At 43.6% G+C, this 72,089-nt stretch overlaps 1 protein-coding gene across 1 annotated transcript; it reads right to left on the reverse strand.

Annotated features, from left to right (window-relative positions):
- Positions 1 to 5,957: 5,957 nt before the first annotated feature.
- LOC309550871 (leucine-rich repeat neuronal protein 4-like) lies at positions 5,958 to 49,959 on the reverse strand. Its single transcript, XM_082251238.1, has 5 exons — positions 49,901 to 49,959; positions 39,438 to 40,103; positions 28,375 to 28,579; positions 23,099 to 23,233; positions 5,958 to 7,242 (listed from the first exon to the last, which is right to left on the reverse strand). Exons 2-5 carry the CDS (start codon positions 40,069 to 40,071, stop codon positions 6,060 to 6,062), a joined length of 2,157 nt encoding a protein of 718 aa, XP_082107364.1. The 5' UTR covers positions 40,072 to 40,103; positions 49,901 to 49,959; the 3' UTR covers positions 5,958 to 6,059.
- Positions 49,960 to 72,089: the final 22,130 nt, after the last annotated feature.

Below are 72,089 nucleotides of genomic sequence, written 5' to 3' on the forward strand. Positions count from 1 at the left end.
ACCAGTACTTTTTTTAGGCATGTATTGGAAAGGCAGCCGGTACTTTTTTTCAGGTGTTTATTGGACTAGCTATTAGGGGAGTTTTAAAGCTGATACTTTTTTACTTTTTTTCAGGTGTGTGTTGGACCGGCTATGAGGGGGGGGGGGGGTTTGAGGCTTGTACTCATTTTCAGCCATGTGGTGGACTGGCTATGAGGGGAAGTTGTAGTCTGTTTTCAGGTGTGTTGAACCAGCTATGAGGGTAGGTTGGAGGCCTGTACTTTTTTTTAAGGATGTGTTGGACCAGCTGTGAGGAAGGGCTCAAGGCTGGTAGTGTTCTTTGCAGATGTGTGTTAAGGGGAAAGTTGGAGGCCAGTACTTTTTTCAGCTGTGTATTGGACCGGCTTTGAGGGGAGGTTTGAGGCCAGTAATTTATTTCAGGCATGTCTTGGAAGAGCTATATGGGGATGTTAGGGGCCGGTATTGATTTCCAGAAATGTGTTGAACTGACTATGAGGGGAGGTTAAATGCTGGTACTTCCCATCAGTCTTGTATTGGACTGGCTATGAAGGGAGGTTGGAGGCCGGTAGTCTTTATGCAGGTGTGCATTGGACCAGCTATGAGGGGAGGTTTGAAGCCAGTACTTTTTTCAGGCGTGTGTTGAACTGGCTATGAGGTGAAGTTGGAGGCTAACTCATTTTTCAGGTGTGTGTTGGACTGGCTATGAGGGGAGGTTGGAGGCTGCTAGTTTTTTCTGCAGGTGTGATTTGGACTTGCTTGAGGCCAATAGTCTTTCTTGCAGATGAGCTTTGAACTGGCTATGAGGTAAGGTTGGAGGCCAGTAGTCCTTTCTGCAGGCATGCGTTGGACTGGCTGTGAGGGGAGGTTGGAGGCTAACAATCCTTTCTGCAGGAGTGCATTGGACTGACTGTGAGGGGAGGTTGGAGGCTGGTAGTGCTTTCTGCAGGAGTGCGTTGCACCAGCTGTTAGGGGAGGTTGTAGGCAAGTAATCCTTCCTGCAAGACTGGCTGTGAGGAGAGGTTGGAGGCCCAAAGTTTTTTCTACAGGCATGCATTGCACTGACTGTGTGGGGAGGTTGGAAGCTGGTAGTCTTTTATGCAGGTATTCATTGGGCTGGCTGTAAGGAAATGTTGGAGGCCAGGAGCATTTTCTTCATGCGCGTTTTGGACTGGCTGTAAGGGTAGGTTGAAGGCCAGAAGTAATTTCTGCAGGCCTGTGTTGGACCATCTGTGAGGGGAGGTTGCAGGCTGGCAGTGTTTTCTGCTGGCATGCATTGGCTGGGATGTAAGTGGAGGTTGGTGGCCAGAAGTCTTTTCTGCAGGTGTACATTGGACTGGCTGTGAGGGGAGGTTGGAGGCTGGTAGCTTTTTCTGCTGGTGTGCATTGGTCGAGCTGTGAGGGGAAATTGGAGGCTATAAGTCTTTTCTGCAGGTAAGCATTAGACAGGCTGGGAGGGGAGGTTGGAGGCCAGAAGTCTTTTCTGCATGCGTGCATAAGACTGGCTGTGAGTGGTGTTTGGAGGCCGGTAGTCTTTTCTGCAGGCGTGCGTTGGACCAGCTGTGGGGGAAGATTGGAGGCCAGAAGTTTTTTCTGCAGGCATGCGTTGGACTGCCTGTGAGGTTAGGTTGGAGGCCAGAAATCTTTTCCGCAGGTGTGTGTAACACCAGCTGTGAGGGGAAGCTGGAGGTCGATCATTTTTTTTGTAGGCGTGCGTTTGATCATCTGTAACGGTAGGTGATTTTATATTTGATTGCAAATATATGCAACCAAAACTACTGTTTTTGAATGAGTTTTTTTAACTAGTTTAGAATCTGTATGTATTTCTTGCTTTGTTTGTCACACTTTGAAAAGAACGCTTGGGTAGAGTTAGGGACCGCACTTTGCAGAGGGGCCTTGACATGGCAGTGCAGCTTTGCATAAATTTGCAAATGTAAATGTTTTCTTATTTTGCTGACTGGCTGGTAAGTGTTCTGTAGGACTCTGAGTATTGGATTGTTCTGTGAACTGCCATGCTTACGCACCCAATCACATTTTTTGCATTATCACAATGTATGTTATCACATGTTACATGCATTAGTGTGCTGCAGTATCATTCATTGTCAGTAGTACCCCAGCACATTGACCCAACGCACTTCCAACGCACATGTTGCAGCACACCATAATGCACATCAAGACTTGTCCCCAAGTATAAAGGAGAATGGGCCTATCCCCAGGTATGAAGGAGGAATGACCTGTCCCCAGGTATGAAGAAGGAATGACCTGTCCCCAGGTATGAGAGAGGAGGGCCTGTCCCCAAGTATGAAGGAGGAGGGCCTGTCCCACAGGTATGAAGGTGGAGGACTTGTTCCCAGATATGGGGAGAAGGGCCTGTCCCCAGGTATAAGGTAGGAGGGTCTCTCCCCAGGTATGAAGGAGGAGGGCTTGTCCCCAGGTATGAAGGAGGAGGGTCTGTCCCCAAGTATGAAGGTGGAGGGCGTGAAGGAGGGGGGGCCTGTACCACAGGAAGGAAGGAGGAGGGCCTGTCCTACATGTATGAAGGAGGAAGACCGCTTCCACTCATGGATATCCTGCTAAACAGAGTGGGGAAGGCCCCCCCCCATGTGAAAGGACCCTTACTGCAAAGTGAGATACATATATAATTATATATAGTGTTTTGGTTCTGAGGTTTGAACATTTTACAATAGATGTTAATGGATCCTTGAGTCCCTGTTCACACATGTGTGATTTTATGTGTGTTGCGTAATGTGCGATAATGCACAACAAGTAGATTACCATTATTTTGGTGTAATGATTTTGGTATAGCCGCCAGCAGTGATCATTGTTCTGCCAGCAGGGAAGGCACACCCCCCCCCCCCGGGCAAAATACAATAGTGCTGCGGGAAGTATTCGGGAGGGATTCAGGAGGGATTCGGGAGGGATTCGGGAGGGATTCAGGAGGGATTCGGAAGGGATTCGGGAGGGATTCGGGAGGGATTCCCCACCCATGCTGGAAGGAAAGAAAATTGCATTATCTTTGGGCTGCTTAACTGATGGATGCATGCCTGAGATTCTTAGCACATTGACCAGAAGGACACTTGTCTGTATTTACTGCCGACACCTGTTGAGTATTGCAGCACATTAGCTGGGGCAGACATCATCAAGATCATACTTTAATCAGGTCCAGCTTTCTGCTCAAAATCCTATTTCATGCCTGGGCTGAAGGCCAATGATGAGATTTGCATGGAGAAACCCACCTGATATTAGTGTTACACAATTGAATGAAGGGTCTGTTGTGGCCCACAGGCAGAATACAATGATCACTGCCAGAGGCTATAGCCGTCAACAGTGAACGGGTGAAAACATCAGACAGTCTGGTTTTACTGAAGTTGATCAATTGATCAACTTCAGTACAACCAGCCTGCCCATAGATATATTAAAATTCAGCGGATAGCTGCTAAATCGGCCAAATTTCCATCCATCTATGTCCCATCTCTCTACCACCCCACCTTATCTTTTATTCATTGTTAGTAACTAGAATTTGTTGCGACCCAAAAGACCCATGAGTGAGCCGCTCAGGCTCTCAGATGGGGTGCGTGTCCCACTGCTATGAGTCCCAGTTTGGGAGGGAGCTTGTCCCGGCCCCTGTAATTACTAGGTATGAAAAAGATCTCCCTTAGCTGCACATCTAAATAATTCCTCTGATCAATGTGTTAGTGGCAACCTCAGCCTGGACTCCGACCTGGCCACACCTCCAATGCATTTCGCTCCAACCTGCAGGGCCTAATCATGGTAAATTTATGTCTGTCCCCTATTTGTAATCAGAATCTATGTGAACCAAATATGGAATTATGTGTGCCACTCAGGCTGTAAGGGGTTCTAGTCTTGTGCCCACCTCTGTGAGTGCCGTCCAGAGAAGGAGCTCATCCTGGCTCCAAATGTCAATGTAAAATAGAGGACGTATCCCATGAGCAGCACATTGAAGTCATTTTCCTGACAAAGGGGCCCTTCGTGACTCCAAAACATTGCCTTATGTTTACCATGTGACCACTAAATGTGGACCGTTTTTGAGGAATCCTTGGTGTGCTGATGACATTTCTTCATTTGCACAACAGAGTAAACTCGCTATAGTAAAGTATGTGGCAGTCTCAGCCCAGGCTTCTGCCAGGCCATGCCCCCGCCACATTTCGCTCTGCCCCTCGGAGCTTAATCATGGGGACATAGGGATGATGGGAGATCACAGGGATGATTAAGCTCCGAGAGGTGGAGCAAAATGCATTGGGGGGCATGGCCTGGCGGGAGCCCAGGCTGAGACCTCTCCATACTTTACTATAATGGGTTTGCTCTGATGTGCGGCTCATGGGATACATACTCTGTTTTACAGAATCTATGTACTGTATATCCATTTGTAAATGAACCAAACTCTTATTTTAATATGCAGCTGTCCTTCATTGGCATCAAGGAGCCCCAGGCTGAGCACATTCTTCAATAGGGAATATTTTCATCAAAATAAAATCTAGTGTGCCATTGTGCCTAGTGGTATTACCATCGTATATACATAATCTACAAGCCATACACAGAAACAAGGTTTATAAAACATTCACTCACATTAATTCAATTATTTACATTAAGTTGATGTATAAAACAAACTGTAAAAAAACAATAATTTCCCTGTAAGTCCCAGTCCAGCTCTGATTGGCCCAATATTTCATGCCGGTCTGTGGTTCACCGGCAGGTCAGTGAGGTCCGTATTTTCCATGCATAATCCTTTGTCTTATGATGAGTCTTTGTTGGCATTGTATCACTCTGAAAGTCTGCACTGGTCATTAAGGGACCTTTATAAGTATTTAACTTGTGAAAGTTCATCATTGCTACATGCTGCAAAGAGTCTCATTTTTGTGTGTTGCATCCACCAGCTGTACGTACTGAAGATCCATTGTATCTTCGTTTTACTTCAAACCTTTTTTGTCATTTATTTTAGGACTACTAAACTTAAAGTGTTTTGTTGAAATTCAGATATCTACCTTTTGTTATTCTGAATCTGAAAGAATAGCTGTTTGTTTGTCTGAGTCCATGTTCAGAGTTAGTCTGTATTGGGAGTGGTTTTATAATTATCATAGCATGAGGAAAGCTATACAGCCGAAATACATTAGCATTGATCCACATGTGGCCCGCGGGGCACTCTGATGTGGCGCGCAACTTTCTGCTCCGGGATGTCCGGTTTGCAAGCCCAGGTCGCAAGTTACCACCCGCCATCCTAGAGCATCAGGGTTGAGAATGGAGCTGGTGAAAGAGGAAGCATGTGGCTGCAGAGCCAATGTTTGCAGTATGGATTACCTGCACGAGCCATAGACTTCTGTTATTACCTGAATGCAGGAGTTTTGGTGCAATTCCAGAAAGTGCATCACACCTGCAGGATATAATAGAATTCTATGGTAAAGTGCAGCTAGTCTGCAGGAAAGCCACAGGTGCACTTCACTTCACCCACAGTGTGGGTAAACCGCAGCACATTAGAGTCAAAACAGCCTTAGGTGCCTTTCACATGGTCGGTCCGGTTTTCAGGCAGACCCAATCAAACCCGACGTGGCTATTGTAACCGGACTTGTGTCCATTTACACCCAGCTACCTCCAATTCAATCCACTAAAATAACCAGAAGGGGATCTGTCCCCTCCAGTCTGGGTGGATTGAAGGGCCCCTAGAGTAGAGTGGGCTGTGTCCAAGTCCACTCTGCATATGCAGAGTTGACACAGACCTGTCATCTGCCTGCTGCACTCACTGTGGCCCGCGACCAGTTACCAAGTTGCTTAAGTGGCCCTCAAAGGGTTGGGCATCCCTGCTTTAAACTAATCTTTTCTTCCCCTACCCTAAACCAAGATGGTTTTCATTTTGCCATGCAGATCCTAGTTGATAATTTGGGACCTCTATTGTAGTCCCAGCTGGGGCACAGAAGGTTTGCTGGGCACAAAACTTAGTAGGCACCTTGTGATCCAAACTTTTAAAAAGCACTTTTAATTACTTATAAATTATTAAAAATAAGTTTATAGATGAAGCAGATCCTGAAAAGAGACATAAACCCTCTTTTTTAATGATATGATGGAATGGTCAAATGATACTCAAATGCTGGGTTCTTGTAGGACACCAGATGGGTGTCGTATTGATTTACCATGTTATTTCTACATGTCTTATACAAGCAGGCAGCTAGCACAGTAATAATTATTAGAAAGAGCCCCCCTAATCCACCTAATATAGCAAGCATCATAATATAACTTGGCTTGGTTTTAAATTCTGCGCAGGGAGTCCTAGACGCCATGTTCTCTGCCATGCTTTGCCCTTTTTTATTAAAGGCCACAACGCATACTTTATAGGTAGTGTATGGTGATAAGTTATACAAAGAGTATTGTCTCATAGCGACATAAATGTTATCAACAGTCTTGTTCTGGTCATCAGACTCATATACAAGCTGGTATCTTTCCACTATGGAATTTGGTGAACACCAGTGGATCAGTGCTGATGTGTCTGTTATCTCAGATACATTATTCAAATATGGTGGATCTGGAATTATATTCTCTCCTGAAAGGCCAGGGCACAAGCATTGGGTCACTGCCTGCAGTTCGGTGCAGGGTGTTTGAAGGTGTCTACAGCCATCATAGTCACAGATGGATATTGTGTTCTGGATCGTTGATCTCTCTGGTGGACTCTCCTCATCATCATAATCTTGTGTGTAATCCCGGGGACTGCCAGCTTGTTCCTCGTTAGAACTGTCTTCTAAAATGGGTTGACCAGAACCGGCTTTTGTGCTGCCTGTTGGACTGGAGAACTCTTTAGTGGTCAATGTTGAAGCTGTTGTGTACTTACTGTCTGTTGAAGATCCACCAAGAGCATTCATGGACATTATACTGCCCTTAGTGTAGCCACTTCCAGCATCAAGAGTGATGGTTCCCTGAATATCTGCATTTGTTTGTGCTTTAGGGGATAAAATATTTGAATTGGCTGCTGTTGTTTTATAAACGGTAATGCTTTCTGGAAGGACAGGAAGGTGGGGTTTTTGTCCCATCTCCTCGGGTCTTGGTGTGGCTGTCACAGAATCTTTTTGTGTTCTTGTTTCAAAGTCGGTGACGTTGTTGGTTGGTGTTGACATTTTGAAATCTTCCATCTTATTTTGTGAAGAATTCTTCTGGTTTGATTGGCAGAAATTAAGATACTCCACTAAGGAAATATATGGTGTATCGCCTCCTTTAATAGAGTGGCAGTGGGTTTCACTTTTCCTAGAATAAACCAGTAGACAATTACATTGGACTGATTTCAACAGCAAAACCATAGGCGTGCACAGCCTATTGCATTAGGGTGTACATGCCAAAGCTCAAACACACGTGTGTGTCTGTGTGTATGTATGTATGTATGTATGTATATATATATATATATATATATATATACACATGTAATATCCAATGGCTGCCACCACACACAAATCAGGGATAAAAATGGGCCTGGGTGCACAGCAGAGACTGCAGCTCATATAAACCAAAAAAGAGAGCGGCACCCACGGGTCTTGAAAGGTGGACACACAATGACGGTTTTAATCAATCGACGTTTCGACGAGACACATCCTGAGGAAGACGAGCTTGTGCCTCATCGATTAAAACCGTCATTGTGTATTCGCCTTTCAAGGCCCATGAGTGCCGCTCTCTTTTCTTTGTATATATATAATATATATATATATATTTATACACACACACACTCTTATAAATAAAATACCAAGAGAAAAACCATACAACTATGGACTGGTACTAGAGAGGAACGGCCAGACATTTTTATAAAAAAAATATACATTTTTATTACAAACTATTATTAAAAGACAGTCAAAAAAACCATGAAAGAATACTCTAATTGGACGATATAGGCCATATAGTAGGACTACAGAAATAAATCTTAGATATATGTTCCAAGAGGTTGACACGTTTCACATCTAACTGTTTCCTCAGGACCTCATTGTCTTGGCAGCGAAGAACATTGGCATATCGCCCTATGAGTATGACATGAAGATGGTGGTATAGTATGCGGTGCAAAGCGGATGCCTGGAAAAGCATGGCAAAATTAATGCATACCATATAGTATAGCCTTAATTAAGAGCCACTTAAAAAAATCACAATATCTGGTGTAAAAGGATATTAGGTCATATTTCAATATCCTATCCTCCAATAGGACCAAACAACCTGCATATATACATGTGTCACGATCCGGGGTCAGGCTCGAAGACCAGTAGCTATAGCAGTCGCAGGTCACACAGGAACCAGCAGGATAGGAACACTGGCAGGTCACCCAGGCAGATGACGCAGGCTCACCTGTGGTGCGGAGTCTAAGTACTAACCGGTTAGCACCAGGTCGCGGTCCTCAAGATCGCCCCAACAGGAGGTGAGCAAGTCAGAGTCCAGTAGCATATAGGGATTAAGCTGAAGCGTAGTCAAGGAGTAGCCAAAGGTCGGTAACCAGTAGTTGCAGGTTGGGATCAAGCAGAAGAGTAGTCGAGGAACAAGCCAAGTGTCGATAACGGATGGTAGCAAACAGTGGCGTAGCGTGGGGGGTGCAGGGGGGGCCGGCCGCACCGGGCACAACATTTGGGGGGGCGCATCCCACGCCATTGTCACTCTAGCAAACTTTAAAAATTCTTCCTAGCGTGTCACTTCAGCCGCCGCCATCTTCAGGCTAAACGATGGCCGGTCGGCGCCCTGTGATTGGGCCAACATTGTCATGTGCGGCAGCGGGGCTGGCCAGTGGCAGAGCCCCGCCTCGCTTCTGGAGCCTGCCTCGCCGTCTTCTAAGTCAGCCCTGCATATGCCTCTGTCCCGCCTCCTCTAAGCTCTCACAATCCTCCCCGACCCGCCCCCTGTAAGGGCTCGATGACGCGGTGGTGTCCTCTGTGTAGTGGGCAGTGTAGTGGGCAGTGCAGTGTAGTGTAGTGTAGTGGGCAGTGTAGTGGTCAGGTAGGAATCAGGTAGGTCATTGTAAGGGTCAGTGTCGTTGACAGGTAGGTCAGTGTAGTGGCCAGTACAAGAATCAGGTATGTTAGCATAGTGGACTGGTAGGTCAGTATAGGAATCAGGCTGGTCAGTACTATTGTAGGAAGGGACTCGGGGAGTACTAAAAGTCCGCAGGTTAGGGGGCGCAAATTACATGCCTTGCCCTGGGCACTGACAACCCACGCTACGCCACTGGTAGCAAAGATACGGACGGCAGCAGGAGAGACAAGCAAGATATCGGCTGTTGAAGGTACAATATTCTGGCAACCAGGAAGTGCAAAGACATGGCTTATAACAGGAAGTTCATGGGAGGAGCAAAGGGTTCAAGGTTCAAGGCAATAAAGATTCATAGCAGGATCATTCAAGGATTTGTCCAGGGATCTGTCCAGGGATCTGTCCAGCATTCCAGGTAGCTCAGCAAGTAGAGTCATTGCCAGACACCATGGAAGTCCCAGGTTTAAGTCCGGGTCCTGACAACATGGCTGGATGGTGGCATGCAAGTGCTGGATATTGTCTGGTGAACTGTCATATTGGTGTCAGTATATATTGAGGAGGTACACTAACAAATGAACATATGTTGGGAGAAATGGATGTGTTCCATTTGGGAACTTTTTGTAACAACTTATAAATGCAGGTTGTTTGGTTCCCTTGGAGGATAGGATATTGAAATATGACCTAATATCCTTTTACACAAAATATTGTGATTTTTTAAGTGGCTCTTAATTAAGGCTATACCGTATGGTATGCATTCATTTTGCCATGCTGTCCCAGGCATCCGCTTTGCACCGCATACTATACCACCATCTTCATGTCATTCTCATAGGGCGATATGCCAATGTTCTTTGCTGCCAAGACAATGAGGTCCTGAGGAAGCAGTTAGATGTGAAACACGTCGACCTCATGGAACATATAGCAAAGATTTATTCCTGTAGTCCTACTATGTTGCCTATATCATCCAATTAGAGTATTTCTTCATGGTTTCATGACAGTCTTTTAATAATATTTTGTAATAAACATTTAAAAAAAAAAATGTCTGGCCGTTCCTCTCTGGTACCAGTAAAGTCCAATAGTATTTGGTTTTTCTCTTGGTAATGTGTATTCATGGAAGAGGTACACTCTAAATATCCCAATTCTCTTTCATTACGACTTATAAATAAATGTAAACAAACATTTTAAAATATATTAAAACATGGACAGTGTCAGTAGAGCAGTGGGCGTGTCAGTAGGACAGAGGTTGGTGTCAGTAGGGCAGTGAATTTTTTATTTAAAAAACTTTTTTTTTATTATTATTTTTAACATTTTTTTAAAATTATTTTTTACAATATTATTTTTTACTATTTTTTTTTACAACTTTTTTAGGAGCCCCATTGAGTGGCTTTGGTGAAATACCAGGGGTCTAAACAGAGACAGACTTTAAAGACAGAGAACGGGACTAAGGACAGAGATTCCCAACTCTCTTTCTCTGCAGCCTCAGCTGCACTGGACAGTGAATGAATGGGAAGTGCTCTGTCCTGAGCGGCTTCCTGTTCATTCACAAACTAAAGCACATAGCTCTAGGGTTGCCACCTCATCACTTTAAACAAGGAAACATATTAATTACACAGGTTCTGTGGCTAATATAATTCAGATAAGGCACTAAGTGAGTTTAATTACCAGTTTAATCAGCCACAGAATCTGTGTAATGAATGTGTGTCCTGGTTTAAAGGGATGAGGTGGCAATTCAAGCCTAGTAAACACAGGTTACTATGCTTCAGTTTTGAATGAACGCAGTGATTTATCCTTAGCGATCGGAAGGGTCTGTATCCTTCATTTTCTACTTTTTCTGTTTCCATCCTGAAACATCCCCTGTGTACCTGCAGCAGCTGCTGGCGGGAAAGGAGAGGAGTGAAGCCAGAAGCACTATGGAGGAGGGGGGCCTGGGCAGCAGGGGAAATCTGCGCCGCACAGGGTGATTAGGCTGTGCCCAGGCTTGCCTGGCACACCCCATGCACATGTCTATGAGCACAATGTACAAAATGTAAGCTTAATGGCTGCATGCAGGTGACACATAATTTTTTTCTTTTTTATATTAGTCAAGAGATGTTTTTACTTATGGACCTTGCTTTGTACTCTGTTCCAAATCATTTGGTAGAGGGGGGATTATAGCAGTGGTGGCCCATTCATTAGGGGCCCCCCTATCCATGCGTCCGGCCCCCTAATCTACATGCAGGGCACCGGATGCATAGATTCCAATAGGGGATTTTTTTTTTAAGCACATGATTAGAGCCAGAGGCTCTAATAGGCTTCAAAAAAAGGGTGGGCTTGGGGCGTAGAGCACTGCGCCCTGAGCCCACCCAGTTGTGTGAATGAACATTTGCTATTGCCACACTGATTCTCCCCCCAGCCAATCAGGAAGCGGGTCCTGAGACCTGTTTTCCGATTGGCCAAAAGGAGGGAGGAGACGGCCACCAAGAGGGAACATGAAGACTGAGGGGGACGTCGCTGCTGCCTGTCAGTCCCGCAGAGCAAGGTAAGTAAACTGGCATGGGGGGGCGGGGGATATGGTGGTGCGGGCTGAAGTGATTGGGGGGGGGGTTCCATCTGACACCCGCCCCCCCGACTGATGGAGCACCAGGCGCCACTGCATTATAGTGTGGGGTTGTTTTTCAGGGGTTGGGCTTGGCCCCTTAGTTCCATTGAAGGGAACTCTTAAGGCGTCAGCATACCAAGACATTTTGGACAATTTCATGCTCCCAACTTTGTGGGAAGAGTTTGGGGATGGCCCCTTCCTGTTCCAACATGACTGCGCACCAGTGCACAAAGCAAGGTCCATAAAGACATGGATGAGCACGTTTGGGGTGGAGGAACTTGACTGGCCTGCAAAGAGTCCTGACCTCAACCCGATAAAACACCTTTGAGATGAATTAGAGCACAGACTGTGAGCCAGGCCTTCTCATCCAACATCAGTGCCTGACCTCACAAATGCGCTTCTGGAAGAACGGTCAAACATTCCCATAGACACACTCCTAAACCTTGTGGACAGTCTTCCCAGAAGAGTTGAAGCTGTTATAGCTGCAAAGGGTGGGCCAACTCAATATTGAACCCTACGGACTAAAGCCCCGTACACACGTACCGATGGTCGGCTTACAAATGTTCCTCTTTTCTCCCCGGGATGTCGGTGTCTGCTGAAAAGTGCAAAGACAGCACAAGGACAGCACAAGAATTTTGTCCGCCGACTGCAGAAGTGATGTCATGTAATGGTTAACTTTCCCTGTGTTTTCTATTTTCTGAGCATGCCCAGTCTTGCAAATCTGCGGTCTGTCGGCCGAATTGTGTACTGACAGGCGAACAATCGTCCGTTCTGGTGTCGGCATACAAATATTTTCATGTTTGCAAGAAAGACTTTTGTCCGCGGATTGTGCGCAGACATCTGTCGGAGGCACCATACTAACACGCGTACAATCGGCAGATCCTTCGTCCACCGACGTTTGTATGCCGACGATCGGTACGTGTGTACGGGCCTTAAGACTGGGATGCCATTAAAGTTCATGTGTGTAGAAAGGCGTCCCAATACTATTGGCAATATAGTGTATATGCATCCATATTGCAAAAAGAAAAAATGTGTGTTTTTTTTTAGTTTTTGCATTGCACCCTGCAAAGTATTGCAACCACGATCAGCAGAATGAGGGTGCAATGCACAGGCTCCCACAGACTATTCCTCAAGCCCCAGATCTGTACAAAGGCATGTGCCTGCAGTTTGAGAAAGCAATGGACTAGGAATTGTAGTGACTTCACTGTACTTAGGCACCGTTGAGAACTATGAGCCCCTCTGCCATGGTGGCAGATAGGACTTGTATAGTGAAAAATGCCAGCAACTCGGTATACTCCTCTATTAGAACTTTATTTGCTACATGTAAATAGACACTGTGTACAAAACAAACGTGGTTCAGTAAATGCTGTATTCGCCAAATAGGTTCGATTTTGTACAATGTGTCTATTTACACATTGCTAAATGTAGCAAATAAAGTTCTAATAGAGGAGTATACTGAGTTGCTGGCATTTTTCACTATGGACTGACAGCATTGGGGGTACAAAATCCCAGCCTGTGCACAGTTTTCCAGCGCAGAACCTTGGATTGAGCAGTTAAGCTGGGGTACGGTCCATGTTCTCATTAGATAGGACTCGTAGTCTTCCCTTCCCAGTTCCATGTTAATGGTTGTGTGAATGGATGGTGCATCTGTGCATGCGGAGCCAAGAAGACACTAGAAGAAAACACAAGCGCCGACTAAGTGTAGCTTTAGCAACTTTCTGGACCGGAAGGTTTTACCCCCTTAATGACCAGGCCGTTTTTTGCGATTCGGCACTGCGTTACTTTAACGGACAATTGTGCAGTCGTGCAACGCTGTACCTAAATCTTTTTCCCCCCCACAAATGGAGCTTTCCTTTGGTGGTATTTGATCACCTGTGCGATTTTTATTTTTTATGCTATGATTAGTGCTGTGATAAACAAAAAAAGAGCGACAACTCTGAAAAAAAACAAAACAATATTTTTCACTTTCTGCTATAAAACATTCCCAATAAAAAAAAAAAAAAAATGTAAAGATCTAATTTTGTCATCATTTTAGGCCAATTTGTATTCTGCTACATATTTTTGGTAAAAATAATCCAAATAAGCGTATTTTGATTGGTTTGCACAAAAGTTACCATGTCTACAAACTAGGGGAAAGATTTATGATATTTTAATTTATTTAATTACTAGTAATGGCGGCGATCTGCGATTTTTAGCAGGACTGTGACATTGCAACGGACAGATAGGACCCCTAACGGACATTTTTGGGTGGACCAGTGATATTACTACAGTAATCAGTGCTAAAAATATGTACTGTTACTGTACGAATGACACTGGCAGGGAAGGGGTTAACACCATGGGGCGATCAAAGGGTTAAGTGTATGCCTAGGGGAGTGTTTTCTAACTGTGAGGAGGATGGGCTTGTAAAATCTATACAGAGACCTGTGATCCTAAATAGGAGGAACACAGGAGCTCTGTACTGATTCCTAAGAGAACAGCGGTGTGCTGTGTTTACAACAGCAGACCGCTGTTCTCTCTTCATGGGGAGTGATCACAGGTGCCGGCCCCGTGAATCAGCTTCCCCGCTGGATAATGGGGGCGCGCATTCGCCCCTAGGATCGCTCCCGAGTCCCGCGGATTGCCGTACAGGTACGGCGATTCGCGCAGCTGAGTCAGCCTGCCGCAGTATATATGCCGCAGTATATGCAGTTAATGAGATAAAACAAGGGGAATGGCACTCACAAAGGGGGTGTAAAAACAGGCACATCAATAGTGCCGCAACACCGGGATCCTCTGCGTTATCTGGGGCTGCGGACTATTGATGTGCCTAGTTTTACACCCCCTTTGTGAGTGGCATTCCCCTTGTTTTATCTCATTAACCACTTAAGCCCCGGAAGATTTTACCCCCTTCCTGACCAGGGGGTATTTTGCGATTCGGCACTGAGTGACTTTAACGGACAATTGCGCGGTCGTGCGACGCCGTACCTAAACGAATTTGACGTCCTTTTTTTCCCACAAACAGAGCTTTCTTTTGGTGGTATTTGATCACCTGTGCGATTTTTTGATCATGCGCTATAAACAAAAAAAAGCGTCAATTTTGCAAAAATAACAATATTTTTCACATTTTTTTATAATCAAAATTTTTTTACATTTTCGGCCAATTTGTTTTATGCTACATATGTTTGGTAAAAAAAAATCGCAAAAAGCGTATTTTGATTGGTTTGCGCAAAAGTTATCGCGTTTACTAACAAAGGGAAAGATTTTTGTCATTTTTGTTGTTTTTTTTAAACGCGTAATGGCGGCGATCTGCGATTTTTTTGCGGTACTGCGACATTGCGGCGGACAGATCGGACCCTTGACTGACATTTTTGACACTTTTGGGGTTACCAGTGACATTACTGCAGTAATCAGTGGTATACATATGCACTGTTACTGTAAAAATACACTGGTAGTGAAGGGGTTAACTTTATTTGAGAGGGAGGGGCTGTGTGTGTCCCTAGGGGCGTGATTCTAACTGTGATTGGCTGTGGCTTGAGCTGTAGGAACACTGATCACATAGTAGATCCGTATGATCAGTGTTTCTACAAAGGGGAGAATGACAGGCGGCTTGTTTACACTAGCCGCCTGACTTTCTCCCTCTCCCCCGACGATCGCCGGTCACACGCGCGGGGGGGGTCCGTGACCACGCGGGAGCGGGAGCGCGCCTCCGGCGGCGCGCGCTCGCTCCCCAGAGCCTCACAGGCTAGTGACGTTTATATACGTCACTTTGCCTGTGAGGGGCTGACCGCCGCAGTATATCTACTTGCGGCGGTCGGCAAGTGGTTAAAGTTCCTAAATGCTACACTTAGTAGGCGCTTGTGTTTTCTTCTATTGTTCATTCCAAGTGCCTACTAAGTGTAGCTTTTAGGAACTTTAATGAGATAAAACAAAGGGAATGCTACTCACAAAGGGGGTGTTAAAAAAGGTACATCAATAGTGCCGCAGCCCCAGATGATGCAGAGGATCCCAGTGCTGCAGCACTATTGATGTGCCTGTTTTTACACCCCCTTTGTGAGTAGCATTCCCCTTGCTTTATCTCATTAAAGTTCCTAAAAGCTACACTTAGTAGGCGCCTGTGTTTTCTTCTATTGTTTTCTCCAGAGTTGTCTTCTTGCTCCCACACATAGCTGCCAGCTTGATCTACTCCAAATGGAACTTTATGGACTTCCTATAGACTTTTGGCGCTTTTCCACTGCATGGAACCGAACGGTTCGGCTCGCTTTTGTGCTTTTCCACTGCTGGTACCGCATGGTATAGTGTAGGAACGGTTCGGTGCGGTACGGTACGGCGGCGCTTTTCCACTGCATGGAACCGAACGGTACGGTACGGTACGGCTCTGAAAAAACAGTACCTACTCGATTGTGGTTCCAACAGGTACCAAACTGGTACCATATCCCACAATCCTTTGCATGCAGTCACTACTAGCCACTGATTGGTCAGAGAATCCCACCCACCCCATTGTTATCCCACCCACTTAACTTTAGTACTACTTTAGTGGAAAAGCAAACCATACCGTACCGTACCGAACCGTTCCAACCCTATACCATGCGGTACCAGCAGTGGAAAAGCAAACTGGGCCAAGCAGGGCCGAGTAGAGCTGAGCCGGTACTTGCAGTGGAAAAGTGCCATTTTTTCCCCAATATAGACTAATTGTATTATCCTTTGCCCTGTTCCATTTTAGCTCAGGACTCATTGCCTGTATATGCTCCAGTTCCTTTTCCTTTTTTGCCAAGAAGATCCATTCCAAATAAAACAAAATCAACAGAAGCCTGTGGGGAAAAGAATCTCATGATTTAGGTGTTTGAGGGTGTGGGGTGCAGAATGGCACTAAGTTTCACGTCTCACCCTAAATATGGGTGTAACATGAAACAATATCAGAAAGGTGGAATCTGCCTTTAAAGCGGAGTTCCGGCCACAAAATCGACATAATCGTTTTTGGGCCATCCGCTTGCTCTGTGTCACCTGAAAAAGAAATGGATAGTTAAGATTTTTTTTTCTCTACTTACCTTGTTACTGAAGAAAAATATACTCACCTTTCTTCCACTTCCTCCCTCTGCGGCCCGTCACTGCCTCTTTGCATTGATTCCTGGGAGCTGAAAGTCATCGCTCGAAGGAATCAATGCGCCTGCACCGGCCCCGCTCGTCACTTCCGGTGCGGCGCCTCATTCCCTGCTAAACAGCTTCTGGGCATGCCCAGAAGCTGTGGAGGGATGACGCGCCCGCACCGGAAGTGACGAGTGGGGCCAGTGCAGGCGCATTCTGGGAGAAGAGGACACGGAAGAGGACGCAGAAGAGGGACGCGCTGGCTTCAGCTGCCCACATCCGAGATGGCAGCGCTGGAGAAAAATTTTTCAAGGTAAGTATTTCTTCTAAAAGGTAAGTGCGACACGGGACAGATCAGAGGCTAGCCATTGTGGAATGTACTAGCCCTGACTGTCCCGGGGGTATTTTTATTGAAAAAAAAATTTAGTGGCCGGAACTCCGCTTTAAGGAGCATTGGCTGTGACACCACCAGGGGGCAGTAACAAGACCAGTCAGGGCACCAGCAGGAAGCAGCACAAACTACCTCCTAGCCCCCCCCCCGCCCTTCTGGAACAGGTGCCACAGAGGGTCATGTGACAAAGGATTTAAGAAAATAGTTTTAGAGTTTAGAGGCATTTATTTCTTTACAGTATTTTTTCATTTTAGAGCATGTTTGCTGGGTCTGGGGAGCAAATAAGTTTGCTTTTTCCCGGAGGTGAGTTTCAAAGTACAGTAAAATCTGGTTTGAGATTAAGTTGGTTTGAGAGCGCTTTGCAAGACAAGCAAGTTTTTAAAATAAATTTTGACTTGATATACAAGCGATGTCTTGAATTGATATAAAAGTAGCGTCACGTCACAACAGAGTATAAAAGAGAAGAGAGGCGCCTCTAAGTGTAGCAATATGGTTACATTTAATGAAGGTTCAACATTTAGCAACTCACATGGTTGATGAATAAAAGAGGCACGTCTAAGTATGCAGGCATCCGGGGTAAAGCTGTTCACATAGACCGTCCTCCGCACCGCCATCTACATTATTATTGTTATTATTATACAGGATTTATATAGCGCCAACAGTTTGCGCAGCGCTTTACAATGTGAGGGAAGACAAGACAGTTACCATACAGTTCAAAACAGGAGGAACTAGAGGACCCTGCTCGTTAGAGCTTAAAATCTAGAAGTCATCCCTTCCACACTGCGCTCCACGAACGCTTCAAGCCTCACTTTCAGATCGCTCTACTGCAGGGTAGTCTTCCCGGTCACAGTTACAGACTGACAGCAGTGAGAGTCAGCGGTGAGGAGGACGGTCTATGTGGACAGCTTTACCCCCGGATGCCTGCATACTTAGATGTGCCTGTTTTAATCATCAACCATGTGAGTTGCTAAATGTTGAACCTTCATTAACCACTTGAGCCCTGCCCGCCACAGTTTTACTGCGGCAGGTAGCCGCTCCTGGGGAAAGCTATGTTATTACAGGAGACTCTAGGGGGCACACTCCCGACCCCGCTTGTCAGCCAGGGAGCCAGCGCGTGTGACCGGCAGCTCCAATGGCCGCCGGCCACTCGCGATCTCCCGCAGCAGAGAGAGATAATGGACGGCTGATGTAAACACAGCCGTCTGTCATTCTCCCTGAAGTAATCACAGAGGCTATGTGATCCTGCTATATAGGATTGCATGTCTCTGTGATTACTTCACAAGCCACGCCCCCTGACAGTTAGAATCACGCCCTTAGGGACACAGTTAACCCCTTCCCTGCCAGTGTCATTTTTACAGTAACAGTGCATATTTTTAGCACTGATTACTGTAATAATGTCACTGGTCCCCCCAAAAGTGTCAAAAATGTCAGTTAGGGGTCCGATCTGTCCTCCGCAATGTCGCAGTCCCGCAAAAAAAATCGCAGATTGCCGCCATAACTAGTAAAAAAACCAAACAATAAAAATTACGCAAATCTTTCCCGTAGTTAGTAAACGCAATAACTTTTGCGCAAACCAATCAAAATACGCTTATTGCGATTTTTTTTACCAAAAATATGAAGCAGAAAATAAATTAACCTAAAATTTTTAAAAAAAATTTGATTTTTTACATTTTTTTTTTTTTCATACAAATTCAATTTCATACAAAAAAATGTGAAAAATATATATATTTTTTTTTAATTGTCGCTCTTTTTTTGTTTATAATGCAAAAAAAAAATCGCACAAATGATCAAATACCACCAAAGAAAGCTCTGTTTGTGGGGAAAAAAAGGACGTCAATTTTGTTTGGGTACAGCATCGCAATTGTCCGTTAAAGTCACGCAGCACCGTATCGCAAAATAGGGCCTGGTCATTGAGCAGCCAAATCCTCCGGTCTGAAAGTGGTTAAATGTAACCATATTGCTACACTTAGAGGCGCCTCTCTTCTCTTTTATACTCTGTAGCTCCTGCTGCATTTTGCTTCTAATCCCCTTGTGGAGGCGCCATTTGTGGATGGACATCACATTGCTATAATCTTTTTATATGGACCATAAACTGAAGGATTTATGAATAAATGGTTGTGGAATGAATCATCTGAGTTTCCATTATTTCTTATGGGGAAATTCGCTTTGATATACGAGTGCTTTGGATTACAAGCATGTTTCCGGAATGAATTATGCTCGCAATCCAAAGTTCTACTGTACACGTTTATAAAATAATGTTTTATATTATTACTATTTTTTTTAAATATATATATATATATATATATAATATATATAAAAAAAAATATATATATAAATATATATATATATATATATATATATATATATATATATATAATATAAAATCTTTAATAAATGAATATTTATTACATGCTGTGTACTGTATGTGGGTCTGTACTTGCAAAGCTTGATTTCCTGAAAAGAAAGCCCAGCATTGCCTCTGTGCTTTATGACAGATGGTGTTCACCTGCTAGCTCAGATTCTTGCAAGCAAAGTATCCCTCCTCTACCTCATTCAGGTCTATATTCTGCACCTCTCTGGGACTGTAGCTAGCTTAACACTGCCGCCATAAGAACACATTCTATTTTTGTAAATGAATACAGGGTGCTCTTGGATAGGATGAGCTGAAGATTGTGACATCACCACCCCCTCCTCTCCACCTTGTCCAATCAGGAAACATCTTGAAAATATAAACATAGCGTTCTGTAAATGGCAGCAGTGCCAAGCGAGTTCCCCTCCCCCGCTCGCACAGAGCCTGAACAGGGCTCAGAATTTCACAGCTATCACTGTAGTAGAGCCGACTACTCCAGTGATTTCCAGCTTCAATGGTGGCCCCAAGGGTACGAGTAATGTGTATTTACATTGCACCAAGTTGGACAAATGTATTCAATATTCAATACAAATAATTTCTGATTTTTAGCTTTAAAAATTCTATTAGCCATTTTTTAATAAAAATTTAAAACGTTCTAATAATAACTATTTGAAAAATAGAAATGATCAGCAGGAATAAAAAAATGATTAAGAGGAATGGAGGAAAATGAACTATTTAGGGTCAATCAAGAGTTAAAATGGGGTGAATTTTTTTTTTTTTTACTTGTCAGGTTTCTTTAACTGACATAATGTACAGATGGAAGTGTATCCTGATGTTACATTGTATTTCTCTATTTCCCATCTGAACAATGTTTATAAACATGCAAATGCCCACTTGGGCAAGGGGGAGGGGAGCTCTTGTTGGGGCTTTTAAGGTGCTTATATTTACCTAAGACTCCTAGAAATAAAATATTACAATATTTATATAAGCGGTGTATATGCTTAAGGGCTCTTTCACGCGGCCGCTCCGCTATTCTTATCCGCTGCGGGACAGGGGCGTAACTACAGGGGTTGCAGGGGTTGCAATCGCTACCGGGCCCCATGCTCCAGGGGGCCCGGTAGCAAACCAGTGGGTGAACTTCCAGGATCGCAAAGGTCACACTTGCGACCGGACCCTGGCATTGCACCACTGTGGGGAGGCCCCAAGATTGCAGGAAGGGGGCCCACTGCAGAACTTGTGAAAGAATCCTGCTGCGGGACCGTAATAAAAGGCCATGCAACAAGTGTAAAGAGCCCCAGGATTAGTGGGAAGAGCCCTGTGCTTGAAGGTAAGGGCCCTGGCCAGGGGTCTGGGGGGCCCTTCATGGTTTCTTGCATCAGGGCCCTGAAGGTTCTAGTTACGCCTCTGCTGCGGGACTTTTTTTTTTTTTTTTTTCACGGAGCGGATGACACTTGTGTCATCCGCTCCGTGTGTCCGCATATCATCCCATCCGTTTGCGGATGATATGCGGACATAATGTAAGTCTATGGGCATTGCGGATGTCAGCGGATGACACCGCTGACATCCGATTTTCCTTCCTTTCCGTTTTTTACACGGAGGAAAAATAGGGTTCTGTTCCGTTCCAAAAAACGGAACAGAACTGAAAGGAAGAAAATCGGATGTCAGCGGATGGTATTCCACTGACATCCGCAATGCCATTCACTTACATTATGTCCGCAAATCATCCGCAAAAAAATAGGATGATTTGCGGACAAGCGGAGCGCCCGTGTGAAAGAGCCCTAAATGTTATTTTGCATTTCTCTATTTAACATATGAACAATGTTTATAAACAATGTTACTTTGTATTTCTCTATCTCCCATCTGAACAACGTGTATAAACAATGTCATTTAGTATCTCTTTTTCTCCCATATGAACAATGTTTATAAACAATGTAACTTTGTATTTCTCTATCTCCCATCTGAACAACGTGTATAAACAATGTAACTTTGTATCTCTCTTTCTCCCATCTGAACAACGTGTATAAACAATATAACTTTGTATCTCGCTATCTCCCATCTGAACAATGTTTATAAACAATGTAACTTTATAACTCTCTATCTCCCATCTGATCAATGTCCTTTAAACAATGTTACTTTCTATCAATTTGTCTCCTGTCTGAACAATATTTATAAACTAAGTTACTTTGTATCTCTTTATCTTACATCTAATCAATGTTTATAAACAATGTTATTTTGTATCTCTCTATCTCCCATCTGATCAATGGGTATAAATAATGTTACATTGTATCTCTATATTTCCCATCTGAACAATGTTTATAAACAATGTTCTTTTGTATCCCAATGCAAATGCCCAATTGGGCAAGGGGAAGAGGAGCTCTCGTTGGGGCTTTTAAGGTGCTTATATTTACCTAAGACTCCTAGAAATAAAATATTACAATATTTATAAAAGCATTGTAATGCTCTTTAATATCTTTGGAATTGTTTAAAACTGGTATATGCTGAAATGTTACTTTGCATTTCTCATTTTCACATATAAACAATGTTTATAAACAATGTAACTTTGTATCTCTCTTTCTCCCATCTGAACAATGTTTATAAACAGTGTTACTTTGTATCTCTCTATCTCCTGTCTGAAGCAGAATTTCCATTAGGTTCTTAGTGCTGGCTCGCACAGAGTCGCATCTCATAGGGAAATTACATTATATTCAATGGCATCCATTTTCATCAATGCGACTCAGAGCAATGTCCAATGATCAATGTCCTTTAAACAATGTTACTTTCTATTAATTTGTCTCCTGTCTGAACAATAATTATAAACTAAGTTACTTTGTATCTCTTTATCTCACATCTAATCAATGGTTATAAACAGTGTTACTTTGTATCTCTCTATCTCCCATCTGATCAATGTGTATAAATAATGTTACTTTGTATCTCTCTATCTCCCATCTGATCAATGTGTATAAATAATGTTACTTTGTATCTCTCTATCTCCCATCTGATCAATGTGTATAAATAATGTTACTTTGTATCTCTCTATCTCCCATCTGATCAATGTGTATAAATAATGTTACTTTGTATCTCTCTATCTCCCATCTGATCAATGTGTATAAATAATGTTACTTTGTATCTCTCTATCTCCTGTCTGAAGCAGAATTTCCATTAGTTTCTTAGTGCTGGCTCGCATCTCGTAGGGAAATTACGTTATATTCAATGGCGCCCATCGTCATCAAGGCGACTCAGAGCAGTGCGATGTTCGAAAAGGTTCCTGTGCAACTTTGGTGCAATTTACAGTGCGACTTGGCACCATAGAATGTGCAAAATCACGGTCAAGTCACATTAAAGTTGCACTAAATAATAGCACTGAAAATTGTGGCAAAATCACATCGCAGCAGTGTGAACTGAGCATTAGTTTACATCTAGCAGCTGCACAATGCGTAATATAAAATAAATACAATATTTCATACAGTATTGACCTGAATAAAATGAAAAAATTATCATTTTAAAATATTTATTTTTCAGTACTGATAATACTAATTAAGGAAATATTTCCCTTTAGATAACTATATTGGCAAATCAGTGATCTCGTTGACTTCCTTTATTCTATCGCTTCTCCAAATTGGAGAACCAAAAGAGAGCCATCTAAAAAACCTATCTGGTAACTTCTTACTTATCTTGCTAAGATGTGATAACAATGTATGAAATGATGTCATAAATATCTTCCCCCGTTTGTTACCTGAGCAGCGTTATGCGGTCAGGGTCTGATTGCAGCCAGTTCAGCTCACAGTTGCACTCTAATGGATTTTCACTGAGGTCAATAGCTACGGCAGACGTCATCATGTTCCAAGGAGGGAAGGAAGCCAGGTTACATCTGCACGATGACAAAATAAACAGAATTGTATCAAAAGGCCAGTCCACCCAAAAATTACATTTTAGTTATGAGTAGAGAACCTGGTGGGCTGAGCCATCTTCCATCTCTAGGAAACCCCTTTGTGAGATCTCCCTCCTGCAATGGCAGATTCAGGTGTTCCTGCCTGCTTTGGGGTGTTCCTACTTCTCCTGTTGCATTCACATAAATAAATGAATAATCCAACAGGAAGAATGAGACTCCTCATAATGACTGCAGCAGGTATGCAGACCCAGGAACCCAACATTGAGATCTCACCAATGAAGTCCTTGAAAGACTCTCCACCATCCACCAAAAACTAGACCTATATTATTGAATGGCGTTATCACTAAAATGTACTTTTCAGATTAGAGGAAGTTCAGGTTGCTTGAACAAACTATGCCACAAAATAGTAACCCAGATTTTCTTTTATTTGCATGTGTTTTTTTTTTTTTTTCTATTGGTTTTTCTATTGGTTGGACTTGTGTCTTTTGTCAACCTATGTAAGATGGCACACCAGCACCTCTCTCGGGGCCTGGGGGGCTGCCCTAAAGTGTGAACATAACCCAATACAATATCAAGACCATATCACAAGTAGTCACCAAGCAATCACTGATCCCCCTACCTTTACTCTACTCTACCTATATTATCCCAGTGTCCTATCAATTTCATTATCTCCAACTCTCCCATGCATTCTGCAGTCAGTTTCCACAGTCTGCCCCACAGGTTACAATCTGTTTTTGAGGATGTTTTAAGGTTGAAATGCGCCGAGAAACCCACTTCCCGTCGATATTCCCTTCTCACTACTATATCCTCGCCTGCTGTGGAGGGCCTTAGGGCTAGATGGTTACAAGATATACCAGAGCTTGACTGATGATTGGGAGAATGTATGGGACTTCCCTTTTTGATCCCTAGTTTTTTAAGGGACCGTTTAATCCTACTCAACATAATTCATTGTGCCTTTTTCACTCCTTATAGATTACAAAAAATAACTTCTACTTGCTCATGTGAGTGCTGGAGGTGTCCCTAGGGATTTTGCACATTTTTTTTGGACCTGTCCAATAATCAACAAATTCTGGGAAGAAGTGTTGTCTATATAAATATGTGTAGCACCCTCCTAGGTAGGTGCTAGGAAAACGCCAGAGGCGTAACTAGAACCTTCAGGGCCCTGATGCAAAAAACCATGAAGGGCCCCCCAGACCCCTGGCCGGGGCCCTTACCTTCAAGCCCAGGGCTCTTCCCACTAATCCTGGGGCTCTTTACACTCGTTGCATGGCCTTTTATTACGGTCCCACAGCAGGATTCTTTCACAAGTTCTGCAGTGGGCCCCCTTCCTGCAATCTTGGGGCCTCCCAACAGTGGTGCAATGCCAGGGCCCGGTCGCAAGTGTGACCTTTGCGATCCTGGAAGTTCACCCACTGGTTTGCTACCGGGCCTCCTGGAGCATGGGGCCCGGTAGCGATTGCAACCCCTGTAGTTACGCCCCTGGAAAACACATCTATTTGCTCCTTCTGCTTCTCAGGGGAGCCTGATCTGTTAGGTTGCCTGTTGCATGTTTTCAAATGTGATTCACTGGGTCTGAGGGAGTGTCCCCACTGCATCCAATGAGGGAGCTTGTTGGACAGTGGAGGAAACCCAGCCAGTGACACATCAGGTTTTATGGCAGTCCCAGTGGGAGGGCATTCCTCTGACATGTGACAGGGCATCTTTGGCGGGAATCAGAGTCCCAGGAGGAGGTGGACGGCTGTCTCTCCTCCTGCAGTGTGTGAGGAAGGTGGTCTTAGGCGGTCGGCCTAGTGAACCAGGTGTGGAACTGAGCTGCAGAAGATCCAGTGGAGCTGACAGTGGAGCTGCTGCCAGAGTCTCTTGGGGAAAACCAAGAGATTTGCCTATGGGTCTGCCAAGGAAGGGGGACCACTCCAGTGAAGTCAGGGGATCAAGGAGCTAGCTCACACAGAGAGTGTTACAGTAAAGGGGGTGCCATGTAGAAAGCCCTGAAGAATAGGAACAAAGGGCATGCCAGGAAGGTCCCTGAAGGCTCTTCTGCAGTACAGTACAGCTTATCTAAAGCGGTTCATTAATTTCTTCGTCATCGCTAGTGACAAGGTGAAGCAGCGGCCTTGCCGCAATCAGCAATATCTGATTATTATGATGATATTGCATAGTTTATACAAGTTGGAGTATCCCACTTATCCCCTTCTCCTATCCAAGTTCCCAATAAAACTACAAAAACCAAAACTCCTAGACTGTTTCCTGACTGAGCCAAAGCACTTTAAAAATGCTGAACTGTCATGTCATTGCTAGGGGTAACTCAGGGGAACCTGTAACCAGCAGCTCCCAAGGGAGTAGTGCTACATATGGTTATTTCTATTTCTTTTGCAACCTACAATGTCCATTTGTATACTGGGTCTGGTTAGCTTGCTCCTATTCTATGCACAAAAAGCTATTGCTCTTCACTGGAAGAAACCAACCCCCCCTGTTTACTGCTCTACAAGGAAACTTATGCCAATAGAGGTTGCCCCAAAAAGTATGATAGGGTCCAGTCAAAATGGTTAGCAGAGCCCTCCACAGCTTCTAAAACTGTGTCTGCAGCATGATGTGTTGCACTTTAAGATTTTACCATTGGGGCACTCCCCTTCCCATCTTGGTGTCATCTCAGGTCTACTGCCTGTCATGCTTACCTGTTATCATACTGCCATTGCACTCAGAGGAGCCATGACTTATACACAGCAGATATAACATTCTTTTTTGGATGTCTTTAGTGCTTATAATTTTTCTCTGTTTTATTACCCCTGAGAGGGTTCCATCACTGTGAGCAATGTGTTTTTATGTTTTATGTCTGTTTGTGAAGTTAAACCTTAAAAAAGTGAATAAAAAAAAAAAAAAAGAAGATGGCACCCCAGGGTGCTGTGGCAGCCCAGTTGAGAAATCCTGCTCTAGTGCAGGAGTCATAAAACTTTCTGAACAAAGAGCCAGTTTACTGTCCTTCAGACTTTAAGGGGGCCGGACTGTGGCCAGTGGGAGTAGAAAATGCCCCAACATCATTAAAAGAGTGGACGATGGCTTGGTGGCCAGTGGAAGTAAAAAAAAAAAATGACATAGCACCTGCGGTCAGTGGACGGAGGAATAGTGACCCCACCATTGGTATTATTGGGAGGAATAGTTCCCCATCATGGATATTATTGGGAGGAATCGTGCCCCATCATTGGTATTAATGGGAGGAATAGTTACCCATCATTGATATTATTGGGAGGAATCGTGCCCCATCATTGGTATTAATGGGAGGAATAGTTACCCATCATTGATATTATTGGGAGGAATAGTGCCCCATCATTGGTACTATTGGGAGGAATAGTGCTCCATCATTGGTACTATTGGGAGGAATAGTGCCCCATCATTGGTACTATTGGGAGGAATAGTGCCCCATCATTGGTACTATTGTGAGGAATAGTACCCCATCATTGGTACTATTGGGAGGAATAGTGCCCCATCATTGGTACTATTGTGAGGAATAGTGCCCCATCATTGGTACTATTGTGAGGAATAGTACCCCATCATTGATATTATTTGGAGGAATAGTTCCCCATCATTGATATTATTACGGAGGAATAGTACCCCATTATTGGTATTTTTTTTGAGGAATAGTTCCCCATCATCGATATTATTGGGAGGAATAGTTCCCCATCATTGGTATTATTGGTAGGAATACCTCCCCATCACTGGTGTCAGTGGGAGGAATAGTTTTTCCCATCATTGGTATTGTTGGGAGGAATTGTTCCCCACCATTGATATTATTGGGAGAAATAGAGCCCCGTCATTAGTATTAATAGAAGGAATAGTGCCCCATCATTTGTATTAGTGGGGGAATTAGTGCCCCATTGTTGATATCAGTGGGTGGAACAGTGGCCCATTGTTGGTATTAGTGGGAGGAATAGTGCCCCATCATTGGTATTATTAGGAGGAATAGAGCCCCATCATTGGTATTATTAGGAGGAATAGTGCCCCACTATTTGTGACAGTGGAAGGAATAGTGCCCCATTATTGGTGACAATGGAAAGAATAGTGCCCCGTCATTGGTGACAGTGGAAAGAATAGTGCCCCATCATTGGTGACAGTTGAAGGAATAGTGCCCCATCATTGGTGTCAGTGGAAGAAATAGTGCCCCATCATTGTATTATTAGGAGGAATAGAGCCACATCATTGGTATTATTGGGAGGAACAGTGCCCCACTATTTGTGAAAGTGGAGGGAATAGTGCCCCATTATTGGTGTCGGTGGAAGGAATTGGGCCCCATCATTGGTGTCAGTGGAAGTAATAGTGTCCGATCGTTGGTATTAGTTAAAGGAACAGTGCCCCCTTGTTGTTGTCAGTGGGGGGGGGGGAGGGTGTGACAGTACTCACCTTCACTGGGAGTGAAAGACAGATACCTAATGGTTTGGATTGCTTCAAATGGGGTCTGTGTTTACACTTATGCTAATGTGTATTGTACTTTATTGTCAGAGACAGGCTCTCCCTATTGTGTGTGTATTGAGGTGTGATGTGGATTCTGTTAAGCCTGTCTGTCCCATTGTTAATCGTTAATGAACTCACATATTGTGTCTGTCCAGATGGCTAGATAATTTAGTTCAGGTTAATTCTATTTCTGTATACAATTTCCTCTGCATATGATAATGTAATCAGGCAAACCCCTGACCCAATGGTGTAATTTGATCAGGAGGGGGATGTGCTCATGTGTGTATAAATTGAGTGTGAAACTGTTAAATAAAGGAGAAGGTTTCAGAACAAGCTAAGTTGTTGGCTAGCTTTGTATGGGGGCTGCTGGAAAATCTGATATCTATGTTCAAGACTGAAGGAAGCCGTATACTGCCTGAAGCCCACAAACACAGTGTGGGTCAAGGTTCCGTTACAAGGGGAAAGTTACCCCATTTCAGAGGGAGGAAAATTGCCCCAAGGGCTAGATAAAGGCAAACAAAGAGCTGCATTCTGGCCCCGTGGCACATTTTGGAGACCACTGCTCTAAACGAATACGTCAACCTTAAAATTGTACCTGTACATACCTAGAGCAGTGCACTATGATGTCTACATATGTACAATACAAATGACTATTGTTCTATATAAACTCTTACTTCTGAAACGAGAGATACTTTAATTTTGAAGCATTTTCAAATATTTCGGTCCTGACGTAAGAAAGTCCCTCGGACTCTGAACAGTTCAGAACTTCTAATCGGGGAAACCATTTCAGCAACTCGTCTTCCAGTCTTTTCATATTGGCCATCTTCTGGAGGTGAAGCTCCTTCAGATTTGGTAAGTCTTTAGCCCACGCTTCATCAACTGAAATACAGAAAATCAGATGTTTCATTGCTTGTTATTACTTTACCATCATATCGCTGACGTCATCACGCTGTCTACTCTCCGATATCCATTTCCACTTATCCTTTTTTTTTTGTCATTTATTTTGATGTACTGAAAGCCGTACTAAACTCTAAAACAAAAATAATTATTTTATTGAAGCTTATAAGTTCTTACATGTGATGATTGCATTCATTTTCTTATTTAGGATTTGTTTCATTTATCTTCACCTGGTGATCCTGCCAGTAAGTTTTTTTCCAACTTCCTTTAACCTCTTAAAGACCGCCCGCCGAGGTTTTACTGCGGCAGGTCGGCTCTGTCCCGCGAAACGACCTACCTGTACATCACTTCACTGGACCACTAGCGGGGGGCACGCAGGCTCCCATTCGCCACAGGGGAAGCCGATCGGTGGGTCCAGCGGCCACGATTGCCGCTGGGCACCCGCGATCCTTCCCCATAGAGACAGAATGGTGGTCTGCAATTGTAAACACGGCAGACCGTTGTTCTGTCAGTTATGAACACAGGGATCCTGTGTTCCTTCTACTGTATTTAGGAACACAGGTCTCTGTGTTCATGCAGAAATCCCTCCCCCCCCCATAGTTAAAAAACACTACCCTAGGGACACATTACCCCTTTGATCGCCCCTGAGTTAACCCCTTCCCTGCCAGTGTCATTATTCCAGTAACAGTGCATATTTTTAGCACTGATTACTGTAGTAATGTCACTGGTCCCCCCAAAAGTGACAAAAATGTAATTTAGGGGTCCGATCTGTCAGCCGCAATGTCGCTAAAAATCGCTGATCGCTACATTACTAGTAAAAAAAGAGAAATAAATAGAAATGACATAAATCTTTCCCGTAGTTTGTAGACGCGTTAACTTTTGCGCAAACCAATCAATATACGCTTATTGGAATTTTTTTTATCAAACATATGTAGCAGAATATAAATTGGCCTAAAATGATGAAAAAATTAGATGTTTACATTTTTTTTTCATTGAAAATGTTTTATAGCTGAAAGTAAAAAATATTTTTTTTTTTCAGAATTGTCAATATTTTTTGTTTATAGTGCAAAAAATAAAAATCGCAGAGGTGCTCAAATACCACAAAAAGAAAGCTCTGTTTGTGGAAAAAAAGGACATTCATTTTTTTTTGGCTACAGCGTCGCACGACCGCGTGGATGTCAGTAAAAGTAACGCAGTGCCAAATCGCATAAAATGGCCCGGTCACTTCTGAATCCTTCCGGTTCAGAAGTGGTTAACAAGCCAAGCTGTCCTGCAGATGTAGCTGTTAGAGTGTTAAGACAAACCATTTACCACTGACAGGGGTGCTTACAATGGTTAGCTTTTAATTATTTATGTAAAACCTTTATCCCAAAGGGAAAAGAAAACTATTTCTGTGCTAAAAAAAAGTGTTAGCTGGAGTTCAACTTTAATTTGTTAGTCAAGTCCATCTAAATCTGTCAGTCCATCTAAAAATCCCCTCCCCCCAGGCTGCCAACAGTGTCTTCATTGCTCCTCCATCCACAATGGAGACACCCTAACATCCTAAGGAGGTTTGATACTGGTCGGATCACCAGGTGAAAACAAAGTCCAAAAAAAAAAATGCAGCCATTACATCAAAGGATTGGGAAGCTTCATTGTATTACAATTTTATTTTTTTGGGTTTAACCGCTTGCTGACCGCCGCACGACTATTTACTGCGGCAGTCAGCCCCCTACAGGCAAAACGACGTAGGACTACATCGCTCGCCTACGAGCCTCTAGGGGGCAAGCGCACGCCACCGGAGGCGCGCTCCTGCCCCCGCTCGTTCACTAACATCCCCGCGCTAGTGACCGGAGGCTCCGATGTCCGCCGGTCGCTCGCGATCTCCCGCTGGAGAGGGAGACAGGCAGACGGCTGATGTAAACAAAGCCACCTGTCATTCTCCCTGGTGTAAGAACAGAGATCATACGATCCTGCTATGTAGGATAGTATGTCTCTGTGGTTACATCACTAGCCACGCCCCCCACAGTTAGAATCACGCCCCTAGGGATACATTTAACCCACTGATCACCAATAAGGTTAACCCCTTCCCTGCCAGTGTCATTTTTACAGTAACAGTGCATATGTATAGCACTGATTACTGTAGTAATGTCACTGGTACCCCCAAAAGTGTCAAAAATGTCAGTCAAGGGTCCGATCTGTCCCCCACAATGTCGCAGTCCCGCAAAAAAAAATCGCAGATCGCCGCCATTACTAGTTAAAAAATAAAAAAACAATAAAAAAGACATCAAAGAAAGAAATGGAGAAGGATCTGGGAGTCTTGGTTGATGATAGATTAGGAAACAGCATGCAATGTCAAGCGGCAGCTGCCAAAGCCAGCAGAACATTAGCATGCATAAAGAAAGGGATGTATTCCATAGATAAGACTATAATCCTTCCACTGTATAAAACTCTGGTCCGACCGCATCTGGAGTATTCTGTCCAGTTCTGGTCGCCAGTCCTCAGGAGGGATGTGTTGGAGCTGGAGAGAGTCCAGAGAAGGGCAACTAAACTAATTAGGGGATTGGAGGACCTTGACTATGAAGAGCGTCTACAATCGCTCGATTTATTCTCCCTGGAGAAGAGACGTCTGAGGGGGGACATGATAGCAATTTATAAATATCTTAATGGGGATCCCAGCTTAGAAAAAAAGCTATTCATTCGAAGGGATTGCATGAGGACTCGAGGGCATACAATGCGATTAGAGGAGAAGCGTTTTAACCTCAGGCAACGCGGGGGGTTCTTTACTGTTAGGGCAACAAGATTGTGGAATTCTCTACCACAAGAGGTGGTTTCTGCGGGAAGTATGGTGGCTTTCAAAAGACTCTTAGACTTACATCTCAAGGATCAGAACATTCAGGGGTATGTGAGATGATTACAGCCACACACACCTACACAGGTTGAACTGGATGGACTATTGTCTTTATTCAACCTCACCTACTATGTAACTATGTAACATAAATCTTTCCTGTAGTTAGTACCGGTAGATGCAATAACTTTTGCGCAAACCAATCAAAATACACTTATTGCGATTTTTTTTTTTACCAAAAATATGTAGCAGAAAACAACTTGGCCTAAAATGTTAAAAAATTTTGATTTTTACATTTTTTTGGGGAATTTCATATAAAAAAATTTGAAAATATTGTTATTTTTCAAAATTGTCGCTCTTTTTTTTGTTTATAGCGCAAAAAGTAAAAATCGCACAGGTGATCAAATACCACCAAAAGAAAGCTCTGTTTGTGGGAAAAAAAGGACATCAATTTCATTTGGGTACAGCATCGCACGACCGCGCAATTGTCTGTTAAAATCACGCAGTGCTGAATCGCAAAATAGGGCCTGGTCTTTGAGCAGCCAAATCCTCCGGGGCTTAAGTGGTTAAAGCGGATCTTTACTGCATCTGAGCCCCACAAACCAAAAACACTACATAATTAATTGTTATTATTCAAAGCAAATTTCCCCATCCATCCATGTCTCCATGCTTTATTTTGTTTAGAAATCACTTTGAAAAAACAACCCCCTAGCATTTCTGGCATGGCCATCTTGAGTAAGGGCAGATGATTCATGTAGTATTTACTTCCTAGAATCCACCTGTCCTTAGCTCAAGCATGTATGCAGAAGGGTGTGCTTAGCTAAGAAAGCCCCTCCTCCTCCTCTCCACTCCGCTCCTCCTGAAGACTCCTGAGATGTATGAAATCATTTACCAGGAGGTAACTAAATAAATGCAGAAAAAAAAAAAAGCTTAAAACACTAAATATGATATACTTTCCAATCCATTTACTAATAGTAGCAGCACAGGAAATAAAGCCTTTGTTACCCCAACACTTCATATTCCTGATATGTGACTGTTATACCATGTACTTATATGAGAAAGTCTCCTGCTCTCTTTGTGTTGCTTCCTTTGTGTTAAATCTCTGGTGTCCCTGCCAGTCCCCTTGCTTTCCAAATAAAAACTGACCACACCAAGCAGGAGAGCACACCGTGGTCAGTTCTCTAGCTATGCTGGGAACTCAGTGTGCTGTCATCCAATGATCAGACTTGTCTTGACACGTCCCGCTAAACAGCCGTTCACTGGGAAGCTCAGTGTACTGCTGCTTCTCCTCCCCCAGCTCTTATGCAGCTGAGAACAGAGGGAATGTGATCACTTATAAAAAAAAAAGGGAAAAGGGGTATCTATATTATTATTATACAGGATTTATATAGCGCCGACAGTTTGAGCAGCGCTTTACAATATGAGGGAAGGCAATACAGTTACAGTACAATTCAATACAGGAGGATTTAGAGGGCCCTGCTCATTAGAGTTTACAATCTAGAAGTATCTATTAATCTATAAAGTATTTTTATATCTATACAAAAATGTTTTGCCTTTCATTTTACAACGTGATTGTTTATAACTACTTTAAAAATAGTTAGTGTTGATTGGGAGAGTAAAGTTCCACTTTAACCACTCTACTACCGCTCACGGTAATAGTACTGCGGCAGAGTGGCTCGTTCCCGTCCAGTCACGTAGTATTAACGTGACTGGACTCCTCCCCTACTGGGCGGCGCTTGCGCGCCGCCGGAGGCTCGCTCCCGCTGTTTTCATTCACAGCGGGAGTCGGGCCAGGGGAGGAGCAGCGGCGATCGCCGCTGCTCTTACCCGATCGTCGGGGATCGAGTCTGGAGATCCGCCCACTGTGTGTAAACACAGCGGGCGGATCTCCATAGTGACAGGGAGTGACAGATCGGACTGTTCAGCATAGCTGGACATCCGATCTGTCCATGAATCACATAGTCACCTCCCCCCACACACGTCAGTAAGCACCAGGCATACATTAACCCCTCCCTCTCCAATAAAATTAACCCCTTCCCTGCCAGTGTCATTTTTACAGTAACAGTGCATATATATAGCACTGATTACTGCAGTAATGTCACTGGTACCCCCAAAAGTGTCAAAAATGTCAGTCAGGGGTCCGGTCTGTCCGCCGCAATGTCGCAGTCCCGCAAAAAAAATCACAGATCGCCGCCATTACGCGTTAAAAAAAAAACACCAAAAATGACAGAAATCTTTCCCTTTGTTAGTAAACGCAATAACTTTTGCGCAAACCAATCAAAATACGCTTATTGCGATTTTTTTTACCAAACATATGTAGCATAAAACAAATTGGCCAAAAACTTTTAAAAAAATTGGTTTTTACATCTTTTTTGGGGGGAATTTCATATAAAAAAATGTGAAAAATATTGTTATTTTTTCAAAATAAACGCTCTTTTTTTGTTTATAGCGCAAAAAGTAAAAATCGCACAGGTGATCAAATACCACCAAAAGAAAGCTCTGTTTGTGGGAGAAAAAGGACGTAAATTTCGTTTGGGTACGGCGTCGCACGACCGCGCAATTGTCAGTTGAAGTCGCACAGCGCCGAATCGCAAAAAGTGGCCTGGACGGAAGACAGCAAAATCCTCCGGTTGTAAAGTGGTTAAGCCCCGGTTCACACTTGTGCGTGTGCGGGGTTCGCATGTAATGTCGGAGTGCACTGCTCCGACATTACATGCGATCGGCTGTGCGGTGCGAGTTTAGCCATACAGTTTGTATGGCTAAATTCGCACCGCAGCAGCACCAAACACGCACAGGGACCCTTTTTGGAAGCCGCATCAGGATCGGATCGCACAGCGGTTCACACTTGTGCGATCCGATCCTGTGTGAACTGCACGATCGCACTGCGATATGCGATCAAACTGGGGGTGTCGTTAAGATTACATTGACACCCCCAGCGTATCGCATATGGCAGTGTGAACTGCCAGGGGTGCGTGTGTGATGCGGGAACAGGCTGCGAATTCGCAGCCTTCCCGCATTGCATAAGTGTGAACCGAGGCTAATACTGCTTGAATATATTAATCGACATTTCTGGGGAAAAAAAAAAAATATATAAAAAACATAAAAGGTAAAGAAAATATGGTTGAAAGCCTTTATGTTCTAAAATTCTTCCTATATATTTGCAGTCCATGACTTTTAACCGGTTGCCGCCCGCCGCAAGTACATATACTGCGGCGGTCAGCCCCGGCCAGGCAAAGTGACGTATATATACGTCACTAGCCTGTCACTGGCTTGTGAGCCAATAGCGGGCGTGCGCGCGCCCGCCCTGGCTCGTTCACAGACAAGTCAGTGCGTGTGACCCGCGGACCCGATGTCCGCCGGTCACTCGCGATCGTTCGGCGGGAAGGGAGAAAGGCAGGCGGCTAATGTAAACAAGCTGCCTGTCATTCTCCCCTGTGTAAGAATGGAGATCAGACGCTTCTACTATGTAGGACCATTGATCACTGTTTTTACACTAGTAGCCACAGCCAATCACAGTTAGAAGCACGCCCTTAGAACACACTTAACCCCTCCCTCTCCAATACAGTTAAACCCTTCCCTGCCAGTGTCATTTTTGCAGTAACAGTGCATATGTATAGCACTGATTACTGTAGTAATGTCACTGGTAACCCCAAAAGTGTAAAAAATGTCAGTCAAGGGTCCGATCTGTCCGCACCAATGTCGCAGTCCCGCAAAAAAAATCGCAGATCGCCGCCATTACTCGTTAAAAAAAAAAAAAAAAAAATGACAAAAATCTTTCCCTTTGTTAGTAAACGCGATAACTTTTGCGCAAACCAATCAAAATACGCTTTTTGCAATTTTTTTTACCAAACATATGTAGCATAAAACAAATTGGCCAAAAATGTTAAAAAATTTAGATTTTTACATTTTGTTTGGGAATTTCATATAAAAAAAATGTGAAAAATATTGTTATTGTTGCAAAATTGACGCTCTTTTTTTGTTTATAGCGCCTGATCAAAAAATCGCACAGGTGATCAAATACCACCAAAAGAAAGCTCTGTTTGTGGGAAAAAAAGTACATCAAATTTGTTTAGGTACAGCGTCGCACGACCGCGCAATTGTCCATTAAAGTCACGCAGTAAAAAAATAGCAAAATACCCCCTGGTCAGGAAGGGGGTAAAATCTTCCGGGGCTTAAGTGGTTAATTTCTCTTCCTTCCTGAAACCTTTAAAATATTCTGATCTGTACTCCGGCTCCTCCTATTACTGCTACAAGAAATAAACTCAGTTCTGATAATACTTCTAGTGACTTATGGTGAACAACAGCAGCCAGCAACAAATGATGTCACCTAGTCACCTTCTCCTGGCTGGCTGGTGGCGTGGGTTGTCTTCCATGTTTAACCGCTTCCGTAACAGGCAAATTCTGGCATTCCCTTCCTACATGTAAAAATCATAATTTTTTTGCTCGAAAATTACTCAGAACCCCTAAACATTATATATATATTTTCGCAGAGACCCTAGGGAATAATATGGCGGTCATTGCAATTTTTTATGTCACACAGTATTTGCACAGAACTTTTTTTAACATGATTTTTTTGGAAAAAAGAACACTTTCATGAATTAAAAAAAAAAAAAAAAAACAGTAAAGTTAGCCCAGTATTTTTGTAAAATTGAAAGATGATGTTACACCGAGTAAATAGATACCTAACCTGTCATGCATTGACCACTTTACCACCGGAGGATTTTCCTGCTTTATGTCCAGGCCACTTTTTGCAACTTGGCACTGCGCGACTTTAACTGACAATTGCGCGGTCATGCAACGCCGTACCCAAACTAAATTTACGTCCTTTTTTTTCCCACAAACAGAGCTTCCTTTTGGTGGTATTCGATCACCTCTGCGCTTTTCATTTTTTGCGATATAAATAAAAAAAGAGCGAAAAGTTTGCGAAAAAATTGACATTTTCTACTTTGACAGTTAAAAAATATCCAATATATTCAATTTTTGTCATATATTTAGGCCAAAATGTATTTAGCTACATGTCTTTGACAAAAAAAAATCCTCAATGAGCATATTTTTAACCGCTTTAAGACCAGAAGATTTTACCCCATTCCTGACCAGGCTATATTTTGCGATTCGGCACTGCGTTATTTTAATGGACAATTGCGCGGTCATGCAACGCTGTATCCAAATCAAATTTGTGTCATTTTTTCCCCCACAAATAGAGCTTTCTTTTGGTGGTATTTGATCACCTGTGCGATTTTTAATTTTTGAAAAAAAGAGCGACAATTTTGAAAAAAAAAACAATATTTTTTTCATTCTGATATATAACATTCCCAAAACAAAAAATGTAAAAAACAAATCTTTTTAACATTTTAGGCCAATTTGTTTTCTGCTACATATTTTTGGTAAAAAAAATCACAATAAGCGTATTTTGATTGGTTTGCGCAAAAGTTATCGCTTTTACTAACTACGGGAAAGATTTGTCATTTTTATTGTTTATTTTTTTTTTACTAGTAATGTCGGCGATCTGCAATTTTTTTTGTGGGACTGCGACATTGCGGCGGACAGATCGGACCACTAACTGACATTTTTGACACTTTTGGGGGTACCAGTGCCATTACTACAGTAATCAGTGCTATAAATATGCACTGTTACTGTAATAATGACACTGGCAGGGAAGGGGTTAACTTTATTGGTGATCAAGGGGTTAAATGTATGCCTCATGCTTACTGACGTGTGTGGGGGGAGGGGATTGTGTGACACAGACACAGATCGCAGGTTCAGCTCTGCTGAATCCTGTAATCTGTGACTGTCTGTCTGTCACAGAGGAGATCCGCCCGCTTTGTTTACACAAGTGGGCGGATTTCCTCACTCAATCCCCGACGATCGGGGAAGAGCAGCGGTGATCACCGCCTCTCCTCCCCTGGCCCCGACTCCCGCTGTGTCTGAATACAGTGGGAGCGAGCATCCGGCGCCGCGCGCGGCGCCGAGAGGGGGGCGGGATCCAGCGACGTAGGTGTACGTCTCTGGACGATAACGAGCCACTTTGCCACAGTACCAGCTCAGTTAGCGGTCGTAACGTGATTAAAATTATATGCGCTTCTGGAATGACACCAAAGTTCGGTATTTAAAAATCTCCATAAGCCACGCTTTAAACATTTTTACAGGTTACCAGTTTAGATTTACAGAGGAGGTCTTATCCTAGAATTTTTGCTCTCACTCCAATGTTCATGGCGATACCTCACATGTGTGGTTTGAACCTCGTTTACATATGCAGACGCGACCTACGTATGTGTTCGCTTCTGCGTGCGAGCATTAAAGAATGGGGCACTTCAATTTCTTTTTTTATTGTTTATTTTAATTTTTTTTATTTTTAAACTTTCCTTTTAATTTTTTAATTTTTAATAATTTTTACTCCTATTACAACAATAATAAGAATATTAGGGCGAGACAGGTCCTCTTTATGTAGAGATGTGAGGTCTATGTATAAGAAAAAGCCTGAGATCAAAAAACAAAACTAAAAAACGATCTCAGGCTTTCTAGCAGAACACATGGCAGTGTTTACAACTCTCGAGGCCTCCAAGAGTCATAGAGATGACCGGGGACCATCTGGTTCATACTCTTGCAGCTGTGCCAAGAGTATGGCACAACTGCAAACCTACCAAGACATGGCCGTCACATAAACTGACAGGCCGGGCAAGGAAAGCATTCATCAGAGAAGCAGCCAAGAGGGCCATGGTATTTCTGGAGGAGCTGCAGAGATCTACAGCTCAGGTGGGAGAATCTGTCCATAGGACAACTATTAGTTGCGCACTCCACTAATCTGGCGTTTATAGAAGAGTGGCAAGAAGAAAACCATTGTTGAAAGAAAGCCATAAGCAGTCCTGTTTGCAGTTTGTTAGAAGCCATGTGGGGAGACACAACAAACATGTGGAAGAAGGCGCTCTGGTCAGATGAGGCCAAAAATTAACTTTTTCGCCCTAAAAGCAAAATGCTATGTGTGGTGGAAAACTAACACTGCACATCATCCTGAACACATCATCCCCACTGTGAAACATGGTGGTGGCAGCATCATGTTGTGGGGATGCTTTTCTTCAGCAGGGACAGAGAAGCTGGTCAGAGTTGATGGGAAGATGGATGGAGCCAAAATACAGGGCGATCTTAGAAGAAAAACAGTTAAAGTCGGTTCACACTATGGCGACACGACTTTGGGGGCGACTAGAGAAGTCGCCGTGAACCGCGACTTCGGCGCGACTTGCACGGACTTCACATAATGGAAGTCAATTCAAGACGCTCTGACTTCAGTCAAAAGTAGTGCAGAAACTATTTTCTAAGTCGGAGCGACTTGAGTCGCTCCTATTAGAACCGTTCCAATTGCACTGAATGGACCGCGACTTGTCAGGCGGCCAAGTCGCCTGACAAGTCGCGGTAGTGTGAACCGGGACTTGGAGTCTGCAAAAGACTTGAGACTGGGGCGGAGGTTCACCTTCCAGTAGGACAACGACCCTCAACATACAGACAGAGCTACAATGAAATGGTTTACATGAAACCATTGAAAAATATCAGTGCTATATGAATATGATTTGGTTTATATCAAATCATATTCATGTGTTAGAATGGCCCAGTCAAAGTCCAGACCTAAATCCAATTGAGAATCTGTGGCTAGACTGTTCACAGACAGTCCACAGATTATTGTGGGATAATGCACTAGGCTGGTGCACCCTTTTGTGTTTGTTTCTTGTAGTAGAAAGCAAGGTCTCTGCCAGTCTCTGGGACCTGATATAGATGTGTGGCATGTCTACGCATGCGTGGAGATTCGTGGGATATCGCACATGCACAGACATGTAGAAGGTCTCTGTCTGGTCCCATAGCCCTGGCAGAGATCTTCAGCGTGTCTGAGCATGCTCTGGGTATCGGTCCAAGATGGTGGCATGGGAGCAGTGAAGAAGAATTCTGAGCTGAAAGGAGAACTACCCTGGACATAGGTACAGGAACAAATACCGGTAAGATGAAGTTCCTCATTTTTGTACTTACTTCTTTGAAGGTAGGTAGCACTTAGATCAAGCAAGTGCAAGGATTTTAATGAATCCATCTGCCCCCCTGTTGCATTCAGGGCGAACGCTGACCCATCAATGTCTGCTGATGAATTGCGTCCAATTCGTGTATAAGATAGATTGAGGAACATCAGGTTTGGGAAACACGTGAAAGCCAATGAAGGGATGTGAGAGATTGGATTTCCTGCAAGCGACAACCATTGGACGTTCTTCAACATCATACACCTTGGGACACCCGATAATTGATTATAGCTCAGATCCAGAGACCGGAGCTGAGCCAGCACATGGCTCTCCCAGAGGATTTCTTTGATTTGGTTGTGCGCTAAAGACAAGTTTCGCAGTTCGGATAGGTCAGCCACGTCCTGGTCCTTAACTACAGAGAAGTTATTGAAGGCCAGGTCCAGCACCTGCACAGTGTTGGGTAGGCATGCTGGAAACATATGAAGGGATTGGTGGGGTAGGAAACACGTGATGTTGCATCTTCCCCCACACATGGTCTCAGTGATGTTCTCCGGTTCTGTAAAGTTCTTGGAGACGGTCACAGTCTGGTCCGTTGTGTTGAGCTGAGCTGCTAACATTCCCATTTTACTCACAAGCAGCAAAAAACAGAACATTATGATGTCCACTGCACCCAGCTATCAGTATCCTGAAAAAATATAAGAACATTTTTAGAAAACACTACATGACAAGAACCCTTTCCCACCCAGTACCAGTGCCCCTTAACTGGGTTTTTATGTCCAGGGGGTGGGAAGGACTGCCCGATCACTTAACTTCTGTGATTGGCTGACAACATGGTCACATGATTGGGCAGCCCTTCTCACCCAGTACTAGTGCCCCTTTAACTGGGTCTTTATGCCTGGGGGGGTCGTTAAAGACTGCCCACTCACTTATTCACTGTGATTGGCAGCCACAGTGGTTACATGATTGGGCAGTCTTTCCCGCCCAGTACGAGTGGCCCTTCAACTGGGTCTTTATGCCCGGGGGGAGGGGGAGGAGGTGGGAAGGACTGCCCAATCACTTGACCACTGTGATTGGCAGCCACAGTGCTCACATGATTGGGCAGTCCTTCAAGCCCAATACCAGTGCCCCTTTAACTGGGTTTTTATGTCCAGGGGGTGGGAATGACTGCCCGATTACTTGACTTCTGTGATTGGCTGCCACAGTGGTCACATGATTGGGCAGTTCTTCTCACCCAGTGCCAGTGCCCCTTTAACTACTTGTCGACTGCCGCACGGCTATGTACGGTGGCAGTCAGCCCCTCCTGGGCAAAGTGACGTACCGGTATGTCACTTGGCCGCGAGCCAATAGGGGGCGAGAGCGCGCTCCGCCAGAGGCGCGCTCCCACCCCCGCTCGTTCACTGGGATCCCCGCGCGAGTGACCGGCGGCTCTGATGTCCGCCGGTCACTCGCGATCTCCCATTGGAGAGGGAGAAAGGCAGGCGGCTGATGTAAACAAAGCCGCCTGTCATTCTCCCTGGTGTAACTGCAGAGATCATACGATCCTGCTATGTAGGATCGTATGTCTCTGTGGTTACATCAAAAGCCACACCCCTTTACAGTTAGAATCATGCCCCTAGGGACACACTTAACCCCTTGATCACTAATAAAGTTAACCCCTTCCCTGCCAGTGTCATTTTTACAGTAACAGTGCATATTTATAGCACTGATTACTGTAGTAATGTCACTGGTACCCCCAAAAGTGTCAAAAATGTTAGTCAGGGGTCCGATCTGTCCGCCGCAATGTCGGAGTCTCGCAAAAAAAATCGCAGATCGCTGCCATTACTAGTTAAAAAAAAAAAACATTAAAAAATGACATAAATCTTTCCCTTAGTTAGTAAACGCAATAACTTTTGCACAAACCAATCAAAATACGCTTATTGCGATTTTTTTTTACCAAAAATATGTAGCAGAAAACAAACTGGCCTGAAATGTTAAAAAAAATTTGATTTTTAAATTTTTTGTTTGGGGAATTTCATATAAAAAAATGTGAAAAATATTGTTATTTTTTCAAAATTGACGCTCTTTTTTTATTTATAGCGCAAAAAATAAAAATCGCACAGGTGATCAAATACCACCAAAAGACAGCTCTGACGTCAATTTCATTTGGGTACAGCGTCGCACGACCGCGCAATTATCCGTTAAAGTCACGCAGTGCCGAATCGCAAAATAGGCCCTGGTCTTTGAGCAGCCAAATCCTCCGGGGCTTACGTGGTTAATTGGGTCTTAATGCCAAGGGGTGTTAAGGACTGGCCCATCCCTTGATTACTGTGATTGGCTGCCACAGTGGTCACATTTTTGGGTAGTCCTTTCCACCCAGTACCAGTGCTCTTTTAACTGGGTCTTTATGCCGGGGGAGAGTGGGAAGGACTGCCAGATCACTTGACCACTGTAATTAGCTGACACAGCAGTCATATGATTGCTTCCCGATCATTACTAGAAACTAGGAGCTGCCTAAAACAGCATGCACTTAGCAAAGAAACCTGTCCATAGACACATATACGCCATGTGGGCCTTATAGCCCGCCCTCTTGGTCATCGCACATATGCATTACATGGGTGGCAAAAGGTTAATGATATGCTCCAGGTAAAATGGTAAAAGTAGCTTCAAATTGCATACGCAGCACATAGCCCATCTGCCTAGGGCTTTGGAAAATGTCTTGGCTGCGGTTGATTGGGCGGGAGTGACAGCTTCATACTTTAAGTTTGGACCACACCTGAGTTCATCCCTATTTATTGGTGAGTTTTTTTACACTTCCTGTCCTATAGACTCAACAGGAAGTCAGAAAACATCTTACCATTTGAGGGATATCTCCGGTTATCACAGGAAATACAGGTACATCTCATAAAATTAGAAAATCATCAAAAAGTTTATTTATTTCAGTAATTAAATTTAAAATAGTGAAACATATATTTTATATAGATGTGTTACACACAGAGTGATATGTTTCAAGAATTTCTTTCTTTTAGTTTTGATGATTATGGCTTACACTCTCACAGCTAGTGACACCCCAAAATTCAGTATCTCAGAAAATTAGAATATTAATATTAAGACCAATAAAAAAAAGGATTTTTAATACAGAAATGTTGGCTTACTGAAAAGTATGCCCATGTACAGTATAGTATGCACTCAATACTTGGTTGGGGCTCCTTTTGCATAAATTACTGCATCAAGGAGGTGGGGCATGAAGACGATCAACCTGTGGCACTGCTGAGGTGTTATGGAAGCCCAGGTTTCTTTGATAGTGGCTTTCAGCTCATCTGCATTGTTGGGTCTGGTGTCTTTCTTCCTCCTCTTGACAATATCCCACAGATTCTCTATGGGGTTTAGGTCCAACAAGTTTGCTGGCCACCAGTGGCGGCTGGTGCTCAAAATTTTGGGCGCAAACAGAAAAATGTAATAGGCATTGCTTTGCGGCAAAAAACACTGTAAAAAATTGCGTGACTTTGAGGTCACAAAAGTGTGAAAGAGGCCTTCAGTAATTAAGGTATAGTATGCCCCCTTTCAATGCAGAGAGACCAGCGTGCCCCCTTTCAATGCAGAGAGACCAGCGTGCCCCCTTTCAATGCACAGGGACCAGCGTGCCCCTTTCAATGCACAGTGACCAGCAAGCCCCCTTTCAACGCAGAGAGACCAGCGTGCCCCCTTTCAACGCAGAGAGACCAGCATGCCCCCTTTCAATGCAGAGAGACCAGCGTGCCCCCTTTCAATGCAGAGAGACCAGCGTGCCCCCTTTCAATGCACAGTGACCAGCGTGCCCCCTTTCAATACACAGTGACCAGCGTGCCCCCTTTCAAAGCACAGTGACCAGCGTGCCCCCTTACAATGCACAGTGACCAGCGTGCCCCTTTCAATGCACAGTGTCCAGCATGCCCCTTTCATAGCACAGTGACCAGCAAGCCCCCTTTTAATGCACAGTGACCAGTGTGCCCCCTTCAAAACAGTGAGAAGCGTGCCCCCTTCAATGCAGTGACCAGCGTACATGCCCCCTTCAATGCAGACACCAGCGTACATGCCCCCTTTTAATGCAGAGACCAGCGTACATGCCCCCTTCAATGCAGAGACCAGCGTACATGCCCCCTTCAATGCAGTGACCAGCGTACATGCCCCCTTCAATGCAGAGACCAGTGTACATGCCCCCTTCAATGCAGAGACCAGCGTACATGCCCCCTTCAATGGAGAGACCAGCGTACATGCCCCCTTCAATGCAGAGACCAGCGTACATGCCCCCTTTAATGCAGTGACCAGCGTACATGCCCCCTTCAATGCAGTGACCAGCGTACATGCCCCCTTCAATGCAGAGATCAGCGTGCGTGCCCCCTTCAATGCAGAGATCAGCGTGCGTGCCCCCTTCAATGCAGAGATCAGCGTGCGTGCCCCCTTCAATGCAATGAACATTGTGCCATGCCCCCATCAATGCAGAGTTCGGTGTGTGTGCCCCCTTCAATGCAATGAACATTGTGCCGTGCCCCCATCAATGCAGAGTTCAGCGTGCGTGCCCCCTTCAATGCAGAGATCAGCATGCGTGCCCCCTTCAATGCAATGAACATTGTGCCGTGCCCCAATCAATGCAGAGTTCAGCGTGCGTGCCCCCTTAAATTCAATGAACATTGTGCCGTGCCCCTTCAATGCAGAGTTCAGCGTGCGTGCCCCCTTCAATGCAATGAACATTGTGCCGTGCCCCCATCAATGCAGAGTTCAGCATGCGTGCCCCCTTCAATGCAATGAACATTGTGCCGTGCCCCCATCAATGCAGAGTTCAGCGTGCGTGCCCCCTTAAATGCAATGAACATTGTGCCATGCCCCTTCAATGCAGAGTTCAGCATGCGTGCCCCCTTCAATGCAATGAACATTGTGCCATGCCCCCATCAATGCAGAGTTCAGTGTGTGTGCCCCCTTCAATGCAATGAACATTCTGCCGTGCCCCCATCAATGCAGAGTTCAGCGTGCGTGCCCCCTTCAATGCAATGAACATTGTCCCGTGCCCCCTTCAATGCAGAGTTCAGCGTGCGTGCCCCCTTCAATGCAATGAACATTGTGCCGTGCCCCCATCAATGCAGAGTTCAGTGTGCGTGCCCCATTCAATGCAATGAACATTGTGCCGTGCCCCCATCAATGCAGAGTTTAGCGTGTGTGCCCCCTTCAATGCAATGAACATTGTGCCGTGCCCCCATCAATGCAGAGTTCAGCGTGCGTGCCCCCTTCAATGCAGAGATCAGCATGCGTGCCCCTTCAATGCAGTGTGGGGCCCCGGCCCCAAGCCCCCCCCCCCAAGACCAGTGCACTTACCTGGAGCAGCCGGCGGCGGCTTCTCTTCAGTCCCGGCGGGCGGCTTCTCCTCACTGTGTCCCCCGCCAGCGCGTCTTCTCGAGTCCTCCCGCCTCCTCCTCGGCCAATGTCATGGGGTTTGCCTTGCGGCCAATCAGGAAGCCGGTATTAGGCCGGCTTCCTGATTGGCCAGGAGGAGGATCGGTGTGAGAATAGCGAATTTTCATTCGCTATTGTCACACAATGGGTGGGCTCTGGGCGCACTGCTCTGCGCCCCGGGTCCACCCTTTGCATCACCCTATTATCTGGCTCTAATCAGGTGATTAAAAATAACAAAAAAACATTGAGCTCAATGCCTCCGGCGCCCTGCATGCAGATTAGGGGGCCGGACGCATGGATGGGGGGGCGGCGCCCCTGCGCCTTCAATACACCAGCCGCCACTGCTGGCCACTCAAGCATAGTGATGTAATAATAATTCAACTAGGTATTGGTACTTTTGGCAGTGGGGAAAATGAAATCAGCATCTCCATAAAGCTGGTCAGCAGACGGAAGCATGAAGTGCTCTAGAATTTCTTGGCAGAGGGCAGCGCTTTGGACTTGCTAAAACACAGTAGACCATCACCAGCAGATGACATGACTCCCCAAATCATTGTGTATTTCATTTGGAAATCAAGGTCTCAGAGTCTGGAGGAAGAGTGGAGAGGCACAGAATCCAATTTGCATGGGGTTAGGGTTGCCACCTCATCCCTTTAAACCAGGACACATAATAATTACACAGGTTCTGAGACTAAAATAAAACACATAGGGCACTAAGTGAGTTTAATGACCACAGAACCTGTGTAATTAATGTGTGCTCTTGTTTAACCAGTTGCCGACCGCCGCAAGTAAATATACTGCGGCGGTCAGCCCCGGGCCAGGCAAAGTGACGTACCGGTACGTCACTAGCCTGTCACCGGCTTGTGAGCCAATAGCGGGTGAGCGCGCGCCCGCTGAGGCGCGCACCCGCCGCGGCTCATTCACTGAGGAGTCAGTGCGTGTGACCGGTGGACCCGATGTCCGCCGGTCACTCGACGATCGTCGGTAGAGAGGGAGAAAGGCAGGCGGCTAATGTAAACAAGCCACCTGTCATTCTCCCCTGTGTAAAAATGGAGATCAGACGGTTCTACTATGTAGAACCGTTGATCTCTGTTTTTACAATAGTAGACCAGTCCCATCACAGTTAGAAACACGCCCCTAGGACACACTTAACCCCTCCCTCTCCAATACAGTTAACCCCTTCCCTGCCAGTGTCATTTTTACAGTAACAGTGCATATGTATAGCACTGATTACTGCAGTAATGTCACTGGTAACCCCAAAAGTGTCAAAAATGTCAGTCAAGGGTCCGATCTGTCCGCCGCAATGTCGCAGTCCCGCAAAAAAATCGCAGATCGCCGCCATTACTCGTTAAAAAAAAAAAAAGAAAAAATGACAAAAATCGGCTGTAAAATGTTAAAAATTGGCTGAAAATGTTAAAAAATTTTGATTTTTACATTTTTTTGGGGGGAATTTCATATAAAAAATGTGAAAAATATTGTTATTTTTGCAAAATTTACACATTTTTTTTGTTTATAGCACATGATCAAAAAATTGCACAGGTGATCAAATACCACCAAAAGAAAGCTCTGTTTGTGGGAAAAAAAGGACGTCAAATTTGTTTAGGTACAGCGTCGCACGACCGCGCAATTGTCCGTTAAAGTCATGCAGTAAAAAAATCGCAAAAAAAACCCTGGTCAGGAAGGGGGTAAAATCTTCCGGGGCTTAAGTGGTTAAAGGGATGAGGTGGCAACCCTACATGGGGTCCAGTGGGAAGTTTCCACAGTCAGTGATGATTTGGGGAGCCATGTCTTCTGCTGGTGTTGGTCCACTGTGTTTTGTCAAGTTCAAAGTCAGCGCAGCCCTCTACCAGGAAATTCTAGATCACTTCATGCTTCCCTCTGCTGGCCAGATTTATGGAGATGCTGATTTCATTTTCCAGCAGGACTTGGCACCTACCCAGACTGCCAAAACTACCAATACTTGATGATCATGATATCACTGTGCTTGATTGGCCAGCAAACTCGCCTGACCTGAACCCCACAGAGAATCTGTATGGTATTGTCAGGAGGAAGATGACAGACACCAGACCCAACAATGCAGACGAGCTGAAGGCCACTATAAATAAACCTGGGCTTTCATAACACCTCAGCAGTGCCACACAGTGGCGTAGCGTGGGTTGTCAGCGCCCGAGGCAAGGTTAGTAATTTGCGCCTCCTACACAAATCTACTAGACCACTACACAGACCACTAAACTGACACCTATACTGACCTAGCTGACCACTACACAGACCTACCTTATTCCTACACTGACCTACCTGATTACTATACTGACACCTACACAGAACTACCTGACCACTACACAGACCTACCTGACCACTACACAGACCTACCTGACCACTATACAGACACCTACACTGACCTATCTTATTCCTACACTGACCTACCTTAGTCCTGCACTAACCAACCTGATCACTACACTGACCTCCTAATTTCTATGCTGACACCTACACTGACCTACCTGAGCACTACACAGACCTACCTGAGCACTACACAAACCTACCTGTTTCCTGCATTAACCTACCTGATTACTATACTGATACCTACAGAGACCTATCTGACCACTACACAGACCTACCTGATTCCTACACTAACCTACCTGATTACTATACTGACAACAACACTGACCTACCTCACCACTACACAGACCTACCTGACCACTACACTGACCTACCTAATTACTATACTGACAATTACACAAACCTACCTGACCACTACACAAACCTACCTGACCACTACACAGACCTACCTGACCACTACACAAACCTACCTGACCACTACACAAACCTACCTGACCACTACACAAACCTGCCTGACTACTACACAGACCTACCTGACCACTACACAGACCTACCTGACCACTACACAGACCTACCTGACCACTACACAGACCTACCTGACCACTACACAGACCTATCTGACCAATACACAGACCTACCTGACCAATACACAGACCTACCTGACCACTACACAGACCTACCTGACCGCTACACAGACCTACCTGACCAATACACTGACCACTACACTGACCTACCTGTTTCCTGCACTAACCTACCTGATCACTATACTGACACCTACAGAGATCTATCTGACCACTACAGAGACCTTCCTGATTCCTACACTAACCTACCTTATTACTTTACTGACACCTACCTCACCACTACACAGACCTACCTGACCACTACACTGACCTACCTGATTCCTACACTAACCAACCTGATCACTACACTGACCTACCTTATTACTACACATGATAAAAACATGATATCATGTATTCTAACAAACAGGCTGGAAATGGAATTGGGAGAAGCGCGGTGCGTATGAGAAGGTTTGTGTTCTGTAAGACGTTCTGCATCATAATCTCATAAAGTACAATGAGATATGAAGCAATCTGCAGACATTGAGTTGGTGGAGACTGACTCATCAACTGTAAAAGTCAAATGGACGCTACTCGGATGACAGACACAAACCATATGGGGGCTCTATATCTGGAAACGTAACCAAAACAAAGCCATTATACCTAAGCTATAAGTACAACAAATCCAAATCTACTAAAAGTGGAAGTCCAGCACCAAAATGTGTTTCTTTTTTGATGTGCATTAGAAGCTGCAGCAAGTCAGAGCCTGCCTTATTTCATGACCAGAGGACATCCAGCTTCATCTAGCTCATTCCTCCCTAGCCTGACTGTTCTTGGCCTGCCCCTACATCCGATGGATTTTAATTCTTTCAGTCATGGAGGCTCAGCATCACATGTGGGTGTTACCTAGGGGGTCTGTGGTCATTAGGAAGAATTATCCCCTTACAGATAGCAAAAAAGATCAATGGTGTCAGCGGGAACGTATCTGAGAGGCAGAAATTGCCCATTGCTCATAGAACCCCCAGCAACCTCTGGAGGAACACTATGGTTCCATCTAAGAGGCAGAAATTGCCCATTGCTCATGGAACCCCTAACAACCTCTGGAGGAACCCTATGGTTCCATCTAAGAGGCAGAAATTGCCCATTGCTCATGGAACCCCTAGCAACCTCTGGAGGAACCCTATGGTTCCATCTAAGAGGCAGAAATTGCCCATTGCTCATGGAACCCCTAGCAACCTCTGGAGGAACCCTATGAGTCCATCTAAGAGGCAGAAATTGCCCATTGCTCATGGAACCCCCAGCAACCTCTGGAGGAACCCTATGCTTCCATGGAACCCTGGTTAAAAAGCCCTGCTCTATAGCGTTGTTTCTCAACCAGGGTTCCTCCTCAGGTTCCTCTGGGGTTCCTTAAAGAGTAAGCAATGGTGGACTGATATCCCACCTAGATTGGCCACCAATATAAAAGGTCACTTATACACTGGCCACTAATAGACACCACAGTTTTACAGTCTGCCTTTGTTTTGCACAGCTATTGTTCCTTTTAGGAATATTGCTAAAACTATTTTGTAGGGGGGTTGGTAACTAATTTATTATTGTTATTATTATAATACAGGATTTATATAGAGCCAACAGTTTGCACAGCGCTTTACAATATGAGATTCTCTGCTCTGGGTGTCAAATATGCTAGGAAAGCCACATTACTTATTCTTTAATTTAAGACTACCTTATCGATCATGCTGATGTACCATGAGCTGTAGGTATTATTCTTATAGGAAAAGGTTTCCAAGACCTGAGAATTAATTTAAGGGTTCCTCAAAGGTAAAGAGGTTGAGAAAGGCTGCTCTATAGACTGGAGAAAGCAGCAGGTGAATTCCAATTTGTAAATTCTTCAAATTTGTCTTAAGAGCCAGAATCACAGTCACATTCTCTAATCAATCTGCTTTTTTAGAGCATATAATACTCATAATGTAATATATATCGCTCATTATGTTTACATATTCATGGCATCTAGATTAATTACGTGTATCCGAAAGGCTAAATTGGAGTCAAAATCCCATCCACTCCCACACTAATTATCGGAAACCCAATTAGATTAGGTCATAAAAACCCAATTTGTACTCATATTTGACAAATAATCCATCACAGACCCAGAAGCACATAGCGTATCCCCATTCATATCATGACATACCTGTGAATGTAGAGGGGAACCTTCGCTCTCTTCTCTCCGGCTGATCACAAGATGTGGGGTCTGCAGAAAAAGCAATTTCTTCTTTTTCTCCGTCTCCGTCTCCCACCTATGTGCAGACTCTAGTGTCTTTGGTATGTGGTGGGAGGTCTTTGTTTCCCTTAATCACCATGTACACTGGACAGTGCAACTGTCTGCAGATTAATTACATATTATTTCCAGAAATCTACAGAACCATCACATGATCTGCACCTAAAAACCTTCTTTAGAAGCATGCTCTGTTTATTGTTGGCTACCTGTGCTAAATAGCTGTGTGATGGAATTAAAAGATCAATTATTTATTAAAGTAAAAAATGGTTTCTTTTTTTTAAATCTTACAATATGTATTAATCTCTGATTGTTGGGATCCCTTTTCTTACCTCGCTGATAATAAAGTAATATACAGATAAAACTACTACTAATTATTATTATTATTATTATACAGGATTTATATAGAGCCATCAGTTTGCGCAGCGCTTTACAATATGAGGGAAGACAATACAGTTACAATACAATTCAATACAGAAGGAATTAGAGGGCCCTGCTCATTGGAGCTTACAATCTAGAAGGGAGGGTCAAGTGAAACAAAATACAATAACTGTGGGGGATGAACTGATGGAGAAAATGGAGGTACAGTTGTTAGGTGTGGGTGAGATAGGCTTCTCTGAAGAGGAGGGTTTTCAGGGATCGTCTAAAAGCCAATAGAGTAGGAGATAATCTGACAGATTGGGGTAAGGAGTTCCATAGGATCGGAGAGGCTCTAAAAAAGTCCTGGAGGCGAGCATACTAATAATAATAATGGATAGATAGATGGATAGATAGATAGCAGTGGCGGCGAACTGCCTGCCGGCCAGCCTCCTTACCACCTCCTTCCTCCTATCCGAGCCAGAGAATGCTGGATGGCTTAGCTGCTGTGTGTCACCTCCCTCTTTCTGGCCAGTGGCCAGTAAGATCGCTTCTTCTTTTGGTCAATCAGGAAAGGGGTCTCACAACTCTCTTCCTAATTGGCTAGGAGGAGAATTAGTGTGATAATAGCAAATATTTATTCACTATTGCCATACAACTGGGTGGGCTCAGAGCGATATTGGAATCCATGCATCCGGCGCCCTGCATGTAAATTAGGGGGCCGGATGCATGGATATGGGGGGCAGCGCCTCTGCACCCCCAATGGACAGGCCGCCACAGATAGATAGATAGATAGATAGATAGATAGATAGATAGATAGATAGATAGATAGATAGATAGATAGATAGATAGATGGAAAAAAAGTATTTGATCCCCTGCTGATTTTGTACATTTGCCCACTGACAAAGAAATGATCAGTCTATAATTTTAACAGTAGATTTATTTTAACAGTGAGAGACAGAATGAGAAAAACAAATATCCAAAAAAACACATTTCAAAAAAGTTATAAATTGGTTGCATTTTAATAGGTGAAATAAGTATTTGATCCCCTATCAATCAGCAATATTTCTGGCTCCCAGGTGTCTTCTATACAGGTAACGAGCTGAGGTTAGGAGCACTCTCCTAAATGGAGTGCTCCTAATCTCAGCTTGTTACCTGTATAAAAGACACCCATCCACAGAATCAATCAAACAAATTCCAATCTCTCCACTATGGCCAAGAACAAAGAGCTGTCCAAGGATGTCAGGGTGCCCAGCTTTGACTATTTGAGCTATCCCCTTGGTTTTCTGAAGGAGAGCAAAAGATGTAGCTCTGTAGCTAATTTCATTGAACATCCACCAGGCCCAATGCTCCAACCTCGGTTGTCTTGGGGACAATCCAGCTCTAGATAGGTAGCATCCCTTCAAATTGACATTGATAAGGATTACAATATTTAGAGAGAAGCCAACCTATGTGCATTGTTTGTATTGCCATGATCCAACTCATCAAATGCCAACTGCCTATAAGTATATCCTCCCTTGTAAAGTGATGAGGGGGTGCACAGCTCTGACCAGTTGAGCTATTCTCTTGGTTCACTGAAGGAGAATGAAATGTGTAGCTGGGCTCCTTGGACATTGACCAGGTCCAAGGCTTCTGCCTAGGTTGTCTTGTGAATGATCAAGTGCTGGATAGATAGCTATATAGGGATTAGAAGAGAATGGGGCCCTTCACAAAGGGCCCCCTCTCTGAGAGAATGGGGCCATTTGCCCCCTCTCTCATCCCTTCAAATTGACAGTGATTTCGATAATCAGAGAGATGTTGTTCCAATAATTTGAATTATCAAAATCAAATCAAAATCCACCAGACACCAACTGCCTACAGGTATATCCTCCATTTTAAAGTGATGTAGGAAGGGGAGGCACAGCTTTTACTAACTGAGCTGTCCCTGTGGTTTATCAAAAGAGGCTAAAAGTTGTAACTGGGCCCCTTGGACATACACCAGGGCAAAGGCTCCTGCCGAGGTCGTCTTGTGGATAAATAGATAGATAGACAGACAGACAGACAGACAGACAGACAGACAGACAGACAGACAGACAGACAGACAGACAGACAGACAGACAGACAGACAGACAGACAGACAGATAGATAGATAGATAGATAGATAGATAGATAGATAGATAGATAGACAGACAGATAGACAGACAGACAGACAGACAGACAGACAGACAGACAGACAGACAGACAGACAGACAGACAGACAGACAGATAGATATAGATAGACAGACAGACAGACAGACATAGAGAGATAGATAGATAGATAGATAGATAGATAGATAGATAGATAGATAGATAGACAGACAGACAGACAGACAGACAGACAGACAGACAGACAGACAGACAGACAGACAGACAGACAGACAGACAGACAGACAGACAGACAGACAGACAGACAGACAGATAGACAGATAGACAGATAGATAGATAGATAGATAGATAGATAGATAGATAGATAGACAGACAGACAGACAGACAGACAGACAGACAGACAGACAGATAGATAGACAGATATAGATAGACAGACAGACAGACAGACATAGAGAGATAGATAGATAGATAGACAGACAGACAGACAGACAGACAGACAGACAGACAGACAGACAGACAGACAGACAGACAGACAGACAGACAGATAGATAGATAGATAGATAGATAGATAGATAGATAGATAGATAGATAGATAGATAGATAGATAGATAGATAGATAGATAGATAGATAGATAGATAGATAGATAGATAGATAGATAGATAGATAGATAGATAGATAGATAGATAGATAGATAGATAGAGAGAATGGGGCACTAGGCAAGGTAGCAGCTTTTCCAGCCCTCCCCCATTCCTTCAGTGGAAAAGGAATACAATAACCAGATAGAAGCCATTGAAAGAGAATATAGGTTGTACCTGGGCCCCTTGGACATCCACTAAGCCCAAGGCTCCTGCCTAAGTTGCCTTGTGTATGATTCGGTTGTGGATAGACCCAAAGTTAAAAATGATGTTTGTAATGAAGGTGGGTGCTGGCGTCATCTGGACAGACAGATCTCACATTTGTCTCACAGATTTTGTTCACTCCCTGCAAAAATGGAATAAAACATACTGTATATAGGTGTATTTCCCTGCCTGGGAGCCACAGCGGCCACATACAGCCACTGATTATTAATCAATTAGAGGATGCGGCTGTAAAAGGGTGTATGCCAGTACTAGCATAAACACACACATAGGAATGTACAGCCCTGGTTGCAGACGGTCTGTGTATACGTCATACGTCCAAAGCACTATTCCCAATGCACACATTCCTGTAGAAGTAGCTGTGCATATAAGTGGGTGGTGAAGCAACCACCCGCTGGAACTGGAGCCTCGCAGATCACATGCCTGACGAAGGGGTCCTGCGTGGCTCCGAAACGTTGCTTTCTGCTGTAACTATGTGATCGCTGAATAAATCTTTGGACTGGTTCTGGGGATCCATGGTGTGCTGGTAACATTCTCTTGCACTGCAATACGTCTGTACACCAGTACTGGCTTAGAGTCGCATCCTGTAATTGATTTCTATGTGGAGCTGTGTTTTTGGGTTTGAAAATACACCCACATTTTAAATTGCATGGCCCCAGGTGGTGCATAGAGAAATAAAAAAAATAAAAATAGAAGGAAAAGTGAAAAGGAAAGACACAGATATTTAAAAAAAACAACTGAGAAAAGATTGCTAATTCACCAAATTTTTCATATTACAGATACGCAATTAGGCGATCTATGATGTAAAGCCTTTGTTTAGTCATATGATCTTCTTATAATGTTACCAAAAGCAAAGACTTTACTATTATTTAATCCAAGTAATGTCAGTACAGAGATCAGTAATTAACATCAACCAATCAGATGTTTGTTTTGTATCGTGAAATCACTGAAAAATTCTAACTGGTTACTATGGGTTGTCTATTGCTTTTTACGCAGTTTTAGTTTCTTCTTTTCCAGAATTAGCTTTCATGGGAACATTAATACCAATATTCTGGGATCTTTTAGTGACTGTCCCTGGATATTACTGCTCTGACAAAGCCCAGACTCCTCTGGGAGTTCAGAGATATTATGGCCTTTAAAAAGCAGGTGCTAAAGTGCAGTTCATTGTACTATTCAGCCTTATCTATATTGGTCTCTTGATAAGAAGTTTGTGAGATGACAAAGAACACTTGACTAATGCACACATGCTTATTTAAGAACCTGCAAATATCTTCTGTAGCAGGAAGAAAAGCCGAACAAAGGGTATGTTTACCAATTACCACTTTAGCCTAACTTTAAAAAAAAAAGAAAAAAAAGAAATGATGATCATATAACAGTTTTTTTTCGTCATTTAGTAATTATTTTTATTGCTCCCCTCCATGGCTGGTAGTCTTTTGTGGCTTTATGATTAGAAACAATTGGTCAGAAGCCTCTAGCTGTTATAAGAAAAGTACATAGGTCACCATTGTTTGTGAAGGTCAGGTCATGGTATATCTAGTAATAGTTTGTCACATACAATTGGGCTTGTTCTGTAATGTTGAAGACATTTCACAGCTTATCCAAGCCATATCTGGAACTGAGCAAATGACTGGAGAAGCTATGAGATGCCTTCAACATTACAGAACAAGCCCAATTGAATATGACTACCCAAAATATCCCTTACATTGGTGGTCAGTGGGAAGAATGCTCCTTACATTGGTGGTCAGTGGGAAGAATGCTCCTTACATTGGTGGTCATTGGGCTGAAGAATTCTCCTGACATTGGTGGTCAGTGGGATGAATGCTCCTTACATTGGAGGTCAGTGGGATGAATGCTCCTTACATTGGAGGTCAGTGGGATGAAGAATTCTCCTGACATTGGTGGTCAGTGGGAAGAATGCTCCTTACATTGGTGGTCAGTGGGAAGAATGCTCCTTACATTGGTGGTCAGTGGGAAGAATGCCCCTTACGTTGGTGGTCAGTAGAAAAAAAGCTCCTTACATCGGGGGTCAGTGGGAAGAATGCTCCTTACATTGGGGATCAGTGGGAAGAATGCTCCTTACATTGGTGGTCAGTGGGAAGAATACTCTTTACATTGGTGGTCAGCAGCAAGCATGCTCCTTACTTTGGAGGTCAGTGGGAAAAATGCCCCCTACATTGGTAGTCAGTGGAAAGAATGCTGTTTTCAATTTTTTTTTTAGGACCCAGGGAACTATGCTAAAACCAACTGATTTGGGTCACTTGGAAGAATGCTCCTTACAATGAAGTCAGTGGGAAGAATTCTCCTTACGTTGGTGGTCCATGGGAAGAATGTTCCTTACATTGGTTGTCAGCAGTGGCGGCTGGTGCTCAAATTTTTTTTTTGGGGGGGGGGGGGGGGCGCAAAAAGAAAAATGTAATAGGTATTGCTTCGCGGCAAAAAACGCGGTAAAAAAATTGCATGACTTTGAGGTCATGGTACAGGCATGGCACAGGTGATGGAATAGGCATGGCACAGGTGATGGCACAGGTGATGGCATAGGCATGGCACAGGTGATGGCACAGGTGATGGCACAGGTGATGGCATAGGCATGGCACAGGTGATGGCATAGGCATGGCACAGGTGATGGCACAGGTGATGGCATAGGCATGGCACAGGTGATGGCATAGGCATGGCACAGGTGATGGCACAGGTGATGGCATAGGCATGGCACAGGTGATGGCATAGGCATGGCACAGGTGATGGCATAGGTGATGGCATAGGCATGGCACAGGTGATGGCACAGGTGATGGCATAGGCATGGCACAGGTGATGGCATAGGCATGGCACAGGTGATGGCACAGGTGATGGCATAGGCATGGCACAGGTGATGGCATAGGCATGGCACAGGTGATGGCACAGGTGATGGCATAGGCATGGCACAGGATATGGCACGGGTGATGGCATAGGCATGGCACAGGTGATGGCACAGATGATGGCATAGGCATGGCACAGGTGATGGCATAGGCATGGCACAGGTGATGGCACAGGTGATGGCATAGGCATGGCACAGGTGATGGCATAGGCATGGCACAGGTGATGGCACAGGTGATGGCATAGGCATGGCACAGGTGATGGCATAGGCGATGGCACAGGTGATGGCACAGGCATCGCACAGGTGATGGCATAGGCATGGCACAGGTGATGGCACAGGCGATGGCATAGGCATGGCACAGGTGATGGCATAGGCATGGCACAGGTGATGGCATAGACATGGCACAGGTGATGGCACAGGTGATGGCATAGGCATGGCACAGGTGATGGCATAGACATGGCACAGGTGATGGCATAGGCATGGCACAGGTGATGGCACAGGTGATGGCACAGGTGATGGCATAGGCATGACACAGGTGATGGCATAGGCATGGCACAGGTGATGGCATAGGTATGGCACAGGTGATGGCACAGGTGATGGCATAGGCATGGCACAGATGATGGTACAGGCATGGCACAGGTGAGGGCACAGGTTGGCTTCAATCACTTCCCTTCTGACGGCGGCGGGATGGCGGGATTCCGGGAACCGAGACGAGCAGCGCCGTGGACGTCCTCCTCTTCAGTCTTCTGTCTTCCGGTCCGGGCGGCGGGAAGGAGATCGGGCGGTGACGGTGCATGACTGACGCACGCACCGGCACCGCCCCCATTGCGAGTCAGCGATGTCCTGGATGATGATTGGTCCAGGCTGGAGACTGGACCAATCACAGCCAGGATATCACGAAGGTGGGGGTGGCTCAGCGCTTTTTCCTGCGCCCAGGTTACGCCCCCAGAAGGTAGCCAATTGGCGCCTCTTCTGGGTCGTAAACCCCACCCCCCCCCCCATATCCACCAGGCCGAGCGCATAGGCCTGCGAACACGATTTTTATTTTTTTTCAAAACTTTATTCTTTTTTTGTCATTTTTTTTTCTATTTTTTTTTCTTTTTTTTTAGGGGGGGGCGGCGCTCTGGCGCCCCCTATGCACGGGCCGCCACTGGTTGTCAGTGGGAAGAATTCTCCTTACATTGGTTGTCAGTGAGAAGAATGCTCCTTACATTGGTGATCAGCAGGAAAAATCTCCCTTACATTGGTGATCATCAGGGGAACAATGCTCTTTACATTGGTGGTCAGTAGAAAGAATGCCCTCTTTACAGTGGTAGTCAGAATACCAACATTAAAGACAGCAAAAAAGATTATTGGTATCATGCTTGCTCTGCAAAGTGGCACTGTCCTCAAGACCAGTGTTCCTCAACCTTTTTCCAGTCGAGGCACACCCCAGAAATTATGGACAGTCTCGAGGCACCCTTTAAAATTATGGACAGTCTTGAGGCACCCCATCCTAAAATTTAAAAACGATTCCCAAAGTTAGAGGTAGAAGTTGGTACTGACTGACTAGTATGCCAATGTTTCTCTTTTTCCTCAGTTTTCTCCATCACTCATCTAATAGGACCCCAAAACTTATGGAGAGAAGCAGAGGAGAGTCAAACAAGCATGCTACGCAGGAGACTGACATCGTCCTTATCAACTGATGATGTCATAGGTCGTTAGCAGGTTGGCAGCTAGAGGGTTTTAACGGTGCACAATGAAAACCTGTGACTTTGTGTAACGTAAAATACAGGCTTCATCCACCCGCTGCTTTGTATACAAATTTTGGTAAATTTTAGGGGGATTTGGCTGAGGCACCCCTGAAGAAACCTCAAGGCACACAAGGGTGCCTGGGCACCCTGGTTGAAAAAGGCTGCTCAAGACTATGCAGGCATCGTGGAATGCAAAATCAATCAGCCACAGCTCAAGGAACCCCTAACAACCTCTGGAGGAACCCTAGTTGACAATGGCTGCTTTATAGCATAGGAGCTCTTCTTCACTCCCTGCTTGACTGGCAATGAGACAGGCAGAATAATTCTTCCATTTTCTCTTGGGACCTTTTGGGCTAAAAGTTAATGTGGTGTTGGCTGTTGGACCCCAGTCACATATTATTTATGAACAGTCATAAAGTTCAGGGTATTGCAAAGATTATTCTTGGGCAGTATAGCAAAAGTTTGTGCAATTTGGTGATTATGTCCACCAGTGGGTTTAAGCAGTGGTGTATTTTGGTTTTGTGCTGCCCTAGGCAAGACTAAAATTGGGTGCCCCCCCCCCATCCTATGTAAATTTGCCCCACTCCCTTTTTAACGGATGTGACTCCCTTAAAAATTGAAGGACTAAAAGTCACAGCATGAACCCCTGAGATCTCACGAGAGGGGGGGTGGGTGAGGGAGAGAAAGAGGGGGACGGGTGAGAGGAGCTGAGAGGGAGGGATGAGAGAGAGGGGGGATGAGAGAGAGGGGGGTGAGAGAGAGTGGGGATGAGAGAGAGGGGGGATGAGAGAGAGGGGGGGTGAGAGAGAGAGGGGGGGTGAGAGAGAGGGGGGGATGAGAGAGAGGGGGGATGAGAGAGAGGGGGGGTGAGAGAGAGGGGGGATGAGAGAGAGGGGGGATGAGAGAGAGGGGGGGTGAGAGAGAGAGGGGAGATGAGAGAGAGGGGGGGGATGAGAGAGAGGGGGGGTGAGAGAGAGAGGGGAGATGAGAGAGAGGGGGGATGAGAGAGAGGGGGGTGAGAGAGAGAGAGGGGAGATGAGAGAGAGGGGGGTGAGAGAGATGAGAGAGAGGGGGATAAGAGAGAGAGAGGGGGAATAAGAGAGAGAGAGGGGGGTGAGAGAGAGAGGGAGGGTCGAGAGAGAGAGGGGGTGAGAGAGACCAGGGGATGAGAGAGGCGGCTCTAGCAACCAGTAGCCAATAGAGTCTCAGGTGGAGGGGGGGCTTTTTTGCTGCCCCCTGCAAAGTGCCGCCCTAGGCCTGGGCCTTGTTGGCCTAGGCCAAAATACAGCACTGGGTTTAAGAGCTGGAGGTGGGGTGGTCCAACTTTACATTTTACAAAAAAAATCAAGATATAGCTCTAGATCTTCTAAACAGTATGTCATGAAGTGTCAAATAAAATTAGCCTTCCTATATGCATATTGTGCACCACATGCTGAGCTCTAACTGCCTAGATTTGTGGCATGTTTCCCTTAAATAAACCCTTAATGGCATCATTAGGAAGTGTTTGCAAGATAACATTTTTTTTTTACTCTACTGAAGTTCATGGCACTGTGTGTTAATTATCTTTCTCTAATTCGCAGAGCACCATGTTTTTTTACAGTGATACACTAAAGATAACCCATCTGACATTTTCATGGTGTGCACCAATCACTTTTCCCATCTCATAAAGATAATCCTTTGAAAATACCTAACATATATGTACCATTCTCAGCTTGGAGCATATTTATATTCAGTGAAAGACTGATTGACCTTTGGCTAAGATGTAAGACTAGGAGACATGATACAAATGTAACAGGCAGGCAAGAAATGCAAATGCTCAGTTATTTCAAGCATGATCTTATCTCCAAAAATGTAAGGGAATGTATAATGTTGTTCAGGAGAAAAAGTCAAGATTTAGGATATTTTTCTATATTTTTATTTTTTTTTATTTTTTTATCCAGGTATACATGAAATAACACAGACAAATATGCTTACTTTTAGGCTAAAGTTGGAGCTTCAAGCCCTTTTTTTCATACATATTGCCATCTATTCTTACCCAGAGATATATAGTAACTAAGTAGAACTACTTCACTACTGTACTTAAGTACCGAAAGGCGGTATCTGTACCTTCCTAGAGTATAATTTTTTTCTCCTACTTCCACTTTTACTTCACTACATTTTTTCAATGATTTCAATACTTCTACTCCGATATATATATTTTTTTTGTGCTGCATAGTTACTCGTTACTATTATAAAAATGAGCACTGCCAGAACAGTAGATGGCAGGTTTCATGAAGCTCAAAACATGTGTATTATCAGCGCATACGAAAATAAAAGCTACTGTATGTATAAATAAAAGCTGCATTTGAAATAATAAAAAACAATATGATGTTCAAACTTTTGACTTCTTTCTTTAATAACTACATAACACAGTACTTGTACTTTTACTTTCAGTAGCAAAATTTTAAAAAAATCTACTTGCAATACTTAAGTACAAAAAATGTTGAATACTTTAGTACTTCTACTCAAGTCACTTTTTGATCGAGCACTTGTACTTTTACTCAAGTATGGGTTTTGAGTACTTTATACAACTCTGTTCTTACCTACTCTGTTAAAAAGGCTTATCTTCAGCAAACAAAGAACACAAAATAGTCCATGATGTGGTTCAAAATTGTCAAACTAGTTAAAGGTGCACTGCCACCATACTAGTCCCATTCAGTGGTTTTGGGATTTTCCCTTGGTTTTGGGGATCCCAAGAAAGAGATTTTCTCAGCTCAGCCACTGTGGCTCAATCTTAAACTCAGTTGACTGTTTCCTCTTCCTTTTCTGGACTCTTAAAGAGGAAGTAAACCCTCCTCAGGAAGTTGTACCTATAGGTAAGCCTATGATAAGACTTACCTATAGGTACTGTAAATATCTCCTAAACATGTACCGTTTAGGAGATATTTACCTTAAATGCAGCCAGTGACGCCACTGGCACATGCACTCTGAAGGAACGGCCGCTGGTGCCGTTCCTTCAGAGCCTTGTGCCGTGACCGCCGGCTCCCGCGCGCATGCGCGGGAGTGACGTAATCGCGGCACCAGCCAATCAGATGGCCGGATGCCGCAAACCCGGAAGAAGGGCGACAGAACATGTCACCCATGAGAGAGGTGAGCGGCCGGCACTTCGGGGCTTCGTTCTAAGGTAAGTATTTCATAATGAGCTAGTATGCGATGCACACTAGCTCATTGTGTGTTTGTCTTTCAGGTGTTTTTTTTTTTTTTTAAATTCTGAGGTTTACAACCTCTTTAAGGCCCGTACACATGATACGAAAATCGGAAGGAACGATCTGCCGATTTTCAGGATTGTTAGTATAGTGCTTTCGACAGCCGATTACGAATTTTCGGACGACAAAAACTGGATGTGCAGGCTATAAAATCTTTATCGTACGTCAACACAACGTACGATTTTCGTTTAATTAGTACAGTTTTCGTCCGAAAAAAAATCGTAAGAGCAAGACTAGGCATGCTCAGAAACGAAACAACACATAAAAAGCAATTCAACACATGACATCACTTCTGAAGTTGAATTCTGTCGTACGGGAATTTTGGTATGAAAGTAACCTCTTCACTTTCGACATTAGACTAGCATGCAACAAAAAACGGACGACAGATCGTTTGATAATCTGATCGTGTCTACAAGGCACTTGGGTTAACCACTACTGGAACAAAGTTCCTGAAATTAGGGTTTGAAGGTTCTTCCCACTCATAACTCATTGAACCTCCGAAAATTCCAAGTCCCTAATAAGGACTTTCTTTCTTTCTTTCTTTCTTTCTTTCTGGCAAACAGAGCGATAATGCTAATGTGCCCTAGGTGATTAGGGTGTGCCCAGGCACACCCGGCACACCCTGTGCGCTCGCCTATGTGTACAATATATATATCGCTCTTATTCAACAACATTCAGGTATGAAGGGGAACATACTACTCTTTAAACAGAAATTGTGAATGTAATTGGGTAGGAGCTTTGACTTCGGTATAAACCAGGACCGAGTACTGCTCTATGCAGGTTCTGCACAAAATGTACAACAAAAAAATTCCCTTTCCTTTTACCATTTAGAAAATGTTTTGTTTTCCGTGTTTATTTCTTTTCTAAAGCATCTAAATCCAAGAGCTAAAATGTAATATATTGCAGCTTATTAGTCCATAGATATTGTTGCTTTTTTCTTTTAATATTTTTGCCCCTTAATTTTACTTGGTGATCCTGCCAGTAACAATTCCTGTCCTATGGTGACAACGACTCACTGTACTGTATCTTTGTAGGAGCATCTTTTTCACCCTGTGGCAGGACAAAGGAGAACCCCCCCCCCTCTTTTTTCAATTCATGGGAGGTGTTCTGTAGTTTCCAGAAGTTCCTTGTAGGCTTACCTGCAATTTAATCTGACCATACATCAGATCTCACTTTCGACTCAATTTTCTTTTAAAACTGAAAAGAAATTGAATAACAAATCTATTATTTTCAATTGGCCATTGGACAATCGATTGACTTTTAGATCATTTAAAGGGGTCTCTGTTTATGATGGATTTTTTACTTGATCACAATTATTCTTTCAGTGTAATAAATCTATTTCAGAAACCCAGTTTAAACTTATTCATAAAGTATACCTGGCTTTCCTTTATGATCCTGCTTCCCCCAACACTGCCAATTGCTCTTGGTGTGACTGCCACCGCCCTTCCCTGTATCATTGATTCTGGACATGCAGGGCCATTGCTAGACTATTTTACGCCCTAGGCAAGACCAGCTACTTGTGCCCCTCCAACAGTGGTGGAAAGCCAGGGCCTGGTAGTTCCACCACTGCCCAAGACACCTGGCATCTTCCTCTGTCCCTTCTTCCTCCCCCACTGCCATCCCTCTCCTCACTTCACAAGGATCATTTATGATGGAGAGAGAGTGCTGACTCGTGGCTGCGCCCCTAGGTGGCAATGCGCCCTAGGCGGCTGCCTAGTTTGCCTAGTGGAAGCACCGGCCCTGTGGACATGAAAGCATATTTTATCATACTGGGACCAGGTGTTCATCTACATCTATGGTATTACCTCTATTCAAATCTTCAAAGATCCCTGGTTGTACCTGTTTAGCTACGATGAACAGTCATCCATGATCTCTTCCTCCTCGACCACTCAATTACTGCAATGGATTCACCTAAGCCTACTCACGGTCCGACAGACCATGCTGAAATCCTGGATCTCATCGTCTACCCCCACATTTGCGGCTATTAAAAGAGAGTTAATGCCACTCTTCTATTTGGAAAAATTGGACACCATTATTCTAAAATTATTCTAAAATTTGGTCCAGTTAAGTGCTTCTTTACTAGATGGAGGCACTTCCACGCCTTCGGAAATTGCTCTTCTAAGGCAAATTATTCTTTTTTTTTTTTTTAATTGAATGGTTTATTTGATCTATGTTATATGTGAAAATGCTTAATAAATATTGTTAAAAAAAATATGTTTCAGTTCATAAATTGAATTGGTGTTTACCAATTGAATCAATTAATCATTGGTTACCATGGTACTTTATTACTTTCAATATTATTAGCAATCAAAAGCTATGATGAAAATAATCAATTTACTTTACCGAGTGGTCAGGGCTGCTTGGCCATTTTCGTTATTCTGAAAATCACCCAGGAAAAAAATTCAAGAAAAATGCTAACCATACACAGGCCAATTTTCAGAGACTTTCATTCACTTTCAATAAAGTTTAGGTTTTAGAAAAAAAATAATCTATGGAGGTTCTGAATATAGAAATCCATACTGATTCACAACAGTGGAGGAAATCGGAAAACCCATAAAACAAAATTATCTAAAAAAAAAAAATAATAAACAAAAAAAAAAAAACGATGCCGTCATCTTCGGAGCTGGATTCTAGATAACTCAGTGGACCCCTACTAGAAACCCAGAGCTTATTACAAGTACTTGCTTCTAAGGGGGAGTGGAAAGGCTTAATCCTCTCAAGAGGTAAGCAGCTCAGCCAGCGATGATGTTAGTAAATGGGATATCAGAGAGGTCACACACGTTATCAATTTTTATACTCCTATTTATGTCTTCTGGGAACTCTCCTGAGCTACTAGTGGAGAGATGTGAGAAGAGGCTTAGAAAGATTTATAGCTTGTTTTGTACTTTATCAGAGCTTAGACAAGTTCTATAAGATTTTTCAGGGATGGATGGTACCAGAACTACAATTCATCAGCCATACTTCATATCTGACCGGTTTAGTCTACCAGGAAAAAAAATGTTTTGTATTTTTCCTAATCAAAATCTCAACATATATGAAGATTGGCAAAAAAAAATACCACATTAAAAAATACGTTTATTTTTTTTTTTTAATTGTTTATTAACCACTTTACCACCGGAGGATTTTGCTGTCTTACGTCTGGGCCACTTTTTGCGATTCGGCACTGTGTGACTTTAACTGACAATTGCTCGGTCGTGCAACGCCGTACCCAAACAAAATTTACGTCCTTTTTTTCCCACAAACAGAGCTTTCTTTTGGTGGTATTTGATTACCTGTGCGATTTTTACTTTTTGCGCTATAAACAAAAAAATAGCGTAAATTTTTAAAAAATAACAATATTTTCACATTTTTCTTATATGAAATTCCCCCCCAAAAAAATGTAAAAATCAAATTTTTTTTAAAATTTTTGGCCAATTTGTTTTCTGCTACCTATGTTTGGTAAAAAAAAATCGCAATAAGCGTATTTTGATTGGTTTGCGCAAAAGTTATTGCATTTAGTAACTAAGGGAAAGATTTCTGTAATTTTTGGTGTTTTTTTTTTAACGAGTTATGCCGGCGATCTGCGATTTTTTTTGCGGGGCTGCGACATTGCGGCGAACAGATCAGACCCCTGACTGACATTTTTGACACTTTTGGGGGTACCAGTGACATTACTACAGTAATCAGTGCTATAAATATGCACTGTTACTGTAAAAATGACAATGGCAGGGAAGGGGTTAATTTTATTGGAGAGGGAGGGGTTAATGTATGCCTGGTGGTTACTAACGTGTGTTAGGGGAGGTGACTGAGTGACACAGGGACAGATCGCATGTTCAGCTATGCTGAACCCTGCAATCTGACCCTGCCTGTCACTTAGGAGATCCGCCCGCTTTGTTTACACAAGCGGGCGGATCTCCAAACCCGATTCCCCGACAATCAGGGAAAAGTGACGGTGATCGCCGCCGCTCCTCCCCTGGCCCGACTTCCGCTGTGACTGAATACAGTGGGAGCGAGCCTCCGGCGGCGCCCGGGCGCCGCCCACAAGGGGAGGAGTCCAGCGACGTAGGTCTACGTCGCTGGACGGGAACGAGCCACTGTGCCGCAGTAGAGGCACAGTGACTGGTCATAAAGTGGTTAATAGAAACAAGTGTCATATAAAAGAAAGACATAGAAAAAGTATATAAAATATAAAGTGCAGAATATCAAGTGAGTGTCTAATAACATGTGCCAGTAAGGGAGGTGTTTTAGAATATGGAAAGGACCAGCTAATGAAAAGAATGAACCCAACAGTGAGGAGAGTTACCTGAGAAACGGCTATAAGCCACTCCGGTTGTTAGAGAGAAGGGCATCTCCAAATTCCAGTACTATCTGTTACCGGTCATATTATAAGCGCTAATGCGCACCCAATTTTTTAAGAGGGAGAAGGAAAGGTCAAGAGAGCATAAAAAGTAAAAAAAAGACAGAATAAGACAGAAAAGCTGGGGGAGGAGGAGTATGTAAAAAAAAAAAATTATGGAGTAGAGGTAAGGAATATCATGCTGGAGGATGCACAGATAAAGTGAAGGCTGAAAGAATTCACCAGAACAGGTGTCTAGAAGGGACTTGCCCTCATCAGAGTTGATGAACATGTTCCTATGGACCACGTTTTCCTATATTGCTCCTGCCTATTTTAAGCGTTGGGGACCAAATCTTACATCTTGTTAACATCCTCAACTTTGTTGAACCACATGGAGATGGAAGGAGGGTTTGGATCCTTCCGTTTTAGGGTGATACGGGCTTTGGCGGCATTAAGTAAGTGACGAAGGACCGATTTTTTTGTAGGTCTTTACAGGAATACGAGAGCAATGAAGGAGGAAGAAGGCAGGACCATCTGGGACAGAGAAATCTGTGAATTGTTGAGTGAGTCTGCGTAACTCTCACCAATAAAAGTCTAATTTCGGGCAGGACCGAAAAATATGTAATAGTGTCCCCTGTTCCTCCCGGTATCACCAGCACTGATCTGAGGTCTCAGGGAAGTAACGACTCAGAACTGTTAGCAAAAAGTGCAGCGCTAATAAGTGTAGAGCCAATAGGAAAAAATTCCATAAAAAATTGGATAATCATGAGTATAACTAAATTATACATAAGTGTAAACACAGAAAAAATATATTACACGTGAAATGTGATTTAAACACAATATGTGACTAGTGCCTTAGAATCCGAATACAGTCCAAAAAAATAAAAATCAGCAGAAATTCAATAAATCGATAATCCCCAGTGTATAGGTGACATGACTGTCCAATATAATGGTGATCAAGTGCTCAATGGATCCCAACACCAACTGAAAGATGGAGATGTAGTATGCTCACCAGAACCGTAGGACACAGAGTGCTGTATAGCACCTGGGTCAAAACAGCTATATGTGTTGTGGAGAGAGGATCTAGATACTCAACAAGCCATGGATGTCCAAGTAACGACTCAGAACTGACAGGGTACGGTACCATCAGATGAACAATTTGTAATTGGTCTCTTGTACATGGGTACAGATGGAAGACTTCAGAGTAAACTGTATTATGTTACATAGACAACAGAGGAGAATTTAGCTCTGAGACTTTAAATTAGGTGAAATCCTGTGGCCGCTTAATGAGAAGTAAACATATTGTCTGAATTTATTAAAAAATAAACAGGATAATCATTATATACAAAGTGCATAGAAAAATGCCAAACCGATAAGTAGTAATTACATGGTATAATACATGCTAGAAGATTCCAATTGTGTTGATACATGATGGTACAGAGGCATCTTAACGAAATCGACGTGTTTCGTGAGCTACCGCTCACTTCTTCAGGAGGGGATGTGCATAAAACTATATATTATATACAAAGTGCATTGAAAATATATACAGAGTGCATAGAAAAATGCCAAACCGATTAGTAGTAATTACATGGTATAATACATGCTAGAAGATTCCAATTGTGTTGATACATGATGGTACAGAGGCATCTTTAAAAATCGACGTGTTTCGTGAGCTACCGCTCACTTCTTCAGGAGGGGATGCGCATAAAACATGTCTATAAAATAGAATATCAATTTTAAAATATGCATCACGATGGCAAGTGATGTATTGCAAATCATAGGGAACCCTGCTAAGCGAACCCCCGTACTTACAAATTGGCTGAATGACAAAGCAACATTCCCATCCGGTGGTGGCGAGGCACGTCTGGCCCGGGAGCTGAAGGAGCAGAACCAGAAAAAAACCTACTGGGGAACAGGTGGAGAGTGGATGTGATATATATGAACAGAAGTTATGTCCCTCAATATCCATAATCACAGGTTCTAGCTGTAACAATAAATATGTACAGTATATGTCTAAATAGTATATAGCAGAGTACCACCTAAAATAATAATGAAAGTAGAAGTCTAAGTAGGTCTAAATAGTGTATGACACAGTACAGCAAAGACATAAGTATAGGGACAGAGGCGGAGATGGTAAGAAGTGCAACCAAAGTTATGCAAGATATGGAGGTAAATGTGTAGAAAGAGATCATCTCAAGAACATAGTGACGAAAAAGGGAAACTGTATGCAATTCCCTTCTCGTTGGCATACCTCTAAACAGGCTATCCCCCCTCCAATCCATCATGAATGCTGCCGCCAGACTCATCCACCTTACCAATCGATCAGTGTCCGCTGCTCCCCTCTGTCAAGCCCTCCACTGGCTTCCGCTCACCTAACGAATTAAATTCAAAATACTTACAACATCTTACAAAGCAATCCACAGCTTAGCCCCCAACTACATCACTAGCCTTGTCTCAAAATACCAACCTAATCGCTCTGTTCGTTCCTCTCAAAACCTCCTGCTCTCTAGCTCCCTTGTCACCTCCTCCTATGCTCGCCTCCAGGACTTTTCCAGAGACTCTCCAATCCTATGGAACTCCTTACCCTTATCTGTGCGATTATCTCCCACTCTATTCGATTTTAGGCGATCTCTGAAAACCCTCCTTTTCAAAGAAGCCTATCCTGCCAGCCCCTAATAGATGTACCCCCATTTTCTCCATCAACCCATCCCCCATGGTTATTGCCTTTTGTTTCACTTTACCCTCCCTTCTAGATTGTAAGCTCTACCGAGTTCCTCTAGTTCCTCTAGTTCCTCCTGTATTGAACTGTATTGTAACTGTATTGTCTTCCCTCAAATTGTAAAGCGCTGCACAAACTGTTGGCGCTATATAAATCTTGTATAATAATATGTGAAAGAGAAAGAAAAAGCCAACCAAGGAGCATTGGTGAAACGTGAAAGAGTGTTTGGAAGTGAGTGTTTACCCACCATAGGTTGTGTGAGCTTTGCAAACAAAAGGTATTTCCTCCGTATAGATAAGGGAATGTGAATCTTCATCCACTGTCCTCCCATTTGTTCCCCAGAAATGGGCAGTACTGGTTTTCCTAAAAAGGTGTAATGTATATCAGCACAACTAAGTAAATAAAGTATTTAAGTATCAAAAAATATTGTGGCTGCAATATCAAAGTGGTGAATCACTACACATAAAATCAATAAATATATAAAGTGATATCACGCTACAATAAAGTGCTAATAACAAAAAATTGCTGTTCTATTCGAACAGCAAAAAATACTGTGCAGTGCAAATAACAAAAGTTGCTGTGCAAAGGTGCAATAATTAAAAGTGTTGAAGAAATTAACAAATCAATCAACATAAAACATATGTGTCCATATGACTCCTTAGCATGAACACTAAAATAACATGTCAAAATCAGCTTAATCACATCAATTGAAAAGATAAATCAAAAGTGCATGGTGCTAGTACATTAAAAGTGATTTCAAGTAAATAAACAGTCTCTAAAGTGCCAAAATAAGTGCAGCTGCCACAATGGATCATTCAGGTGCTCACGATCACTGGTGGTGGGATCGTGAGCACCTGAATGATCCATTGCGGCAGCAGTACTGGTTTTCCTCCCAACGCCATGTGCAGGTGGCTAGGGAGAGCGTGCGAATGCCAGACTGGCATTCCCTGCCTCGTGGGGGATGAGTGGCGCACAAGCGCGGGCATCCACCAGCCACCTGGAGATGACATGCTGCGCTTGAACGTAATGGCGCCGCAAAAATGCGGACGTCATGCGTCGGGCGCAGAGACATGGTGCCGATGTATAAGTGAACCCGTCTGTCAAGCAAAAAGGAGGGGACAGCAAGGGAGAAAAACCTTCCCCTATTAATACATCGCAGCTCCCGGGACAAAACCGACACCACATCCACCAGAGGGAACGCCACTATGAAAACAGGCTCTGGCGATGGCATATGTAAATGATACAACATTGATGTATATAAATACATTTTAATAAAAGTGGGGCCCAAGGCAGCATCAGACCAGATTGGTCAAAAAGGTGTCTTCCACCTGGGTTCAATGCAATAAAAAAAAGAAAGGTCTGCTGCTGCCAGTGACACACCTTCATCCCTATAAACATATACAACAGAGGAGAATTTAGCCCTGGGACTTTATATGAGGTGAACGCTAGTGGCCACTGTAATAGGGCATGTGATCAACTGTGACACCATTTTTGTAAATGTCCCCTCCATTTTTACAGCTATTACATTTTGAGAAAGAATGTAGGATTTTATTTTACATCTCTGTTCTGTTCACTCGGAAACCCCCCTCCTTATGGGCTACTGTGGTCAAGCTACTTTCTGAAATGTGTTCTTGTGTTCATGTTAGATAAGCATTTTTGTGTAACTGCCCTTACAACTGTAAAATTATGGTTAAAGAAAATTGTATATGTCAGAAGTGTTGTGGAAATTTAATTGTGGACATTTCTTTAGTTAAATAGTCATAATGTCTCCCAGTGTCAGTTTTACTGATAATCGCTATTCACAGCGATTATCGCTTTAACTGTTATTGCAGGAAAGACTTGTTAGTGAAAACCTTCCATTGGATGAGATGGCACAATACTAGTAGCAAAGAGAGTCCATCGCACAGATCTATATCCGCAGTTCGGGGCCCTGTACTGCAGAGTTATGTTTGTGATATGGAATTCTTCTCATTTTATCAAGATTAATAGATGGCATCTTTTAGTCACATTCAATCGGTATGACTGAAACACTGCTATTATCTTATGCAGATAAAGCCTCATTAACTGGAACAAATAGAATGGTCACTATCAAATTTGGTTTATATATATATATATGAATCATGTATGATTGGACCCACTAACAAGTATGAGTCCATGTTTATGGATTGACATGGGTAAACGATGAGAAGCTACAGTTGGGATTCCCTTTGTTCGGCCGTGTCCATTCATGGGCATCCACTCTACAGTTTCTATTGTACTTTTTGAATGTATACATGTTCTGTGATTGGTGGTCTTGAAGCCACTCCCTGTAACACCCTTTTGTTAAATAAACCTGCTGTGTCTCTGAGGAGTCAGTCACACAGAGGAAAACCTCCAGATAGCATCAAATTGACTACAGCAAGCGTGTCTGTTCATTTCCTTTGCTGCCAAGCGCTTGGAAACCATATACAAAAGAGCGGTACATTTGTACATTTCAGTACAAGCTATTAATAGTGTTAATAGTGTTTGGTGCGTATTAATCTTGAGCGCACTGAGCAGGTTTCTATGCTCCAAGCCCTATTAATTTCCACGACAGAAGTGATATTACTCCTCCCCTCTTTCCTGTTCTTATTCTTATAAGCTACCATTTATGAATAAATTATTTAGACTTGCTTTGAAACACTAAGCCTGCTGTGGTGTTCAATAAGGGTCTCCAGAATTTTGAAGGGTCGTGGTTGGGTTGCCTGGAACAAAGGGTGGTCGGCTGTCTATTTATAATTCCTTTCAGCCACTTAATGAGAAGTAAAGATATTGTCGGAATTTATTAAAAAGTAAACAGGATAATCACTATATACAAAGTACATTGAAAAATGCCAAATCGATTAGTAGAAATTACATGGTATAATACATGCTAGAAGATTATGTTACATAGAAACAGAAAAGTGATGGCAGTAAAAGAGTATTCCATCGAATCTGCCCATATTTTATTTTATTTATTTTCATTTTTATTTGTTTTTTTCGTCTACTTTGTTTTTTTTGTTAACTTTTGTTCTCTAACTATAGATCTATGTTCCGACATTGGTCAGATGTAAAGGACCTATTGAGATCACTCCCCCATTTGTTTAGGCAAGACAGTCCAAAGTCCTCTGGAAGAGAGATCAACAAGGAGTATATTTTTGAGAGGGTACGGAGAAGATCCCCATTGTCCGAGCAGTACGACTCAAGCGTCGTCAAAAAAATAAAAAAAGAGGTTTAATTTTTTGTAACTAAATTAATATTACAGACATAACTTCAAAGATTAAATATTAAGCTGTAAATACTCATACCAACATGAGGCAACAAAGAGAGTCCCAAGGAAGACATCTACACTTTGCTCCTATTGCAGGTGTCTTGGTCAAATAAACTAAGAAAGTATTTACCATGTTCCAGTGCAGCTTCAAATATAATGACAACAGGTCAAACCGCATCCTTGAACAAGTATAGGGGGCCACAAGTCAAAGCGTAATGATAGAGGTAAAAAGACAAATATACAGCCTCCACCTAGGCAATACGCCATGTTCTTCACAAAGCTAGTATTTATGTAAAACGACTTGTTTCTAAGCCAATGTACAAAGATGAACAGTATAGAACCCAAAGCCCAGTATAGAACCCAGAGTATAGAACCCAAAGCCCAGTATAGAACCCAGAGTATAGAACCCAAAGCCCTGAATGATATAGAAAAGTAAAGAAGACTAATAAATAATATTTAACTGTAGTATCTGAATGTAAATATATATGGACAGAGTGTCTTCAACTCATAATATCCGTTGCCAACTATTAAACCTAGTGGGGGACTGTAATAGTAAAATAACCTATTTGAAGGGTGTAATTAGGTTGAATGGACCGTTCCTCTGCATGGTAGTGGTTCCACCAGGATGACATCTA

Source organism: Pelophylax lessonae (assembly GCF_965119305.1).
Source record: "Pelophylax lessonae genome assembly, chromosome: 3".
In the NCBI taxonomy this organism is placed as follows: domain Eukaryota; kingdom Metazoa; phylum Chordata; class Amphibia; order Anura; family Ranidae; genus Pelophylax; species Pelophylax lessonae.

Bases quoted from the DNA above. Each gene is read 5' to 3' on its own strand.
- LOC309550871 (XM_082251238.1), bottom strand. From the start codon at position 40,071: ATGTTCTGTTTTTTGCTGCTTGTGAGTAAAATGGGAATGTTAGCAGCT. The intron at 28,580-39,437 runs GTAAGTACAAAA...TCTGTATTTCAG, and splicing joins TGCTACCTACCTTCAAAGAA to TTGATGAAGCGTGGGCTAAA. The intron at 23,234-28,374 runs GTAAGAGTTTAT...GTCATCGTGCAG, and splicing joins AAGTATCTCTCGTTTCAGAA to ATGTAACCTGGCTTCCTTCC.